Here is a 61,126-nt window from a genome sequence, read left to right as displayed (position 1 = left end):
GAGTTTTTCCATTTGATGCTAATTTATGGGCTACTCTATTGCATTTTAGCAGAAAAGTATTGTAGGTCCACTTTAACTCCAGCACATTTACTGAACAGATAAGTTATTATTTTTTATTATTATTATTTTACTAGAGACTGCTCAAGCCACTGTATCAGCTGATGCTTTTTTGTTGAAGAAACATTATAAATGGCATCTTTATATTTCTTTTCTTGTCCACAACCTCAAGATATTTAGTTTACTGTCATAAAGGAGTAAAGAAACTGGTTAATATTCACACGTGAGATGATGGAATCTGAGAATTTTGACTTTTTTTTCATATAAAATTACTCAAACTGATTACTCAATTATCAAACTAGTTAAAGATTAACTTAAGTTGGCAGCTAATGGAGCTAATCCATTAATCATTGCAGCTCCAGCCGCAAATGCCAAACGAGGTTTGAGGTAGCCTAATTTAAACACAGTGTCGCCATTACAGAGTTTGTCTGCCAGAGTACAGACAAGTGGAGTTTTACAGTGTAAAATATATTTTAGTATGTAAACTCACATATCTTGATAACAGTATTGGCCTCAAAAAATAGTAAATAATGTGTTGATAAAATACATTAAGTATAAAGTCCTTGAATCCCTATGTGACCATTTCTTTTATTTTTTTTTTTTAGTTTTATTTATTTAACCTTCATTTAACCAGAAAAAAAACTCTTGAGAAAAAAATTAATTAAAAATCTGAGTGTCCTGGCCAAGACAGGCAGTAGCATACGTTATAGACAGACAACACAGAGCAAAAATACAGAATAATAAATTGGAAAACAATCAAGAAAAAACACAAAATAAGATCACTACAAAGGAAAGCCAGAAAGTATGTTAATGTATATTAGAAGTGAACCTTAAAAGTAATTAATTTGCCGTTAATTGGTACTTGTACTTGTTCCACCGAAGGTAACTATCAGACAAAAACATAGCCATGTTTTTCTTTCCATTTTAAATGGGACAACTTGGATTTGCTAGGTAGGAGGTTATTAGTACGAGCCTACAAATCTGCACGTGAAAGCAGCATCCCTGCCTCACGACATTTTCGGCAGCGGCATTGTTGCTCTGTGCTCGCGGCCGTCGTGTATTCGCCCGCAGCAAATGTTAATAACCGTTTACCTACAGGAAAGATGCTAACTTTTGTAACCGCCTGATGTTGTTTTCATCGTAAACGTTTCCTAGCTCGTCTTTTTTGTTTTAAACTGAGGCAGTTTGATCGGTACTCGAGAAAATGAATTCCAACACGCACGTCATTCAGGTGACAAACGTCTCCCCGAGCACAACGTCCGAACAAATGAGGACTCTGTTTGGATTCCTCGGGAACATAGAGGAGCTCAAACTGTTTCCACCTGAGTGAGTATTGTGTACTATTAATAGGTGAAACGCTGTCGTACCTATCTTACCTGGTTCACGCTAGGCTTGAGTTGAGGCCTGTGGTGTCGAGTAGGCCTCGCTGCACGGTATGCTAATGCTAATGCTAACGTTTGCCCGCGCCTCCAGTGAATGCAGCAGCAGTCACTCCCCTCAACACCACCGCATGACCATCACACAGGGATCTCGTTATATAATATCATGTCGGGTATTTAGCACTTACTGCAACATTGCATTTACTCCACAGACTCTGGGGTGTAAATAGAGCTGATAAAGGTTAATCAATCAACCTAATCATCAACAAATTTGATAATGTGTTACTTGTTGAATCAGTTTTCAAGCCAAAATGCAAGGATTTCAACTATATATTATGTTTTTCATATGATAATCTGTAATTTATGTATGATTACGTGTTGAGCCCCAAAATGTAAGAAAATACATTCTAAAAAATTGCTATTATAACTTCCCATTGTCAAGTTTAAGTTATCTAGTTGGCAGTGATTAAAAAAAATCAAAAGCAAAGTAGTAATAATAAGTAGTAAAGCACAACGTTTTTGTTTTGACAAATCACCTTTAAAACTATCATATTTTATTATCAATATTATTGAGAGTTAATTAACAGTTTCAGCCTTGTAAAATATCAAATACTAGCCTGCCCAAGACTCTCTGTCTTTCTCTGCTTTAAGTCACTGTAGGCTAAATAGATTATGGTGTGTTTTATCTGATATTTTAAGGAAATTTAATCAAGTATTTGGTAAAGTAATTGTCAAATTAACCAAAATTATGATAGGCTAAGATAAGATAATGCTTTTAGTGCAAATAGGAAGCATCAGTAGAAAATAAAATGAAGTATGTAGCAAAGTACGTACAATAAGTAAACTACAAAAATAAAGAGCAGTATAATAAAAATATAATATAATATAATAAGGAAGCATCAAAAAGGAGCAGAATATAATAAAGAGAGCCTGAATGGCTGATTTTACGTTATTGACTGATGGAAGTCAGTTAAAACTGCTGATATTGCACTTGAGGGGCTGATTGTAAGCAGTAAAAAATAAATGCAACATATAATAATAATAATAATAATAATAATAATAATGTATGTAAACAAGGTTAAATTTTATTTAGAAAGCTCAAAATCACAATTTGCTTCAGGACTTTGCAGCACACAACATCCCCCTGTTCTTGGTCCCTCGAATAAACTAAAATAAACTTTAATGGGGTGAAAATGGTCAAAACCTCAGCAAAGGCAACCCAGGAGGGATCCCTCCTCCAAGTTGCAGCCCTAGCTGTAACAGCATCTGCTTAACGTAATAAATGCTGATGTTACACTAAGTGGAAAAACAAATTAGCTCAGTGTTAATATTGTTATGTCAGTTACTTCCTGCCGGCCATCCCTCGGGTTCCCTACATCTCACTCGGGATGCTAATGAGCTCCCGCGATACATACTCTGTTTACAGTATTTTAACATTGACAGTAGTAAGAAATAATTGTTCTCTGCTTTGTATTTTCCTGTATCGGTTTACACCTGGCTTCTCAGCAGGTAGGACGTCAAGGACTGTAACAACAGAAGATATTCAAAGCATCACTGATTGACACTGATCTTGGCTTACTGACAATCTGTTAAAAATCAATGTGCTAACCCTACAACCAGGGTTGTAACTTTTGTTGTCCACCTACCATACTTTTAGCTGGTGAGTGAAACAAATCTAGCAGCCACATGCCAATTTCCAGCCCTGTTTTACAACACACTGTGAAAAAATATTTCTAAGATGGATTGTTGGTCTAATCAGAGTCAGAGAGTAGCTGAAAGTTGGTTGTCTCTGGGGACACAAAGCTCATTCAGGTCAGTTTGAAGAAGGCATGTTGGGTCTCCTTGTTTGTATTCTTTGCACAACATATCTGTATTTTCTTCCAGTGACTCTCCCTTGCCTGTGACTTCACGTGTCTGTTTTGTAAAGTTCCTTGAGTCTGAGTCGGTGGGAGTTTCCCAACACCTGACGAACACTGTCTTCGTGGACCGAGCCTTGATCGTGGTCCCTTTTGCTGAAGGTGGGTGTCTCTTATTTATCCTCGTCTCACTCACATGGCTATCTCTGAACATGCATCACAATGTGTAGGTTGTCTTTGATAGAATTACACTATCTGAGCCATTGTGAGTTTTTTTTTGTGACCAAGCAAAAATTCGCTAAGCTTCTCAGTGCTTGGCATTTCTAGGTATGTAAAAAGGGAAAATGTACATTTGTGTCCATGTCTGACAATCTAGCTGTAAACTTCTCTCTCTGTTATTTGTGTTGTGGTTTTCATAGTGGACAAGTCATTTGCAGAGAGCCCCTTCCTTGCTGGCTGAAAGTGGTCCTCTGCTGCCATCAGGAGATTAGAAAAAATAATGGCACCAGGCTCGCAAGCCCCCTTCTCTCTGTTGTTCTGCAGTAAAACATTAACTCTTTATTTTTTTTCTCTCTGTCCAAGGCATCTTTATTTTTTATTTTTTGAATTAGCCACACAACTCTTATGCAAAATGAGGGGGTGGTGGGAAATCTCAATTCCTCAAATGGTCAAAGAATTTTAAATATTTTTTAATTAACATGTATGTTGATTAGTAGGCATGCACCAGACTAGGGATGCCCCGAGCAGATCCGCTGGTAGATCGAGACAATTTTTCCATTATTGGTAATGATTTTTAAGCCTGAACCATTTCTGATCCTCTGTTTATATTTGAAGCTTTTGCACTCTGGATACGCCAGCTGTCTAAATGTCCCACTGTGCTTGAACCAGTAAACATTAACAGTGAGTTTCAGTTTATATCAACACTGACGGCATGCATCCACGAGAAAATCTACTGTAAGCTAGTTGCTTTGGCTCAATTTCAGCAACATTTTCCAGATGTTGTACACCTAAAACACTGTTTAAATGCTGGCATAGTGTATAAGTTATGTTGCATAGCATACATGTAGTTTATTTATTGCCAAGACCACGCTGACACTCCTTTGCCCATTGATAAGACACACAACGCTGAAGGAAACATTTAAACACCCTTCATGTACACACAGGTGTCTTCAGTTACTGGCTGATGAGACAAAATGTTAGGTTGAAGGTGGACGGGGCTAAGCTTGGTGTTTGGTTGATGCAAGATGTCAATCAGATCACAGTCTAAAGGTGCACACAGTTCTCAGGAGACATCTGATCAACCACCCAAGTGAAGACGTTACCTGTGTGGGTGTTGAGGGTGTGGCTTTGTTTTTTATAACACACACACACACACACACCTACCTGCCCTGGGAGACATTTTCACCTCCCCTCTGCCCTCAGGAAGATGTTATCGGACAATTGAAACACACCAGCAGACTGTTGAACAGTTACTACACTAAATATTGCACTGAAATCACACAGCCAGTAATATTTAATATTTGTACTTACGTTGGTACTGCTTGTGTGTGTGTGTGTGTGTGTGTATGTATGTATAGAGTATGAATGAATATCTTATCCCCTCCATTATTACTTTTTTTTTTATTAGGTCTGTTCTGTGCATTAGATTTTGTTGTATTGATTTACAGTGATAAAAAAGGAATCTGTTGACCCAACTGGATCACCATATTAAATGTAATTTGGCATGACTGGGCAAAGTGTGCACTGTGCAGCTTCGTTAGAGATAAATATAAATACTGGATCAGGACTTTGGCGTAATGCTCATATTGAACACATCAGATCAGGGAACAATGTTCGGGACATCCCTACACCAGCACAGAGCATGCAGGATAGATGAACTAATCAGCTGTGCATGCTAGAATAGATGTTGAAGGTGTGTGCCATCATCAGCACAGTGACTTTCAGCAGATGTTGTGGAAGATGATTAAAATATAATCTGGTTGTTAATCATGATAAGCGCACAAACTGCCTTTGGCGTTTACTCGCTTCATGTGCCAAAGCTTGGTTATTATTTTTACACTCTGCATCTGTATTTCCAAATTTTTTACTAACACACGAGATAAAAGTAGTTTTAATAAGCCTCTGCTTGATGTTGCAGTAAAATGCTTTTTTTTTTAATTGACCCTCTCCACACATGACTCTGAAAGAGTTGAGTGAATCTCACGTTTAACAGTGGTGTTTCTTTTGTTGTTGTGTTTTACAGTTCTTTTTCCTGGTTCAGCCAGCCCTATATACCAGGCCCTGCTGAAAATGCCACCAACAGTTTTGTCTTCTGCAGCCTTATCCTGTTTCTCAAGTGTCCTTTCTGTTGTGTGTGTGTGCGCGTGTGTGTGTCTCTCTCTCTCTCTCTCCCTCCCCTTTTAAAATGTCAAATGTCAGATTAAAAAATAGCCTGTTTTCAGATTGCACCATGGATGATCATCTCCATAAGATTTTCCCTTTGATTTTACTGTTTGGTTTCTTCAGCTTTGGGCACATTTTTCTTGATTTTATCACAGCTTTTGCTGGCAGTAGTCCCATAACTGTTTAGTGCAGCTTATCTTTGACATTGTTTAGTGTTTCTAGTGACAGACAGACTGTTGGCTAAAACCTAGCAACGCTGTAGCTTGTAAGCAATATTTATCTCGTTGCCAAGTAAGATTTTATTTTGTGGTGGGATTGTACAAAGTAACCACCAACAAAAGCCCAGAAAAGGTAATATGTGTGAGCCTTTTCTGTTTCTGTATTGGTAATGGTAATGGATGGTAAGTGATGTTGAATTGTACCCATGTGTCTACACCCAAATCATGAACTTTGTTTTCTGTATCTCAATGTTTTTGTGTGCTTTATAGCGAAGCAGCCGGCACGAGTCGCTTGTTCATAAAACATCTAATGAAAGTTGAGAGCACATCCCACGGGACAACTGGCTGTGCTTGCTTACGTTTGGTTCATGACTTAAAAAACAAGTACAGGTGATAAAATCTTGGCAGTGTTGACCACAGTGTGTATTGTGACTTATAAACTCATAGCTGCTAATCCTACAATCATACTTTCACAACAAAAGAGTCAGGGATCAAGATTTACAGACAAGACAAAAAAAAGTGGATTTTTTTTTTTTTTTTTTTTTACCAGATTTTATTTTGACTACAGAGTAGTTAGACTGAGGTGGCTTGTCTGCAAGTCTTGTCTTAGTGTTTATCGATGTTTGCTCGGAGCGTGTACTGAAATGTTGTTGTTTTTCTCCAGGAGTCATTCCTGATGAATCTAAAGCTATGTCGCTGCTGGCTCCAGCCAATGCCGTGGCAGGAATGATGCCTGGGGGAGGCCTTCTTCCAACACCCAATCCTCTGGCAACAGTGCGTTTTCACATTAAGTTTGACTTTAAAGCTTTCATCATGTTTCTAATCATTTTGGTTTCTCTTTTCTATTGCTATATGAATTTCTTTTTTTATCTCAACTTTGACCAAGTGTTGGCCAAATTATAGTTTGTGTATTTTTAACATATTTACACTTTTCTGTGGTGTTTTCCAACAACTGAACTTCAGCAGTTAAGCCCCGTTTCCACCAAACACTTTCAGTATGGTACTTTTGAACCAAAAGTAACCTTTCAGACATTATATCTAGACCCTAGGTCTGTTCAGCGTTTCCACCGCAAACAGTACTCTTCGTGTGGGCGGGGTTGTTGTCACTCACTGAACCATCCGGCAGTCACTGTATTTCCTCCTTTATCAGTCTGCGCCTTGTTTATCATCCACAGAATGAGGCTACACACCAACATTTTCAGAACAAAAAAGAAAAGTGCAGTTGAAGTTGCTCTGCAGATTATAATAGTGTCTGCGTTTGTTACTTCAGATGGGAGGGACGCCATTCGGAGGTCTTGGAGCTCCCAACATGGAGCAAATGGCTGCCATGGGAATGCCGGGCCCTAACATGAACCCCCAGGTGAGCATTTGATCAGTCACATTCATAGTCACACCATGTTCAAACTAAATTTCTCTCTAATATTAATAGCCTCCTTTTATCTTTGTCAGGCTCTTTCTGCAGACTTCCTGAAGCTCATGCAGTCCATGGACCCCAAGTAAGAAACCATACACACTCATCCAGGGTATGCAAACCAATAATTGTTGGGAGAAAAAACTAAATAACTGATGGCACTTGCAGATTGAATCCATTAGCGGCTGGACTGAACTTGAATCCAGGGCTGAAGAATGATGCCTCCAACAAGGAGATCGAAGAGGCCATGAAGAGAGTCCGAGAGGCCCAGTCTCTCATCTCTGCCGCCATTGAACCAGGAAGTGAGTGCTCTGTTTTCTCATGTCCCCTTCACATGAAGATTACTTGTTTATTCAGCAGTTCAGGGTTCAGTATGATGAGTGAAAACACTAATGTCCTGTTTAATTAAACAGTGAGACCTAAATTTGTTCAGTCAGCTGTGGAATATTTGTTCCATTCGTCTCTGCTACCTGGTAGACATTTAACTTTGTCATTGTTTTTGCAGATAAGAAGGATGACAAGCGCAAACATTCCCGCTCTCGTTCGCGGTCACGGCGCAGGCGGTCCAGGTCTCGCTCAAGACACAGGTAAAGACATCAGCATGACAACTTCTGTCTCTTGACTAGAATTGTCAGATATACAAAATGGCTCTAGTAACTCCGTACAAGACACAAACAGTTTATTTAATTTTCTGTCAATAATTTTCTATTTTTAAAAACGTGCCACTGCTTCATTTTGACAGACGTTCGAAGAGCAGGTCTCGGCGGAGGTCCCATTCAAGGAGTAGGAGGAGGTCCAAGAGTCCACGGAGGAGGAGGTCCCACTCCAGGGATAGAGGCCGCCGCAGTAGATCTAGGTCAGCAGCTCGACTGATGTTCTCAGCACAAAAATAGCTGCATTTTTCATTTTATTGCAGACCACATATGTTGATCACTGGTGCAGACTATGAGCTGCAGTTGTAGTCATGATTTTTATATTTAAGCCTGACACTTTCTGTAAATGCAACACTTGCAAAAGGTGCCAGTCCATCAGCTTTTTGTTTCCTTCAATGCACTGCTGTTTGCTAATTCTGTTAACGTTGCCTATGTCTTGAATAGGGACAGGAGGAAGGAGGAGAAGTCTAAGAAAAGGTCAAAGACGCCCCCCAAGAGCTACAGCAGTGCCAGGAGGTCTCGAAGCATTAGTCGGTGAGTGATCTTAGTGCACTGTTATGTATTGTTATGGTGAAATACAGGCTCACACTAGTCACAATAGGTGTATTTCCTTTCAAATAATGTGATGCAACGTATTGCTTTGTGTCTCAGGAGGCACAGGCGAAGCCGCAGTGCATCTCGGTCCCCCAGGAGGAGGTTGTCCAGGTCTCCATCGCCCAGACGGTGAGTTCTCAAACACTTTTCACATGCAGTTAATTTAGTTATGCTTAGGACAACAGCTAAAAGTAATTTATTTGTCATGTTCACAGTCACAAGAAAGAGAAGAAGAAGGACAAGGAGCGTGAGAAGGAGCGGGACAGAGACAGGAGGGAGGACAGGGACCGCAGCAGAGATGAAAGAGAACGCTCCACAAGTAAGAAGAAGAAGAGCAAAGACAAGGAACGAGATCGGGAACGCAAGTCCGACAGTGAGAAAGGAGATGTTAAGGTACGTTCAGAGCACTGATTTTCCTACTGAAATTACTAGCATCCAGTTGAACATCCCAGTAGGCGGCCACTTTTTATACGAAAGCTAAAAACTCACTTTAGTTATCTCCACAGGTGACCCGGGATTACGATGAAGAGGAGCAAGGGTATGACAGTGAAAAGGAAGGAGAGGAGGATGACGACGAGAGGAAGAGCGACTCCGACTCTGCCTCATCCCCCAAAGGCCCGGAGGAGATGGAGAGATCTGAGGGCCAGATCCCCAAAAAGTCCAAACTGAATGGGGACGACCACCATCAGGAAGACATGGAGATGAGCGACTAAGAACATCCCGAACCAGACCGTATTATCTTTCCACTATCCTCTTTTATATTTTTAATATAGGCCACAACATGTCTGTGCCTGATCACGCAAAGTTAAAACGATTTGTTGTCTTAACTGTAGAAGTGTCGGGGAAGGAGCGGGTGTAGAGGGAAACAGTCAAATAATTTTTGTAAAGACAAAAAACAAGGACTAAAATACGAATAACATGAGACATGGTTTTAAATTGTCATTGCTGTACTTTTTTAAGATCCTGTTGATTTTTCTTTTTGTTGCCTTTGTGTTGGAACTTTGTCCTCCTGACGGTAGAGTATGCAGCGTTTGACACTACAATGCTGTCCATGTAAATATTTTACTAGTCGGGGTTGAGTCCTTTCTTTCTTCAGACTGTTAGTCACCCGCCGCCCAGCACCAACCTCATGGTAAATTTTTGGTTGCTGAACCATTTTGCTTTAACTGTAAATGCACCAAGTCGTGTTTCAGCTGACCTTCCTATTTACAGCCCTTTGTAAGTGTACACTGTAGATTGAAATGTGTGTTGCGATGAAATACAATAGGTTTTCCAAAGGAAACGAATAAAATTGGGTCAAACTGTCAACTTGTCAATATTTTTACAGGTGATTGCACTCTGTAATGTCCTCGTGTCTCTAAGTGTATTAAATGGAGGCTGGGACATGTTCTCTGACCCCATGGGAGCTATGGGGTGTGATGTGAGCATGTAACTGGAGCTGTGTTACAGCAGAGGGCGCCATAAATAAAGAGATGGTGTTCGCTCGGCCTGACAGAAATTTTATGGTATGATCAAATGGATGGCGGCCGATGCACAACATAACAATTTCACAATAGAAAGCATTTGTTTGGCTTATAGTAAGGACCTTTATGGTAATAACAATTGTAATTTTATCCCATATCTATTTTTCGTATACAATATATTGCGACTCAAGGCTGACTGTGGACGCCTCAATGAAACAAATCAATCATCCCCATGGTCTGATGGTGCCCCAGCTGTTGAGCCTTTCTGCAGCTGCAGACTGGATTTTACTCTGCAAAAGTGTTAGACCCTGAGTATATGATGTCATGACTTCCCTTTTTAACCTCCTTGGCATCTTTGCTGATTGCCTGACAACCAGTGAGTGCAAAGCAATATCCTGCACTCCTGCAATCTGCTAATTTGGTCATTATCTAAACTGTAGTTTTTGTATCAATTTTCGATGACAAAGTGCCAATTTAGGAAGCCACCCAACTGAGGGTCACAGAAAAAGTTCACACACACACAAAATCCAGCTTACTTCTGCATTAACTGCTGAGTGGTCCACTGAAAACGCTAACATGAGCTAACGGTAATAGCATTGATGACGAGGTAATTCCTGCAAAACTGGTCAGATGGCACTAGTTGCCAAGCAACCAGGAATTTGTTACAAGTTGTCATTCCTAACCTGACAGATGCTTGTTAGGTGTCTGCATTTTGACGCAGCGATCGAGTAGGGAATTTAAGGTAAGCTACTGAAGTTAAAGTATTAATGTTTTCTCAGGATAAATTTAAGTTTGTAAGTTAGTAGCATGAAATCTATTGCATGGATTTCATGTAACGTTTAGGGACCACACAAGGTTTCCAGATTTCGCTATACTATTACATTAAATGAATATTTTTATTGACTTAGTATTGTATGACATTGTTTTGTGACATACTGTACTATGACATTTTATACAATTATGACATACTATACTATGACATTTTTTATGAAATTTGGACGACATACTATACTATGACATTTTTTATGAAATTTTGATGACATACTATACTATAACATTTTTTATGAAATTTGGATGACATACTATACTATGACATTTTTTATTATATGTGGACGACATACTATACTATGACATTTTTTATTATATGTGGACGACATACTATACTATGACTTTTTTTATGAAATTTTGATGACATACTATACTATGACATTTTTTATTATATTTGGACGACATACTATAACATTTTTTATGATATTTTGATAACATGCTACACTATGACATTTTTTATGATATTTTGATGACATACTATAACATTTTTTATGAAATTTGGACGACATACTATACAATGACATTTTTTATGAAATTTTGATGACATACTTTACTATGACATTTTTTATGATATTTTGATAACATGCTATACTATGACATTTTTTATATTTTGATAACATACTATACTATGACATTTTTTATGATATTTTGATAACATGCTATACTATGACATTTTTTATGATATTTTGATGACATACTACACTATGACATTTTTTATGATATTTTGATGATATACTATACTATGACATTTTTTATATTTTGATGACATACTATACTATGACATTTTTTATGATATTTTGATAACATGCTATGCTATAACATTTTTTATGATATTTTGATAACATGCTATACTATGACATTTTTTATATTTTGATGACATACTACACTATGACATTTTTTATGATATTTTGATAACATGCTATACTATGACATTTTTTATATTTTGATGACATACTATACTATGACATTTTTTATGATATTTTGATAACATGCTATGCTATGACATTTTTTATATTTTGATGACATACTACACTATGACATTTTTTATGATATTTTGATGACATACTATACTATGACATTTTTTATGGAATTTGGACGACATACTATACTATGACATTTTTTATGATATTTTGATAACATGCTATGCTATAACATTTTTTATGATATTTTGATAACATGCTATACTATGACATTTTTTATATTTTGATGACATACTACACTATGACATTTTTTATGATATTTTGATAACATGCTATACTATGACATTTTTTATGATATTTTGATGACATACTACACTATGACATTTTTTATGATATTTTGATAACATGCTATACTATGACATTTTTTATATTTTGATGACATACTACACTATGACATTTTTTATGATATTTTGATGACATACTACACTATGACATTTTTTATGATATTTTGATAACATGCTATACTATGACATTTTTTATATTTTGATGACATACTATACTATGACATTTTTTATGATATTTTGATAACATGCTATGCTATGACATTTTTTATATTTTGATGACATACTACACTATGACATTTTTTATGATATTTTGATGACATACTATACTATGACATTTTTTATGGAATTTGGACGACATACTATACTATGACATTTTTTATGATATTTTGATAACATGCTATGCTATAACATTTTTTATGATATTTTGATAACATGCTATACTATGACATTTTTTATATTTTGATGACATACTACACTATGACATTTTTTATGATATTTTGATAACATGCTATACTATGACATTTTTTATGATATTTTGATGACATACTACACTATGACATTTTTTATGATATTTTGATGATATACTATACTATGACATTTTTTATATTTTGATGACATACTATACTATGACATTTTTTATGATATTTTGATAACATGCTATGCTATAACATTTTTTATGATATTTTGATAACATGCTATACTATGACATTTTTTATATTTTGATGACATACTACACTATGACATTTTTTATGATATTTTGATGACATACTATACTATGACATTTTTTATGGAATTTGGACGACATACTATACTATGACATTTTTTATGAAATTTTGATGACATACTATACTATAACATTTTTTATGAAATTTGGACGACATACTATACTATGACATTTTTTATGGAATTTGGACGACATACTATACTATGACATTTTTTATGAAATTTTGATGACATACTATACTATAACATTTTTTATGGAATTTGGACGACAAACTACACTATGACATTTTTTATGATATTTTGATGACATACTATACTATAACATTTTTTATGAAATTTGGACGACATACTACACTATGACATTTTTTATGATATTTTGATGACATACTATACTATAACATTTTTTATGATATTTGAACGACATACTATACTATGACATTTTTTATGATATTTTGATGACATACTATATACAATGACATTTTTTCTGAAATTTGGACGACATACCATACTATGACATTTTTTGTGACATTTTGGAAGACATACTATACTATGACATTTTTTATGATATTTTGAGGACATGATATACTATGACATTTTTTATGACATTTTGATGACATACTATACTATGACATTTTTTATGAAATTTGGACGACATGCTATAATATGAAGTTTTTTATGAAATTTTGATGACATACTATACTATGACATTTTTTATGACATTTTGATGACATACTGTACGATGACATTTTTTATGAAATTTGGACGACATGCTATAATATGAAGTTTTTTATGATATTTTGATGACATACTACACTGACATTTTTTATGATATTTTGATGATATACTATACTATGACATTTTTTATATTTTGATGACATACTATACTATGACATTTTTTATGATATTTTGATAACATGCTATGCTATAACATTTTTTATGATATTTTGATAACATGCTATACTATGACATTTTTTATATTTTGATGACATACTACACTATGACATTTTTTATGATATTTTGATGACATACTATACTATAACATTTTTTATGAAATTTGGACGACATACTACACTATAACATTTTTTATGATATTTTGATGACATACTATACTATAACATTTTTTATGATATTTGAACGACATACTATACTATGACATTTTTTATGATATTTTGATGACATACTATATACAATGACATTTTTTCTGAAATTTGGACGACATACCATACTATGACATTTTTTGTGACATTTTGGAAGACATACTATACTATGACATTTTTTATGATATTTTGATGACATACTATACTATGACATTTTTTATGACATTTGGACGACATGCTATATAATATGACATTTTTTGTGACATTTTGGACGACATACTATACTATGACATTTTTTATGACATTTGGACGACATACTATACTATGACATTTTTTATGACATTTTGATGACATTTTTTATGAAATTTGGACGCCATACTACACTATGACATTTTTTATATTTCGGTGACAGACTATACAATGACATTTTTAATGACATTTTGATGACATACTATACTATGACATTTTTTTTTTTTTATCAAATTTGGACAATATACTATACTATGACATTTTTTATGACATTTTGATGACATTTTTTATGAAATTTAGACGACATACTACACTATGACATATTTTATATTTTGATGACACTATGCTATGACATTTTTTTTTTAATCAAATTTGGATGATATACTATACTATGACGTTTTTTATGATATTTTGACGACATACTATACTATGACATTTTTTTATGAAATTTGGACGACATACTATACTATGACATTTTTTGTGACATTTTTGACGAAATACTATACTATGACATTTTTTATGACATTTTGATGACATACTATACTATGACATTTTTTATGACATTTGGACAACATACTACACTATGACATGTTTTATATTTTGATGACAGACTATACTATGACATTTTTTATGAAATTTGGACGACATACTATAATATGACATTTTTGTGACATTTTGGATGACATTATAGTATGACATTTTTGTGACATTTTTGATGATATACTATACTATGCCATTTTTTATGACAATTTTGATGACACATACATAATTTGATGACATTTTTCATGACATTTTGGACGACATACCATACAATGACATTTTTAATGACATTTTGATGACATACTATACTATGACATTTTTTTTTTATCAAATTTGGACAATATACTATACTATGACATTTTTTATGACATTTTGATGACATTTTTTATGAAATTTAGACAACATACTACACTATGACATATTTTATATTTTGATGACATACTATGCTATGACATTTTTTTTTTAATCAAATTTGGATGATATACTATACTATGACGTTTTTTATGATATTTTGACGACATACTATACTATGACATTTTTTATGAAATTTGGACGAAATACTATACTATGACATTTTTGTAACATTTTTGACGAAATACTATACTATGACATTTTTTATGAAATTTGGACGACATACTATACTATGACATTTTTTGTAACATTTTTGACGAAATACTATACTATGACATTTTTTATGACATTTGGACAACATACTACACTATGACATTTTTTATATTTTGATGACAGACTATACTATGACATTTTTTTATCAAATTTGGACGACATACTATAATATGACATTTTTGTGACATTTTGGACATTATGGTATGACATTTTTTGTGACATTTTTGATGATATACTATACTATGCCATTTTTTATGACATTTTTGATGACACACATACATAATTTGATGACATTTTTCATGATATTTTGGACGACATGCTATACTATGACATTTTTTATGACATTTTGATGACATACTATACTATTACATTTTTTGTGACATTTGGACAACATACTATACTATGACATTTTATATCATATTTGGACGACATATTATATTATGAGGTTTTTTATTATATCTTGATGATATACTATACTATGACATTTTTTATGCCATTTTGGACAACATACTATGACGTTGTTTTTTTTTTATCAAATTTGGATGATATATACTATGACATTTTTTGTTGCATAGTTTACATAGTATTCTTTTTTTTTTAATGAAATTATGACATTTATGAATGTTATGAAATTTTCATTGCATACTTACATTCTTTATGGATTTGATACAATACAAAGACATTTGTGATGTCTTTTAATATACAAGGACTTTTCCTGACATTTAATGGTATACTAAACTGTGACATTATTTACTAATTCTTGTTTGGCATATGGAATTTTCAGAAATATTCATCATTATGGTATATTATACAATTACATTTCTTGTAAACCTTTTATGACATACATTTTTTTTTTAATTTTGTGTCATTACAATTACAATTTTGTGATGTTTTTTTTTAACATACTAAGACATTTTTGGACATATTTAATGACATGTAGTATTGTCAATTAAGGATTTTTTTGTTTTATTACACTGACAGATTTGTTAGGGCAGACTGTATTTTGACATTTTTAATATTTTATTTTATTTATCCTCCTCAAATTAGAAGATTTCACAGAGTAACAGCAACTTAAAAGTGTGAAAAAACATGGAGTCCAAACTTATAGTTATGTGGAGTTTTTATTTTAGTACATTTTATATGAAAATAGTGTCGCAGAGTTATACAACAGTTTTTGCTGTAAAACGGACATGTAGATGGATTAACTTCCTACTTAAAACGTGGAAAATTCAATCAGCTGAAGACAGGAAGGAGCATGAAATAAAATGTAAAGCGTTATGTCAGTGAGGAGGCACACTTCCAGTAGCGTTAGCTGCACTTGCCTATACTGAGGAACGTAATATGAACAATGTAATGTACTGTATTTGGTTATACTGATACTGAATATGGATGTAGAAAGCTAAATGTTCTAATAACACTTTGAGCCACCACATCTGTGTAGTACACCTTCATTTTACTCTCATTTACACTCCAGGATCAGGCAAGTTGAGGAACAAACGTGAGCACAACACCTGTTTGTATCGACATGATTAAGAGCTCATAAACCAAAGCAGCAGCAGCAGCAGCAACTATAAACCCCTTTAGAGTTTAACTTCTCCGGGCTCCAGTCAACACCTGCACTTATTTCCAGAGGAAGCTCTGTGCTTTGTGCTTTTCACTTTGTGGACATGATTGTTAAACACATCTGGAGGAGGTTGCTCAGGTTATCAGATAAAGTGGAAAAAGAAATAACGACAGAAGAATTAAGAGATTCATTTTTCCTTTAAAACATTACAAGTATGTACAAAAATAGCAACAGCCACCATGTTACAAATCAACAAACTCTTAATTAACTAGTGACGCTACATAAAAAAAAAAAAAAAATCTGCAGCTCCTCCTCTCGCAGAGGACACCTTAAACTCATCAGCACAAAGAATAAGAAAACAGAACATAAAAGACAAAGGCTCATAAAACATGTATTTACATACTGTGCAGGGGGAAATGCCTGGTTCTTGTCGTTAGGGTGTAAAAATGGCATGAATGTTGTTGTCATTCATTTATTCCCTAATATCTACTTAGTATACAATCCCCACTTCTCTTTTTTTTAGCACAATTGTACAGTTTGTTACATAGTTTACAAAGGTGTAGTAAGAAACAAAAGGCTTAGACATGATTACTTACACACGCGGCCACTCCAACAAACTAAGAGAAAACTTTGTGGTACCATAAAAACTGCAACATTTCTAGCGTTGCCTTGATTAAACTAGAATATTTCAAATGCAGGATAAAAGGGTTGAGTATCACAAGATGAGTGTTGATGAACTCAACTGACTGTAGAGTGGCTGTAGTGGATCCAAATAGTGCCCGAAAGTTCAGTGATGCTACTCCATGCCCATTGAAATCTCTCTAACACACACACACACGCACACACACATGCACACACGCACGCACGCACACACACACACACACACACACACAAAGGAATTCTGCAAAAACTGATTTTTAGGTTTTTAACCTACTAAAGATGCCACTTGACTTTAACATTTTCCAAAACTGATTTTCAGTGTTGTGACATCTCTGGAAACATTTCTAAATTTGAAATTGTTAAAGAAATGAGTGCAAAAAGTAGTGATTTCATTATAATATCATTCTTTTAGGTGTGCATTTTATTATATACAATTTAATGCCGTGTTGACGTCTATATAACAAATTTCTTAAAGTCTGCTGACGCAGGAAAAAAAGCCTAAAAAGTCATTTTTGGTGGAATTCCTCCAGAGCGGCTCACACAGTAATATCAGTGCTTTACTACAGGTCAGTTCAACACATTCCCTTTAAAAACATTACGTACATACTTAAATACAAAGCATCAACTGAACTGTCTTTCTGTCTTCTACTCATACCCCGTATACAGAAAACTCACCTGCTCTGCTGTCACTTCTTTAAATCCCAATGCCCTCTTGCTGACGAGACGTTCGGCCTCTCAGCTCCACGCTAGTTGCACTTCCTGCCTCGGCTGCTGGATTAAACCAAATCTGAAGGTGTGAGTAAAAACCTTCAACACTGAGCTTAAAAAAACCTCTCTAACATGAGCAGATGTCGACCTCTCTGCCACAGTGGGCCTCCATCCGATTTTAAAGTCCTGTATCAAACTCAGGTCGTCGTGTTGCTGTTTGTGTTCAGGGTTGGGATGGGAGATGGAAATCCATGAAGTGTCGAGAAACGATGTTTTTTCCCTCCGTGTTTCCTGTTGTAATTCAAAAAGTCTGGTTTGTAGCATAATGTCGCCTTGTTGCATGTTTGTTTCCTGCTCGAGCTTGAGAGGTTAAAGGTCGGGGAAGCGGCTGGGGTCTTCTTTATAGTCGTTGGGAATGGTAAAAATGGTCTGATCGAACTCGTCGTAGCGGAACTCCTGAAACGTCACGGTGGCTGTGATCGTGGGAAAGACAGGGATGTCTGCAGAGAGACGTGAACAGAAACACTAATTACACCTCTGGAGATCTCACAGACATACCTGTAAATCTAACACCAGTCTGTGGTGGATTTCTTTACATATTTTCAAATGAAAATTCTGCTCACCGAGCTTGACAGGAAAGCCAGGGGGGAGCTTCATCTGAACAAACTCCCTGAGTTTATTAAAGTGCTTGAAGGGTGCAATCACCTCCAGAACATTCAGCAACCTGGGGAGAACAACAACAAAATAAAAAATATGATAGATTTTTTTTCTGTCATTTGCACAAACTGGTAATTTCCCTTTTTATCACCACTGTGCACATGCCAGGAGAAACGTTTGGCTGCCTGCATCTTAATAACAGTCTGGACGCCAACGTTAAAGAGAAGACTCACGATTCGATGCCCAGAGGGAAGTCTTGACTCATGGCTATCGTGGCTTTGAAGTTTTTCTTGCTCTCTTTGCAGACCAGCTCTCGACCTAGATGAGGAGCTCTGAGCGGAGAGAGAGAGACGACAATCTGTCAGAGAGTAATCCCGTGATGAAGAGCTTACGTCTGGTTATTATGCAGAGAGTTTTGAAATTTAGTTATTTTCATGGAGGTAACTCGCTCTGCTTTCTGTCACTCATGTTCCTACTAAACAGAAACTGAACGTATCAGTCAGAGGAAACAACAAGGCTGTCACACTGAAACTTAGATGTTTGCATCAGAAAATTTAGATGAAATAAAAAAATACGATACATTTGGATTTTATTTTTTCAGATTTGTTCCTTCACTCACAAACACAATGTGTCTATGAATTATAGCAACATTTATTCCTCTTAACGGTCTGGTTTACTCTGTAACACCTACTTTCCATTGTCAGCAGTGATGTATTCTTCCCAGGATATAGTGTTGGGTGAAGGAGGAGTTAGAGATTGCCTCCTCGCCGGCTGAAGAGCAGAGAGAAAAACACAATACAACACGTTAGGGGCAGATCCAACGACTAAACTGCAGCAGCATATATTACTTCAGCACATCACTTTATCTTCATTTATTCCCACAGAGAGATGACATGCACAGTGTACACCAATAGAGGGCCCCAGTGCATCACTAACCCCACAGTAACCTCTGTTTGGCCTTCTCAGCTTCACACATACAACACAACTTAATTACTGTAATTTAGTACAGCACCAAACATCTGACACCTGAGACGTCAAAACATTTCACTGTGTTCTTTAGTCTAGGTCTGTACATATTGTTCTTACATCCTGAACAGCAGTGTTTCTGCTCTTCATCCTTTTTCCATTCACACTTTACAGGATTAAATTTCCAACCACTACTGCAGCAGCAAACAGGGAGACAGAAGAGCAGTAAGGACATCGCCTCAGTCTGCAGTCTGTTTCATTTACAGTTCAGGGTGAATGTTTGCTGGGGTGGGAACAAATGGAGGATGAATAACTCCTGTGTTTACTTTTACATTCTTTTTCTGTTCACTTTCATTTTCATTTATTTTATTCATTCAAGCATCTACAGCAAAGACCAGGAGGACAGGACACAGGGAATAAACACAGAGACAAACAGAATGTGTATGTTAAAAAAGTGTAACAACAAGATAAAAGCACTCTGAGTATATGATCAGAGTCAGTATTAAACGTCTGTCTATAATGGAGGAATGGATACGCCAAAGGATGCAGTGCTCACACTAAGACACATACAGGATGATACTGAAAGCTCATCAGTAAATCATAATTTAAAGCAGGAGCAGCTCCTCCTCGTCTTACTGGAAGATTTGTTTCCAGCAGTTAATAAACGTGATTATTATGGAGTCATCAGTCATTCAAAGTACTGTCCTCTGTAATGAATACCAGAACCATCTTTCCTGATCAGCTTTATTATCTGCTGTGACTCTATCCACCAGCACAGCAACATTAAATAAACCTTTCTCCAGAACACCCAGCAGAAAACATGTAGGAGTTTCCTCTTCATACCCAATAATCCAGGCTTCCTCAGAAAAATGACTCTGACTCAGCCTTCTTGAATAAACTAAAGGAGTTCACTTCAGTGTCACCTTTTGCCCTGAATGAGACCTGTGGTGAGCTCCATTCATTTTCAAGTGAACTCGCTGTTCTTGCCAACGTTCACACTGACTCACACCAGCTGACCTCTCTTTTGTGAGCCGTGGTTAAATAAGGCAACTAGGGCAGAATAATGTGGAAAAATGATGTGGATGACGAGACACCTGGCTGTGCCAAGGGTCAGCTGTGTGAATCAAAATGGCAGCGCTATCTTAGTTTCCCTTCGTTCCCACCTACACTGCAGTCATCACAGACGTGTTTTGGTGTTTCACTGTGGGCCGCGGCCTTGCTGAGCGCTCGCTCTCACACTCTGTGTATCAGCTCTGGCGTGTTGTTGTGACGAGGACAGAGTACACACAGCCTGCCGAGGCCCTGATCTGATGGTATGCCGGTCCCACCCCTCCATCATTCCATGGCACCGGGGGTTTTAGCCTTCATCCATGTGATCAATAGTGTCAAGCCCTGTTCAAAAGCCCCCCACGCTTCCCTGTGTCCACAGGCGCGGAGCTGACCCCACTCTCCCTCTCTGTGGTAAACACAGCTACGTCACAGCAGCTGCTTATTTTCCTCTCACCCACTTTCCAGGGATCATTTTCCGCTGGGTTGGAAGAATAAACTGCTTCCACATCGACACCGAGACTCACTAAAGCAGAGCCCTTTTCACTTCAAACACGAGTGGGCACTGATTCAAACGAGTATAAATACACTGACAGACAACAGAGAACACTGTGATGAGACGGACAAAGCCCCGCACAGAACAACGGGGAGTCGACAAAAAACAACCGAGCAGTTAAAAAGCATCCATTGAGTGCTGAGAGGCTTTGACTTCACTGCGCGACTGGCTTTATGGTCAGTGTTTAGACAAGGGCTTTCTAAGCAAACTCTGGAACATACTAGAGTGAGGGCACGGTGGGTGGGAGAGTCACCCCTGTGAATGTGAAAGTGCAGGGCTGTAGCTTTCACCACTAGGTGGCAGTGCGTGGATTCAAATACATGCATTGTGGATGATGAGGGGAGGTGGACCTGTCTCTGTGATCGGGGGCAGATTCTCATTGTTTTCATATCAGACAAAAAACATCAAAGAAACACCAGCATGGAGTCAGACAGGAATTTTTCATTAACCCATGCAAAGTTGACTGACGGGGTCTGACAGGAAGTCCATGCTGTTTCTACAGGATTTATCTCCACACAGATACAGTAGTGAGAGCTGTGAGGTTTATTTGGTCTGAGAGACTCGTGTCCTACCCCAAGGTTCCAGCGGGACAGGACAGTTCCAGGACTGGACTGGTGGTTTCGCTGCAGGTATAAGTGAACAGGATGCTTATCGACAGCAATGCTCCAGATGGTTCTCATTTTTACTAGAAAGCAGTAACTTTAAATGTGCATCTTTGCTCTGAGTGTCCAGCCACACTGACAAAACCTTCAGGTTTCTTTCTGAAGACAAAGACACGTGATGTCTGTAACTATCTAAATGGCCCAAAAGAAGGCAAACGAAAGCCAGATACGTCTGACTCGCTATGCGACTTCATCACTGAACAACAACCTGTAAGAAAATACACTGGAGGGGAAATTCAGATGAGATATATTCATTGTAATAACCGCAACAAACCTGTAGAACCTGTTCTATCTCAAACATAACAGAAGTAACTGTCAGCACAGAAAGACACTTAGTTCACGGGGGGGCCAAGAAACTTTTGAGGAACTAAACCTGCATTTCCACCGGAGAAGCCAGTGACTAAACTTAGCTCCTGTTAGTTTCACATGTAAGACCTTTCGTTCTGACTCTGGGAGTGGCACTTTCTGATGGTTCAGGGTGGTGTCTGTGAGGCTGGTAAAATAATGTGTAAATGTTCAAAACGTGTCATTAAAAACACCGCTATATTTTTTTTCCCGTCATCGTTCTAATTTGCCTACTCTTCACAGTTTTTCAGATGCTGTTGAAATGCAAACACGAGAGACATTTTAGTTCCTAGTTTAGTCCCTCTGTATCCACAATTCCTGAACCATTTCAGTCACAACGTCCTGATGATTAGGGCTGACCAGAATGCTTTGAAGCTTCAACTGTTGCCATGGTGACGCAACGTCCAAATCAGTATTCAAATACTTTGGTTTTTGTTTTGTTTTTTCACCAGGAAACTGGTGAAGGAAACTGATAACAGGTGGCAAGTCTCAGACACGGATAAGGCCAGCGTCCTCAGCGCAATCATTAGGTGTTTCTGAAAGTCAAGGAAGGATCCTCAAACAGAATTTCAAGAATGCTATGTCATCAGACCCTGCCGAAGGACTGTTTATGGGGCCATTATGGTAGCAAAATAGCTGCAAATGCGTTTCTCAATCTGTGTGTGCGTAATCAGATTTGTACATGTGTAAAATAATTTGTAAAAGCGAAATAAAGTTTGTGAATGCATACAAAAATCTGCAAATGTGTATTTAGAATCTGTGTGTGCGTAATCAGATATGTAAATGTGTAAAAAAATCTACAAATCTGTATTCAGATTTGCAAGTGTATTGCGATCTGTAAATGCGTACAGAGATCTGTAAATATGTAGACAGATTTGTAAATACCTATGTCTTCAGGCTTGACTCAGTCGGGCCTCTCAATTGGCTCTCTTTGTACACGTGATTTTTGCTACTCTTCTGCCGTGTGAGATCCGCAAACGCCTGAGAAGATTTGTGTCTGTAACTCGAAGTGTGCCTCACCCTGAGCACAGGCTGACAGGCTCAAGCTGCAGCAACCTTCAGATTGTTTTGCCCTGAGCACAGGCTCACAGGCACTACTTTGCTGCGCTGTTTTGTTGCTGTATGGACAGAAAGTGACTGGAATAATGCTATCACTGGGAGGAAGTACTATAGTGTTCAAAGGTATGTTGGTGATGCAAGACCAACAACTAGATCAACTCAAGAGGAAGACATTATCTCTAGGATGAGATTTGGGCATACTGGTTTAGGCAGTACTTTACTTATTTTAAAGAAACATGCTGATGGTAAATGTAGTATATGTAATACTGCTGAGACTGTAGAGCATGTTACTGAGTACTGCTCCAAATTTGACCAGGAGAAACAGCAACTCATTCAGGAGCTGGAGTCAGAAAGTGTGCCTTTAAACATAAAGACTATCCTCCAGAAAAATTCAGGCGAGGTTTGCTTTTTTTTGTTGTTTTTTTTTTTTGTGAATATTAATTTATCCAGACCCACACTCTCGACCAAGGTACCTTTTAACCGTTTGTTTTCTGGGAATAACTGACACAATCAGAAACCAGAAACAAGTCGTTTTTTTGTTTTTTTGTTTTTGGCAAAAAAAATGAAAAAACAAAATTCAGCTCAATTCCTTGTTTTCTGATCCTACTGCAAAAAAACAAATTTACCACTTCATATTTCATTTCATTGGTGGGCGGGCTCTCAGCGCTCCCTTGCTTCTGATTGGCTAACGTGCTCTGTCACTTACATTTGGGTTGTGCCTTTCAAAATAAGGTTACCTCTTGGCCTTTACGCCAGCAGTATGTCTCTGCAGACCCGGAGGCTGCAGATGCACAGACAGGCAATGAAATAATGCAACAGCGTTTTATTGTATTGCCTGTTAATATGCAGCTGATAGACCATGAAAATGAAAGCTCTATAGTAAGTTTTCTTCAGGATGTACCGTGAACAGTGAAGTCTGTTCTGTAAAAGTATCAACATGACAGCAAGCACGCCAAAAGTAGTTATTAAAAATGACCAGCAGGTGTCACACTGCATCAAAGTTGTCATCAAAAATACAAATATGAATGAACAGGCCTATGTTGACAGCCAGATGGGAAAAAACTGATGTACATGTAAATGGAAAGGCATTTACTATAGGCTACTATCAGTTAGAGTTAAGCTGTCACTGGACTTTCCCCTCAGTTGTGGTCACATGGAGACACTTGATAATAATAATAATTGTGCAGACAGTTCAGAGATTCACACTACCTGCTATGGTGGAGTAAGAAGAACCATCTAATTTTTTACATATATATATATATATATATATATATATATATATATATATAGCCTAAGTCTGTGCCTCTGTGCACATGGATCAGACAGCTGTCAGTCTGTCAGAGCAGCACCTGCACTGAAATGTTTATTGCAAATGTGTAATCTCAGTTAAAATTATAAAAATCAGTGTGAAGCTTTAGACATGTAGGATCAATGAATAATGATCTCTATCGATGTGATTGGTTGCACTGATGGAACATAATTCATATAGTCTAATATTGGAGATTATTAATATTTGTGAGTGAGCAGGATTGTGGTGCAGCTGCAGAATGTAGCTTGAAAGTGAGTTTCTTTAATAGTCTGAATGTGTTTTAACAGCATTGGACAGTTTATCAGATTCCAAGAAACACTGTGTTGTATATAACATGCAGCGTTTAGTACATGTAGCATTGTGCTGTACTGTATATAGCATGTATCATAGGCTACATACTATCCCCTATTCATTTGTACATGCTTTCCCTTTTATTAATACTTTTCTCACATCATGTGTATATTTTTACTCAAATTGTTTTGATTTTATTCTTCTCTTATTTTTATATTTATATTTTTGACATCATTAGCCTTTATGCTGGTGTGTGTGTGGGAAACAAGATGGCGCCAGTGTGTAAGGCACGCCGTCTGTTGCTCCCACTTTTGTCTGTGTTTTTAGTGTTTTTAAGCCTTGACACTTCTCAGATCGAGTCTCTGCTGGTATATGATCGCCAGACCCTTTTGGATTTACGACAAAATATCAGTGATCTAAGTGCCTTTAATCATGGTGGACAGAAAACTTTACCCCCGCTCCTGTCGGAAATCCCGACTCACCTTCGCCGGGCCTCGGCGCTGCCTTCCCGGCGGAGGCATCCTCGTCGCCGCGGTAAACGGAGCGGTCGGATGGTAAAATTAAGGATCTGCCTGGCACGCTCCTCGTACGACTCCCGGACTGTACAGGGATCATCGCATCCCTTCACAGTGCCCCGGCGCTTCCTGGATCCCATTGACAGCTGTCTGGTACCTGTCACCGGCTTGGATGACGTAAGCCTATTCCGGCTGCGTTACCCGCCCCCCGCCCGGCTCCGCCAGCGTGGGATTAATCTCCACAACCTGAGGACACCGCTTCGTGTGCAGCGATCTGCTGGATCACAGGCTCCAGCTCCGACCAGAATTGGCCTGGTTAACGCCAGATCGCTGGCAAACAAAACTTTTATCTTGAGGGAGTTATTCAACTCCCGTGATTTGGATTTCCTCTGTGTAACGGAGACGTGGATCAACGCTGGTGAGTGCAGCCCTCTTGTTGAACTTTTACCGGCCGATTGCTCTTATTTTAACTCCCCGCGGGCACTGGGTGGAGGAACGGCGACTGTTTTTAAAGCAACTTTTAATTGCAAACAGCGTCCTGCATCTTTCTCCAGTTTTGAGCTGACTGTTTTCGAGGTTGGTCGCTCAGACCCGGTGCTCTGTGCCGTCATTTACCGACCCCCAAAATATAATAAAGAGTTCATCAGTGACTTTTCAAACTTCCTTGCCGGAGTGATGCCCAACTATGATCGTGTCCTTCTTGTCGGCGATTTTAATCTCCATGTCTGCTGTCCTGATAAGCCTATGGTGAATGACTTTTTAAACGTCGTGGACTCTTTTGGTTTGAAGCAGTGTGTGTCTGGTCCCACACACGAGCATGGGCATACATTAGACTTGGTTTTCTCTTATAATCTGACTGTGTCCAACTTGGAGATCGGTGACTGTGTGTTTTCTGACCATGCACCAGTTTTATTTAGTGTTGATCTCTCCTGTGCGGCAGCTGAATACCGCGCTCCTGTCAGGCTCTGTCGGGCTTTTAACCCCTTCACTGCCGGTAATTTCTCTGCTGCCTTCTCTGCTGCCTTCTCTGCTGCCTGTGTCCGCCCTGGTTCAGCCTCTGCTGATACGGAGGAGCTCTGCTCCTGGTCTAACTCCTCCTGCCTTTCTATAATGGACTCTGTGGCTCCTCTAAAACCCAGGCAGTCTAAGGCTAGACGCGAACCCTGGTTCAATGACAGAACCCGTGCAGCCAGACGGGAATGTCGCAGAGCCGAACGCAGGTGGAAGAAGGACAAGCTGCAGGTTTCATTTCAAATTTTAAAGGACCGCTGGTGCTCTTATCAAAATATTGTCAAAGAGTCCAAAAGAGAGTATCTGTCAAACATGATCACAGAAAACTGTAAGAACCCTCATGTACTGTTCAGAACAATTGACTCTGTTTTGAATGTCCCACAGCCTGTATGTTTGGAAACATCCATTGATGTGTGTAATAGTTTTCTGCACTTTTTCATTGATAAGGTTGTGTCCACAAGAGCTCTCATTTCTCCACCCACCTTTGACCCCTCTGTCTTTGTTTCTTGCCCAGCTGTGTTCAACAGATTTGAACCTGTGACTCTGTCACTGTTAGAGGATGTGGTGGCCCATATTAAACCATCAGGTTCCCCTCGTGATGTGGTCCCTCCCCACTTCTTTAAAGAAGTTTTCTCTACTATAGGGCAGTCGGTTCTGACCATCTTAAATAGCAGCCTGTCCTCTGGTGTTGTCCCAGTAAGCTTCAAACATGCAGTAGTACAACCTTTGCTGAAGAAGCCTGGCTTAGATAGCACTGTTTTAGCAGATTTCAGGCCCATCTCCAAGTTGCCTTTTATTTCTAAAATCCTGGAGAAAATTGTCTATGCACAACTAAAAACTTTCCTTGATGAACACAATATTGTGGAGGTTTTTCAGTCTGGTTTTAAAACTTTGCATAGCACGGAAACTGCCCTTTTAAAAGTTTTTAATGACATTTTAACGGCAAATGATAGTGGCAACTATGTTGTTCTTGTCCTGCTCGACTTGACGGCTGCCTTTGACACTGTAGACCACAACATTTTGTTAAAACGTCTGCAGCAGCTAGTGGGCATTGGTGGTAGCGCCCTGGACTGGTTCAGGTCCTACTTAGCCGACAGGACTATGTGTGTTGGTCTTGGTGCGTGTGAATCCTCCTCCGCTCCGCTTTTATATGGGGTCCCACAGGGTTCAATTTTAGGACCCCTGCTTTTCTCCCTGTATATGCTTCCCCTAGGGTCTATCCTCAGAAAGCATGGTGTTGCTTTTCATTGCTATGCTGATGACAGCCAGATATATGTCCCCCTGAGTAAAAGCCATGCCTTTTCCCTCAAACCCCTGCTGTCATGTCTTGAAGATATCAAAGCCTGGATGGCCCTAAACTTTTTAAATTTTAATGAGAAAAAAACAGAGGTGATGGTGTTTGGCCCCAGCGGTGTTTCCTCCCCTGTTGATCTGGGTCCTTTGGCAGTTTATGCAAAGTCTACTGTTACTAACTTGGGTTTTAAGATGGACAGTGATTTTAAATTGGACCGTCAAATTAGTGCAGTTGTAAAGTCGAGTTTCTTTCACCTCAGGCAGCTTGCGAAGGTGAAGCCTTTTCTTGCACATCAGCACTTTGAAGCAGTAATCCATGCCTTCATTACATCTCGGCTGGATTACTGTAATGCACTTTATTTTGGAGTTAGCCAGTCCTCCCTTGCACGTCTCCAGTTAGTCCAGAATGCTGCCGCTCGTCTGCTAACTGGAGTACGAATGAGAGAGCACATTACACCCATCCTGGCCTCCCTCCACCGGCTGCCTGTGCACTTTAGAGTTCATTTTAAGATCCTTTTATTTGTTTTTAAATCTTTAAATGGCCTCACCCCGCCCTACCTCTCTGAGCTTCTTCACCCCTACGCCCCTGCCCGGTGCCTCAGGTCAGCTGATCAGCTGCTCCTTGAGGTACCGAGGTCTAAGCGAACGCTTAGAGGAGACCGTGCATTCTCCGTTGCTGCTCCAAAAATGTGGAATAATCTACCTCTGCACATCAGACAGGCCTCCTCACTGTCTGTTTTTAAAACCCACCTTAAAACCCACTTTTACTCACTGGCTTTTAACCCAGCATGAGACCTCGCTCTGTTTTTATTTGTTTGTTGTTTTTATTGTTTTTTGTTTTAACTGCTTTTTATTATCTCACTGTTTTGTTGTTTTATGACCTCCTATGTACAGCACTTTGTTTCAGCTGTGGTTGTTTTAAAGCGCTTTATAAATAAAGTTGAGTTGAGAGTTGAGTTGAGTTGAGAGTTGAGTTGAGTTATATTTGCACTGTTACATACACTACATTTACCATCAGCATGTTTCTTTAAAATAAGTAAAGTACTGCCTAAACCAGTATGCCCAAATCTCATCCTAGAGATAATGTCTTCCTCTTGAGTTGATCTAGGTGTTGGTCTTGCATCACCAACATACCTTTGAACACTATAGTACTTCCTCCCAGTAACACACACGGCAGAAGAGTAGCAAAAATCACGTGTACAAAGAGAGCCAATTGAGAGGCCCGACTGAGTCAAAGCTGAAGACATAGGTATTTACAAATCTGTCTACATATTTACAGATCTCTGTACGCATTTGCAGATCTGTGTACAGATTTACAGATCTCTGTACACATTTGCAGATCTGTGTACACATTTACAGATCTCTGTACGCATTTGCAGATCTGTGTACAGATTTACAGATCGTTGTACACATTTACAGATTGCAATACACTTGCAAATCTGAATACAGATTTGTAGATTTTTTTTACACATTTACATATCTGATTACGCACACACAGATTCTAAATACACATTTGCAGATTTTTGTACACATTCACAAACTTTATTACGCTTTTACAAATTATTTTACACATGTACAAATCTGATTACGCACACACAGATTGAGATACGCATTTGCAGCTATTTTGCTACCATAATGGCCCCATAACTGTTCCAATATCAAGGATCCTTCTGAATTTCACCGAGGACTGAGTCTGTCTCTCAGAGAAATCCCAAGGATGCATGTGTGTGTCCTCAGCAGGTATAAAATCCCCACAATGCGTTCCAATGTGTCCACTGCCGAATAATGAGTTTCTTAAAATAACGTGATTTAGGTAAAACATAAAAAGTTTTTAAATGAATCATTTACAGCAGAGATGGAGCGCTAAGTGTCCCCCTCCCCTCCTCCACACACGATTCACATCATAACGACATGATAAGTGCTTTCATTCTGTCAGCTTCAAGTGGGCTATTTTTCGGGGGAATCACGGTGAGAATGGCCCCAGTAAAGACGTTAGAATATCCTGCAGGTCAAAGCATCACTCATTTGTTTTGAGGTGAACATAATTCAGAAGATTACACGGCAGTATCATGAGATAGACTTTGAGAAACACTAACTGATTCACACTTCTAGTAATTTAATAGGCTGACAGGGAAAAGGAGGAGGTGAGACGAATTGCGGACATTTATCTGCCGCATTACGAGTTATTAATAACTTACAGAAAGAGCTAAGTCGTACTAAAGTCTGGTTGAGTTTGGGTGGTTGATTAGCGTATATGAATGTGTTTCCCCAACCTGCTTGGGTCCAGTCAAAGCTTTGAAAATTCACAGGTAATTATCACTAAAGCTTTAAAGCTCCAAAAATGGCATTTGGGAAAGCCCTACTAATGATGTCCCGTTAATAAAGTACATAAACAAAATGGTAAACATTCTAAAATATTTAAAAAAAAAGTCTTAAATCTACAGTATCCTGATCTGGATAAGACACTGGACACTCAGTAGTACAGACTGTACTGTCAGCTACATAACAGCACTGTGGGAGTAGTGGGTGTGGGAGATTCTGTTTTTTTGTTCAGAGTCACATGGTGGATGTTAGTCATATTTACTCCCATGTAAAGTCATGTTATCAATATGCAGTTTCCAGCACCAGTCTATGATGGGATGTTTGTAATGTGATGCTCCCTGCTGCCCCATAAACCCAATAATCATGGGTGATGATGGCGGGGACACTGGGTTGAGGCTACTTCCTCCATCACTCTGCTGAAATGACAAGTGACAATCAGCCACAATTGAAGCCCGACTCACCTCAAAGTTCTGCTCTATCAGGTTCCCTCCTTTGCTCAGGCTCTCCATGATGGCTTTGTTCCTCAAGATGTCCTCCTCGCTCAGGTGCTCTCGTCTCTTCCTGGACTCCAGCACCAGGCCGTTCACAGAGTAGAAATCTGCCAGAAAGTTTCCCACGCGCTCCTGGTGGTGGGAGAAGCAGTTTGATAAGTCCCCCCCGCTGAGTCACCAATTTCCCTTTTAAACACATGTCAAAAGGACAAAGGAGCGAGAGAGCAGAAAGCAATACTCACATAACTCATCCACCACCTTCATGCCCCCTGCCTGTTGTTTTTTAAACTCTGAGCCTATCACCTGTGGTTGATTTATTTACTCTCTTCCCTGCCTGGTGTGGGAGATGTAGTGCAGGAAATATGATCATGAAAGTGGTCAGAGTGTGCGGTGATGGATAGCAGAACTGTGGTTCTGAAAGAAGAGTCGTATTCTGACAGGGAAGGCTTGTGGGGTGAGATAACAAGATGATGCAGAGAGGTAACATCTACAAGTCAGGCTATTGACACATGATGGTGAATGGAATGTATTTGCCCACAATGATAGAAAAAGAGTTGAGACCACACCTATCCAACTATACACAGTAAAGTAGTAAAGCAGGGAGAGTATAATAATCCATATCTTTCTCGTTCTGTGGCTTTTCACATTCAGCACCTCCCACACCTTCAAATATTTCATCCTTTTGAGATTTTCACATCAAACAAGTTGTAAAGGGTCAACAGTCTGAGTTCCCTTTGAAGAAACCAGCTGAAAACCATCACTGATGTTATGTCACACATAATCTGCAATATACATTCTGATATATGTCTATGTACCTTTCCTGCCCGACCCAGAGAACTGATCAAATTCTCAACTTTCTGTCTGGGTCGAGCTACTAAAAATTCCAGAAATTCCACGTCCAGGTGAAACCCTGTGGCCCACAGCTGACTCTGGAAAAGCTGCGGTGGTGGGAGTAACAATATCACGATAAGAACAATCACAACACAACTTCAACACCAGACACTGACCGTCTTGTCCTCTCTGAACAGCCAGCCGGTCTGCGCCCTTGAGAAGGTGATGGACTTGGTGGAGAGTGTGGCAGAGTACACGTCGCTGCTCATCAGGATGTCCACTTCCTCCTCTGTCTCCATCTCGGACTCCTGTAAATACGAGACAGTGTCAGGAAACTACAGAGGCATCAACACGAGAATGTCTGCTGTTTCCTCTCACTTTCACTCAACAACTACTGGCCAGATTGTGCAATAATGCTGTTTGAATATTAATGCTTCCCACAGGCTGATTGCTAATGATACTGGCAACCTGACCTTTTGTCTAGTTTCACCCTCTGGTCAAATTTTCCACTCACAAGAAATATGAAAATATGAGGGAACATTGCTGTGTCATTCCCTGAAAATGTTCATGCTCATCAGAGGACAAACCATTTTGATTTAAACAGCCTTTATTCTAACATTACCATCGGCAAAATGGCCAGGATGCTGTTCTTTTCAACCGAAAATTTGGGTTTGTGGTGGAGCTAACACACAATTACATGATTAGCTGATGTACAGAAAATTTATCTACAATTAATTTGACAATTAATTAATTGTTAGGGTCATTTTTCAAGCAGAAGTTGCTTCCCGAGTGTGATCATTTGCTGCTTTTCTTTGTCTTAAGTGTCATCAAACTGAGCATTTTTAAGCTTTAAACTGTTAGCTGGACAAAACAAGATATTTGGATATGTCTCTGGGAAAATATGGAGCCAATTTTTCATTGTTTTCTGACATTTTGCAGATAAAACAAATCTAGAAAATATCTGGCAGGTTAAATCGATGATTTAAAATAATTAATTGTAGCAGTAAATGTGGGTTGTAATGAAAATAGCAAAGTCACTCTTTGAGTCTTGTGTCAGAATGTGTCTCACACACCTCGTGGTGTATCCGCTGGTAGACTTTCTGTTCGTTGTCAAGCACAACAAAAGACTCAGAGGGGATGGCATTTCCGTTGAAGATGAAACTGAGGTCCCCACGCTGACACTTCATGTCTGTGAAGTCTATCAGGGTTGTGTCCAATCTGCACACACAAATATGCAAATACAGAGAGTGGGTTCAGTGAGGGAACTTTAGATACATGAAGGGTTACACAGCCAAACAAGGAAAAGGAAACGGGAGGATGACAGTAAAAGAGCTGCATGGAGTTTAACTTTGGCCACAGCTCAGACATTAGCAAACACGCCGACAAAACTGTACCCAAAACTGTGATGGGATGTCACACCTTTGCTCTGAGAGTTTACAGACAATGTGTATGGTAATCATTGCCATGGGAGACCAACAGCACATTTCAAGAATTTTTTTACTTTGTCAAAGCGAGTAGTCCTGGAATGAGGCGTGACAGCAAAGAGAATAACTGATCTGCTTGTGAGGACCAGACACAAAGTAGTAGGTGCTATGGGTAGGTATGACAGGCCTGACACACTGTAGCACTAGAATGTAAATGAACTTGCAGTGACAGTTTTTTCCTTCACTCTCCTCCTCTCTATTTTTCTCTCTGTGCAACTCCAGGATAATAAGAGGGCATTTTGAATACCAAATTAGACAGCCAGGAGCAGTTTTAGAGAATAATGACAAGCTCCACATCAAGGATAACTCACACAGATATGGCAGAGACACAAACACACTCTTTTATGTGCTGAGTTCATTCTTCAAATAGATGTAGCAGATACGTTATGATTCCCAAATATAGCAGCACCTGTGTGTGTGCTGGATGAAGGGCAGCCCTGGTTTGTCTAACATATAACCTGGTGATAAAACTGGAAGCCAAACGTGTGTGTATGTCCTGGCTGCAGGAGCTGAACCTAAAGACCGCCTGGTGTTAGCTTTTTGCCCATGAGGCCACAGCAGCGTGGATCACCACTGTAGAGTCACTGTTGTGTCAGCATGTGTCAGAGTGTAACGAATTTCTGCTGACGCCCTTTGTAAGTGAGCTCGGCAGCAGCACATTACTCCTTCTCCTTCTGCGAGGCTCTGACTTAAATTGAAACACAGAAGTTGCTGTTCAGCTTCCTCACACTGCCGGGCACTGATTTCACACTCTAGTTAACCAAACTAGGTTGAGGGGGGAGAAAATAGGGAGGTAGAGGGAGAGGAACACAAAATGACAGATGAATGAGTAAGACTTAAAAGTAACAGAGTGCCTCGATGACAGGACTTCTGGGAAAATAACTGTTTGATTTCATGTTTCCATAAGGTGATGTTCTGGTCTTCTCTATACTGCTGTTACAAAGTAGTATTGCCTTTCTTTGTCTTCAAACACCATACAGTTTATCTAAATCGATCACATTTGTTTACGGGACTTGCCTGATGTTGAGGCCCTGCTTGTAGATCTTACAGGCGTCTGAAGGCAGGATTCTGGAGAGCAAAGGCACTGCGACATGAAAAGATACAGTAAGAATGTGTGAAACAACGTCTAAATTTAGAAAGCTCACTCAATAATGAAGACCATCATTATCTTCAAAAGCCTCAGCAGCATACAGATCTGCCGACTACAGGGCTGTATAACGTGTAGATATGTAGCTCTCTCTGATGTAACCGAAAGACAGAAACTCCCCTTCTGTTCTATCATTCCTAAAACTGATGAGGCAACAGTCCAAAATAATTCTGTGAAGGACTGCAGTGACAAAAAAAAAAATCCTCGTGACAGATCTGTGAGACTGTCTTGGTTTTACACCAGATGCTTCTCGCAGCTCTCTAACCTACAAATAATTCACTTTCTACACAATTTCCATTTACAAACACACTGTTATGCAACCAGTTTACATTTAGATACTATCATGCAACCATTACATAATCTTGCCCACCTTGTCAATAATTCACACAGACACAGTGAGTACACTGAATCCAGCCCTGGCTCACACTCTGCACCCAGACTTGTGCGGACTAAGCAGATATTGCTGCAGCTGCACCAGCAGGTATTTAGTCACACTGTTTGTTTCGTCCACATTTAGTAACAGTTTAACAGGTGAAATTATGCATTAATTAAGTGCAGCTGGAGAACAAATTCTGTTGGTAACATCAGCAGATAGCAGATAGAGAGAGATTGACAGAAGAGTATGGTGTGTCAGTTCATGTCCAGCAGGAGGTGTAATTTTCAGCCTGTAGCCACTGGTGACTCCACAGTCAATGTCCCCTTATGGCATGGATAAACACTCACCAACCAGACAGACTCCATCACTTTTTCCTGTCTGTAACACACTCTGCTGCTTGTGATTCAGACTACACCCTTACTGAGGACACATGGTTCATTTCCAGAATGGATAATGTCTGTGAAACAATGTTTCCACTATTGTAAGACAGCAGAAGGTGTTGCTTGACTCACCCCAACTTTGGAAGTCCCAGTGAAGCTCCAAGTAAAAGTCTCCAAGCTGCAGATGAAGACAAAGAAATCTTAATCACAACTAAAACTATGCAAAAGGTGCATTTTATGTGCATGAAACTTGAGAGACTAGATCAATTTTACAGAAAACAAACAGGACATAATTGCAGAATACAAATCAAAGTGGCTTTCAAAAGCCTTTCAGAACACGGACCTGAGTAAACATGAGCCTTTATGTCCACCCGTAACAAATCACGCTCGACTGACACAAGTCAATACAGCCTAATTATCCTGAGAGGTACTAAGATGGGATGAATTGCTCTCATCACCACTGGTGGTCTCAATATGGCAGTCTGTGATGATGTCAGACTGGCGGGAGATCATCGTTTCCCAGAGCTATATAATCTCTGAGAGACGAGGATGACGCAGAAAAATCTCATCTCTGCCTCTGCCGTCATCCAGGAGGGATCACATCCTGTCACGTCAAACACAGGCTCGGCTGAGTGTCAAGCAATGCACACAAACACCAAAACACAATGTTTAGGTGGTACACACTGAAGCCATCGCTATAGTAACCTCTTTAAATGCAGTGGAAACACACGGAGTTTGAGCTGCTTTGCATCTTTTAAATTGGTGTTGTATCTGCTCATCTGCTAACTTGCTCCCCGACTCTCTTGTGGGGGTGGCGTTGCTGCACAGCTGACCTGGAAGCTAAAATCGCCAGATGATTACGCCTACAGTTTGGCCTCCATAACTTCATGTTAAGCAGACAACAGAGCACAACGGATCCTCGTTTGGTTGCTCTTAGAAGCATACACGTCTGTCTGTACATAACTATATCTTTACAGTGTGTGTGTGTGTGTGTGTGTGTGTGTGTGGGTGGCATCATGTCGCCAAGTTAAACAAACTCTGAAGGATAATGGTCTGTCTGTTAGCCTTTACACGTTCACCCTTTGTGTGTGTGTGTGTGTGTGTGTGTGTGTGTGTGTGTCGTCATACCAGACAGCCACACAAGTACTAAGGTTTCATTTAACGTTCAGCATGTGTGTCCCTCCTGTCTTTGCTCTGGTGTGATTAGGGAGACAGAGAGCATGAAAAGGGACGAGATGGGAGCAGAATGAGGAGTAAGACGATCTGATTAGAAGCATCAAGATGTCAGGGGCAGAAAACTGAGTGAGGAGTGCTTACCTCTTTCAGGGCTTTCAGCAGCTTGGGCCTCTTGTCCTCCACAGTCTCCCTGGACTGTTGCTTCAGCTTCCTCAGCAGCGCCGTGACTGAAGGACAAAGAGACACAAAAGAGAAGCACGAGTAAGACTAGTGAGATTTTTTTGTGGTGTCAAAACAAAGCAGTGGCTCAAGAGCATTTCAACACAAAAATATATTTTTAAAAACGTGTTAGAGAAAAGTAACATGTTCCAATAACGGCTGAGTATGATAATTTTTTTGAGAACAACCTTTTGCTTTTACTGATTCTGATCCCAGCACTTAACTTGCTCCAAAGAAAAAAATATTCACTATATTCAAAAACTAATTTCTCCACCATGCTGCTCTTGTTTTGGCAAAGCATCCTCATCAACATGGCACGACAGCCAGCTTCTGTCTGATCGTGATTAGTTGGCTGAAGAAAAACGAAGTTTCATTTTCACAGGCTGAACCTTCCTCACTTTACTCTTCTGAAATGAGTTTTTATGAGAGCATCCTCCTTCTGGGTGCACTGCAGCACCTCCTCACTCACTGTAATGTAAAGAAGTTGATAAAAGATTTGATATGTGAGCAGTTGTTGTTACTTCATCCACCCCATAAGCCCAAATGTGTATGCCGAAATTCATGCTGCATTAAAGTAACACTGAGCAGGAAAGTGACTGTTAAGATATTACCGTGATCCTGTGTCAATGTGAGGTCTTAAAGTTCCCATTCAGACGCGTTGCAATAATATTTCGTTTAACACAGCTTTCCAACAAAAAAGTTGGAAAAATAACTGAAGAAGGGGGCTTCAAGGAGATCTACTCTGTCCCCCTCATTGAGAAATTCTGGATCAGCCCTTGCATCCTGCCCACCACCACTGCTCATGCTATGGTAGCCTGTGGAAGAGCAGTGGGCATCAACATGACTAGCGTTAGTGCTGCAGGAAACATTGGAGTGATTCACCATACATGTTTGAGCCTCAGTCAACTCCAGACTCAGATGAGGAGTCTGTTTGTGCACCAAACTCTGGGACTAGCAGAAGATTTAGAATGATAAGTGTAGTTAGCATCTTTTATGTGTTTATGGTGTTTGCTAGCTTGTAACTGGCAGTGGCTGACAAAACATTAGTGGTTGTGAAACATTCAATAATACCTTCTATGATACTAGTGTGTTCACATTAGTGGTATACGCTGAGTAAAATGTCAATAAGAAACAGAATGCAATGATTTGCAAATCCCTTTTGACTTATATTCAATTAAATACAGTACAAAGAAAATATGTTTAATGTTCAAACTCATAACAGGGTTCAACGCTAAGGTTTTTTTTTTCACTTGCCCGGTCGGGCAAGTTGGTCAGAGATCTACTTGCCCGAAGTCAGTTTTTACTTGCCCTATAAAAATTGTTTAATTTAAGCGGCTATCAAATAACAAAGACTGCAGTTATTTTTATGTTATGTAATCTTTATTCACACTGTATTTATTAATTATAACAACATATGTCATGTATTGTAGTTTAATTCATACACAAAAATGACAGTGTCAGGGCTTAAAGTGAAAAATTTGTCAATCATTCTCCATCTATAATTTTGCGCCCTACTTGAGCCATGCCCACCTCTATTTATTTTTCACCCCTCTCTCCAGTTCTGCTGTATTAACACCAGGTTTAATATATTTTGCTTCCATCTCTCTGCCCTGCTCTACTCTACTTCAACGCTACTTAGCTCTCTCTCTACTCTACCAGTAGACTACCACATCCACCTGTTGCACAAAACGCACACAGCAGTGTTTCCCCTAGGATGGAGTTGTAGCAGCGGAAGTGAAGCACACGCATGAAAAATAATTTTCACATGCGTGAAACTTTTTTGTATGCTTGCTAAGCACAGCCTGCTGGGATGTTTCTATGTATCTACTGGCACCAGAAGGGCTCTTTCAGTACATACAGTACATTTGTGCACAGTAATGAGCAGGTGAAATGTCTGTCTAGCTTACATATGAGGTGTCTCAAGATTTAGGAACATACAATTGTGTTGAATATAATAAAAGTAAAAAGTCACTTGACATGCTGCTGTTTTGTGCTATGACCTATTTAAGTGCTGGAAGTTGTTATTTACGTGACAACGCCTGAACGCAACACAAGCTCAGCATGAGTGCCGTGCTGAGCTGCTGTGCGAGCAGCGTGTTTGTCTGTGTGTAACAGCAGTCTGTTGATTATTTACACACTGTCCATTTCAATAACTTTGTCAGCTGACAAACTGCACCGGGCTCGGGGTCAGGTTTGGTCAGGAAAATGCGGCCCGAGCCGCTCTAGCGTGCTCACCTGTGTGTGTGGCGGAACTCCGCCGTGCACGATACAGAGAGCAGAGGAGAATTGTTAACGCGTGACCATGTAGAGACAGAAATGACAAGATGACATAACATCATAAATAGTATATTGTTATGTTATTATATGAAGCGTCCGTCGCGCAAAATAATATTAATGGGGGCTGTGGGCAGGACATTGTTACACAGCTGTGCCTGTGGCTTCAGGCAGAGAGACCGCTGCATCAGAGCAGAGGAGCACGTTTTAAAATACATTTATTTTATCAATTAGTTATTAACTTTTACTATTTTTAGCAACTTGCCCGATCGGGCAAGTGAGTTGTTAGTTTACATGCCCAACCTTGAGTTTTACTTGCCCCGGGCAATCGGGCAATCCTTGTTGAGCCCTGCATAAACTTTATTGTTGCATCTAAATATACACTTGATACACTCGATGTCTGCAAGACGTCCCAAAAAAGTTGGGACAGGAGCAACATAAGACTGGGAAAGTTGTGGAAGGCTGTTTGGAACATTCATCACGTAAAAAGGATCATTGGTAACAGAAGTATCATGACTGGGTATGAAAGGGGCATCTTTTAAAGGCAAAATTTTTCACAAGTTAGGATGGTCACTCTGTGAAAAACTGTGGGCGAACAGTTCAACAGTCTAAAAACAACATTTCTCAAAGCACAAATTTATGGATTTCATCATCTAATATTATTAAAAGATTCAGAGACTGCATATTAAATGCCTGTGACCTTTGACTCCTTAGGCTGACATGCATTAAACACTGACGTGATTATATAAAGCATTTTACTGCATGTTCAGGAACACTTTGGAAAACTACTGTCGGTACACACAGTTTATCACTGCATCTACAAACAGAAGTTAAAGACTCTACTATGCAAGGCAAAAGCCATATGTTAACAACAACCGGAAACAAAGCTTACTTCTCCAAGCCCGAGCTTGTCTGAGACAGACTAACACAAAATAGAAAAGTGTGCTGTGGTCTGACAAGTTCACATTTAAAATTCTTTTTGGAAATCATGGACATCGTGTCCTCTGGGCTAAAGAGGAACAGGACCCTCCAGATTGTTACCAGCACAAAATTCAATAGCCAGCATCTGTGATGGTATGTGGGTGTGTTAGTGCCCATGGCATCATGGGTAACTTGCACATCTGTGAAGGCCTTGTTAATACTTAAAGTTACATACAGGTTTTGGAGAAACATATGCTGCCATCCAGACGACGTCTTTGTCAGGGACGTCCCTGCTTATTCCAGCAAGACAACGCCAAGCCACATTCTGCACGTGTTCCAACAGCGTGGCTTTGTAGTAAAAGAATGCTAGTACTAGACTGGCCTACCTGCAGTCCAGACCTGTCCCCCACTGAAAATGTGTGGCACATTATGAAGCACAAAATATGACAATGGATGCATCAGACTGTTGAGCAACTGAGGTCGTATATTAAGCAAGAATGGGAAAGAATTTCATTTTCAATATTTCAACAAGTGTCCTCTGTTCCCAAAAGCTTACTCAGTGCTGTTACAAGGAAAGGTAAGACAGTGATTGACTTTTGAATTAGTGACATACCTAATACAGCCTGCCCAGGTTGTATCTGAATCTCAGAGTTAAGCATTCAGATATCGCTCCTGTCAGTAAAGGAATGTGAAAACACCTCTCTCGTGACAAACTGCACAGATACAAGTCAGTATAGTCAAGGTCAGACATTATAGGGGACATAAACAGAATAAAGTGGAGGGGATCTTTAAGGTTAAAGCTTAAGCCTGTATGAACACTGTGAGTCAACACCATTATCTCAGTAACTGACTCAGTATGCAAATCCTGTCAGCAATGTGACTTGCTGAAGGCAAAGATCACGCAGTTTACAGTAACGATGGCTTTTGGCTCAGAGATATGCTGACTTCCTGGGGCCAGATGGGACACTCCCAGCAGCATCGGGCCAATCCCTGCACACTGCCTGCAGGGATCAAAACGTTTCCAGGAAGTTCAAAGGGAACAAGCCTGGCAGATATGGAGCTGCCTGCTAATGAGCTGCGCCTTTAACCTCTTTAACGACCTGGGGGAGAGACGCACTCACAGGAGACTTTTAACCATGACGGGTCAGATTAATAAGCATTCACAGCGCTGTGGCCCGCTGGCTGCAGGAGAGCTGCTTGTTTATGCAAAAGAAAAGGATCCAAACCCAACTAGCAGGCATTTATTTAAATGTTATTTGCTGTTTATAAGGGGAGTGGAAGCATCGGTGGCTCACTGACATAATTGTGGTGCTTTGATGAAGCCAGGAGGGGATTAAATGACGACATGACTGTGCCACTTATAAACTAACGGAAACTGTAATAAAAAAAAAAAAAGAAAATGTTTGGCTTGTGACACCCACACTGCCCTACATTTTAATAGGCCGCAAAGCAATGGTGGACATATGTTATGATCATCAGCCTAACTAGCTCCTGTGCTCCACGTGGCGAGTCAACATACACAAACATGTTGTTCATATTGTCTTATTGATGCTCCCTATCAGGCAGCACAGATGGGGGGTGGAGGGCTCGATGGTAAAACAAGTCCAAATCAGAGCAAAGGCACGCACACACAAACACACGCACTAACACACATGATGACATACGCGCCAATTGACACAGACACAAGTACAGGATGAGGGTGTCTTTGTGGCCCGCCTGCCTAATGAGTGTGGACAAGCTCTGGATGGGGCTCCTCCTGATCCACGCCGCCTCTCAGCGGGACGAGGAAAAAAGTAGAGTCTTACCATCTGCCCACAGACCACCCAGCCAACACAGGCTGAGAAACTGACGCCGACCTGTTTAACACTAACCCAAACTGACTCTCCACGCTGGAGCCAATTCACCCAGATACTGAATAGGGCACTTTCCTGGCATTAATTAGACGACTGATCTCAGTGATTTCACCTCCACACATTAATGAAAAGAGACAGAGTCAAGCCAACGTTGTATTTACATCACCACACTGCTACTATTTAACAATTAGGCCTTGGATCTGACTGGACAACTGCTGCTGGCAGCCCTCCAAGCATATTGAGAACAGTCAATATTGACTCAGGTATGCTGTGGAGTCACTGAGTGGTGGAGCAACACAGGGAGGCAGCAGCAAACAGGCCAATCTGAATATACAGTACAGGCCAAAAGTTTGGACACACCTTCTCATTCAATGCGTTTTCTTTATTTTCATGACTATTTACATTGTAGATTCTCACTGAAGGCATCAAAACTATGAATGAACACATGTGGAGTTATGTACTTAACAAAAAAAGGTGAAATAACTGAAAACATGTTTTATATTCTAGTTTCTTCAAAATAGCCACCCTTTGCTCTGATTACTGCTTTGCACACTCTTGGCATTCTCTCCATGAGCTTCAAGAGGTAGTCACCTGAAATGGTTTTCCAACAGTCTTGAAGGAGTTCCCAGAGGTGTTTAGCACTTGTTGGCCCCTTTGCCTTCACTCTGCGGTCCAGCTCACCCCAAACCATCTCGATTGGGTTCAGCCCGGTGACTGTGGAGGCCAGGTCATCTGCCGCAGCACTCCATCACTCTCCTTCTTGGTCAAATAGCCCTTACACAGCCTGGAGGTGTGTTTGGGGTCATTGTCCTGTTGAAAAATAAATGATCGTCCAACTAAACGCAAACCGGATGGGATGGCATGTCGCTGCAGGATGCTGTGGTAGCCATGCTGGTTCAGTGTGCCTTCAATTTTGAATAAATCCCCAACAGTGTCACCAACAAAACACCCCCACACCATCACACCTCCTCCTCCATGCTTCACAGTGGGAACCAGGCATGTGGAATCCATCCGTTCACCTTTTCTGCGTCTCACAAAGACACGGCGGTTGGAACCAAAGATCTCAAATTTGGACTCATCAGACCAAAGCACAGATTTCCACTGGTCTAATGTCCATTCCTTGTGTTTCTTGGCCCAAACAAATCTCTTCTGCTTGTTGCCTCTCCTTAGCAGTGGTTTCCTAGCAGCTATTTGACCATGAAGGCCTGATTCGCGCAGTCTCCTCTTAACAGTTGTTCTAGAGATGGGTCTGCTGCTAGAACTCTGTGTGGCATTCATCTGGTCTCTGATCTGAGCTGCTGTTAACTTGCCATTTCTGAGGCTGGTGACTCGGATGAACTTATCCTCAGAAGCAGAGGTGACTCTTGGTCTTCCTTTCCTGGGTCGGTCCTCATGTGTGCCAGTTTCGTTGTAGCGCTTGATGGTTTTTGCGACTCCACTTGGGGACACATTTAAAGGTTTTGCAATTTTCCGGACTGACTGACCTTCATTTCTTAAAGTAATGATGGCCACTCGTTTTTCTTTAGTTAGCTGATTGGTTCTTGCCATAATATGAATTTTAACAGTTGTCCAATAGGGCTGTCGGCTGTGTATTAACCTGACTTCTGCACAACACAACTGATGGTCCCAACCCCATTGATAAAGCAAGAAATTCCACTAATTAACCCTGATAAGGCACACCTGTGAAGTGGAAACCATTTCAGGTGACTACCTCTTGAAGCTCATGGAGAGAATGCCAAGAGTGTGCAAAGCAGTAATCAGAGCAAAGGGTGGCTATTTTGAAGAAACTAGAATATAAAACATGTTTTCAGTTATTTCACCTTTTTTTGTTAAGTACATAACTCCACATGTGTTCATTCATAGTTTTGATGCCTTCAGTGAGAATCTACAATGTAAATAGTCATGAAAATAAAGAAAACGCATTGAATGAGAAGGTGTGTCCAAACTTTTGGCCTGTACTGTAGTTTCAAATATTTAAACTCTATTTAAACTCACGGTAGCACGTCAATTAACTTTACAGACAAGACATCTAAAAAGACTCAAAATGACCACATTAACGGGAGATAACACACCCCAAGCAGGATGAAGAGCTCTTAATGTTTGATCAGTAATTTTAAGCCGCTCTCAAGTAATATGCAGAAATGCACTGTGGAGGAAATTTAGTTTAAGGTTCAGTGTACAAGAATTAAGGGGGTTTATTAGCATAAATGACATAACTAGAATGTTTTGTTGTTGTGTATAATCACCTGAAAATAAAAATCATTGTGTTTTCATTATCTTAGAATGAGCCATTTATATCTACAGAGAGAGTGGGTCCTCGGCTATGGAAATCACCATGTTGCACAGCCATGTTTCTGCAGTCCAGAATGGACAAACTAACCACTGACTCTAGGTAGGATCATTTATGTTTCTGCATCAGCCTGCATAATAAGCAGCCCCTCCTCAACGAGTGTGGTGAAAAAACACTGATTTCTTTCTTCTTTTTTTTTTTTACTGCATTATTCTGTGTTTTTACCAGTCTAAATCACCAGATCTGTTTACTTTGAAGTGGAAGAGACTTGAGGATCATTCTGCTCCCAGCAAAAACCTCCTGAATGTCTGATACTTAAGCCAAATGGCACAGGAGAAACACTGATTTGTAACATGAAACTGCGTTATTCAGTGTTTCTTTCTGCTTAAATCAGTAGGTCCTCCTTAACAATGAACACTGAAGGAGAAGTTTCAGATGGTTGCACTCTGCAATCCTCACCATTAGATGCCACTAAATCCCCCTGAATCTAACACACTGTTCCTTTAAAGCAGGATTTACACTTCTCCGTTGAATCGACACTGTAGCCTGACGTGCACCTCCCCAGAAATGTAAACTACACGTCGCGGTGAGGCAGACCTCCTGTATATCTTTGTAAGCTGACACCATTTCCCTCAGTGGAAACAAAACTGACATTACTTTAATTATACAGATAAGAAACAATAAACTTTGAAGACAATAAAGGTTCCACAAAATTAACATTTCTTGTGTGTGATTTATCCTGGCTTTATATGGGCAGAGGAAATCTTAGTTATTTGCTAGGCTAATTTATACAATGTAAAATGCCATAGGCTGGTGCTAAAAACATTAGCATGTTGTTTTTGTGGGGAAAATGTGTCCAGATAAAGACAAGTGTTTGTCTGTGAATGCTGCGAGTTATAATGAAGCCGATTTGTGTACCTGTGTTTGAAATTGTGGCTACTAAGCCATGTTTAATGTGTTTAATATGTTTTTTGAATCGGCTAAACTTTACAACACTTCACAGAAACTCAGCCGCCGACTAGTGTTTTGGAGGTGTAACTGCAGAGTGACTCAGACACACCACCACACAATTATAAATGCTCACAATGGTGTAGGCTACAGTGTAGGCTCTGCATGGAGCTGATGGATCTTTAATACTTAGCTTTAATAGTATTTATTCAGAGGTATTATTGCCTTTTAAATGCAGTATTTACTTTGCTATGAAACCTACAGTATGTGACTGTAGGTCTAACACTATAGATGTGGAGAGGACTCCAGTACCTGGCGTAACCCCAAAACTGTCAATCAGGATCATCTGATACTTTCATACCACAACAAAATAATAAGAAGACAATTTGATATTATGGTCCAGTGTTTGAGGACAGAGCAAGAACCAATGAAAGCCAGCAAGCGGTTCCCCGTCTAATAAAACACCAACATGACTGTGGCAGCATTTCAACGAGCTCCTGAAGCCGACAACACAGCTGTGAGAGTGGAGGGACAGAAATAGCTCTTATTGAACAAAACACATGACAAAAACTATTTCAGAGCCCCATTTTGCCTCCTTGTTCAAATGATACAGCCGTTAGTGACAAAAGCTCAGGAGACAAATGCATCAGAACACAAACAAATGGAAATTAGTCACAAACACTGGTTATAAATAACACAGTGAGAAAACTGAGTTACTTTTTTTTTAATCAATCATATTCAAAAAAATATTTTCTTTAAAAGAAACAAGCCTAACTGTGTGTATGTAGAACCAGACCTCTATTTTACAGCATTGTCCAGCCATAGACATTTGCCTTACTGAAACCAAACAAAGCTCCCACATTCCCACTCCCCTCACAGTCTCCTGACACCCGCCGACTCAGCTCATACTGACTAACTACTAGGCGAGGTTCTGCAGGGCTAAGCCTGTAAAGGACTCAACATTTATTGCGCTGAATAAGGAAAACAGTCACAGTTTCCTTCTGCACCTTTCTCCTTTAATGTCACTGTGACACCCAGGTGAAACTCTGGCGGACAAGTGTGATTGTTTTACAGTGTGGAGGCTCAGTCATCTGTAACTGAGCTGTCACAACACAGGCCAAGCCCTGAACTTTCAAGCGACATTATGGAACACAAAGAGGCAAAGAGTGGTCAAACAATAACAGCCGTCTACGTCAGTGGCAGAGTTTTTGGTTCAGTGCAACAGAAGCTGCAGTCTCTCTTGTCTGCTGATTGATGTGATAAGTAGACTGACCTACTGTACCTGTCTGCCAGCAGGTTTAGCCTGTAGATGTCTACTGATCTAAACTGATCTGGCCTACTAACTCCTCTGCCTGGGCCATGTCCAGGAGAAGCAGCTTCAGTCCTTGTGAGTTTGCTCTTTCCATAAACAGCATTCCACAGAGGTCTTTGAATCTCTCTTAAGCTCTTCATGAACAGGACTAGTATTATCAGGGGACCTCATGTAATTTAGATATTACCCCCTCACGTCTGTGTTTTGTGCAGCACATTTTCATGGGATAAGCAAAGTGTGTATTTTACTTGAATTAACTGACGTCATCCTCCAGATATGATGCATGCAGTCATTTGTAACTCCACTTTACACAACACAGAAACACGACAGAAACACTAAGTTAAACAAATAGCATGTCATCCATTTCATCATCTTTAGAGATATCACTCTTCTGATAGATTTGAGCTCGCTCTTTCTGCTGTGTAGAGACATGAGCCTCCTCCACCCAAAATGCTGGCAAAACTTTCATTCATAACTGCCAATGCAACTGACCAGGAAAGAGGCGGGAACACGGCTCAGAGAAAACAAAAACAATCTAAATACAACCTCACATCACAGAGATGTCTATTCACAAGGGACCAACATTTTCACATGACCTCTGTGTTTTGCAAAATGTGGCAGGTAATTTGCGTTGGGATTTTTACTTGACAAATTACCGACATGGCGGATTTGCACAGGATTAAGATCACAGACGACCTCTGCAATCATTATAAATTACTGGAAATCCCCAGGTAATACTGGTCCCATGCGAATAGGACTTTAGTTGGTCCCCACCACCTGGTGCACATTTGTCTTATGGTGTCCAGAACCAAAGCTGCTATTACAATGAAAACAATCATCTCTGCTTTTTGAAAAGAGAGCGTTTACAAGGCACTAATGCCAAAATCAGCCCTTTGTTAAAAAAATGCAGGGGGCTGCATTTGGGGTGTGTTGCTTCTGGTACCTCTGAGACAATGCAAGTCCAGTTGGAGCTACTACTAAGGTATTACAGACATCACTATAATGGTACAACTGCTTTCCTTACACCAGCCTCATGTCTTTTAACAATATTCAGACACCAGGAGCAAAACAGCAAGTGACACACAGTATGTCATACAGCTGCATTACACAGTCATCCGTACAAGCCAGACCAGGTGAGGACTTCTGTCAATGGCAATGTAAATTGGTGTTACAGAGTTCATTAGCGGCTTCAGTCAATACAGACACTTGTGAACCCAAGGTAAGGTAAGTGGCATAAGAGAATTAATTAGAGGATGCAGTCAATGGAGACACTTTAAGCTGCTCAATGTTGGTGCCAAGTGGCTGCACTTATAAGAGCTGACACTGACAAAATTCAACATAATCATTCTGCCTTTTAGATTCACTGTAGCCACACAGCAAAGGTCTCAATTTAATATTGTCGCTTCAATGTTTAGCCGGTTATCTGCAGGAGTAAGGAGCCCTACAACTGTTACTGACCCTTACTGATATTCTATGTCCGGGGCTGACATGTTACCAATATTTGGCAGTAAAAATGTTTCATAATGATACATTGCTTTGTTCTAGTGTAAAGATATTTACCTCCATGCTTCTTAACAGCGTCTTAACATCTGACGTGACGTGCCACCCTGCCACCTCGCACGCTGAGGTATTTAAAGACAATGGAGACTTCTAAAAAAAACAATATAATGATGGCACTTTTGAAACGACATCAAGGGCTTTTTTATGTTTAGTGAACTGGAGGGATGTCTGGAACAACCATTGTTCTTTTTCTCTCTTATTGTCTTTTCACATATCAGCTTAAATACAGTTTCCAAACACCATGTACCTGCCAATATCTCAGTCTGGCTGCAGTTTTGTAGCAGTGCTGCAGTGCTGCAATTTAGTTTGACACATTGGTACTAGTATCTCACCACTGCTCCCACACACAGAATGAAACCTCAGGCCTTCCTGTTCCATGACCACCATGTCAAAAGCTTTGAAAACACATAGGACAAAATGCATCTCTTACGTAAACATGGGGCTTTAAGATATATGAACACTTAAAGGTCTAGTACAGGTCTGCTTGAATATACATTTTGGAAATTGCTCATATGCAGAAGTTCAATATTAAATATGTTAATGAAGCTGCCACTGTACAAAGGTCTTCTCATCCAACACCCGGTGCCTATTAAAACTAGCGTGATTGGTTTCACTTACTGCTCGTATGAATAATGTTTTGTACAAGTTCATGTTTACAAATAGAAGCAGATAAATCCATTTGAAACAAAACACATTCTTGAAAAGATATCAAAAACACATAAAGTTTGAGCCTCTATGAACTGTGGGTAGAAAATGGGCGAGGTAGGGGCTCGAGCATAATCAGCCTATGAGGAGCGAGCGAAACATCTAATGAATTGCCTTTCATCGGAGCACAAAAGCCTGAGGGCCTTGAGGAATGTCCCCTCTCTCTCAGAGGGACAAAGGAGGCAGGCCAGCGTCGTGGCCTCACTTGGAGGCAGCGGCGTGGAAGAATGTGCAGAGGCAACTGTTGATTTGCATCTGTTGATCGGACCTTTTTTTCTCCCCCGTCAATGTTTTCACACGGGAAAACCCAAACTGAAACACACTTGAAGCCATTTTGATGCCAGTAACTATGCCCACTGACCAACATCGTGTCAGCTGTTGTGGGGTTTCAGTGTATTGCCAAGCAGCGCCACTCGGTCAGTCGCAGGTACTTACTCATTTGTCGATCTCCGTAGCTGATGGCCTCGGCAAGGGGGCTCCATCCCTGAGCGTTCTTTACCTTCACTGGTGCATTGTGGGCCAGCAGCAGGTGTGCACACTCTGTAAGTAGGAAAGGAAGACAGTCAGATAGGTAGATAATTACTTGAATCATTACCTTGTAGGATTTACTAACAGTGTGCAAACTAAAGACCAGCACCAACAACACAACCGAGGAAACAGAGAGAAATCTCATTAAATGCATGACTCAGTAGGTGCTTCCATTAAAGATCTGTTATTTTTCATCCTAAGTCTAGCTGTTTTTGGAAGATCCCTGAAATATAACTGCAGTCTACTTATGTACATTTTAAAAAGTTCCCCAATATGTGAAAGGTGGTTCTGCATCAAACAGGTACCCCGTAAAGAAAGTGGCTTTTCTCTCTGACCACCAATTAAAATCTTGGCTGCTGCTTTCTGCTTGAACAGGAGGCACTAGAGACACATTTAATTCAGGCAATAAAAGAGAGGTGATAAAAGCATAAACGAATTCCTCCTAAGTGATAAACGCAGCCCCATTAAAAGATTAACAGTTGTTGTTTTTTTTTTTTGACCAGAGCAAAACAAGATTCTGCACCTAAGCATCAAAGGTGCCTCAGAGATGAGTCACAGGTACCATGAAATTGGTTTTCTTTTAACTAGAGAAACACAAATATAAACAGAAAAACAGATGGGACAGGAGTGATGTGGCATTTAGCAAAAATGACCTTTATTAAAGGCCAAACGCCAATGGCTGAACAAGCTCTAATGACTCTCCTCATTTGTCTTTCCGATGTGTAGTGTCAGGACACTGGAAAGACAAATGAGGAGAGTCATTAGAGCTTGTAAACTGAAAAATGAAGCCAACACGAAACTGCAGTTCCTTGAATGGCCACTTGAGGCTGGCTCCAAAAGGAAGTCAATCTCCATAGACCCCCATGTCAAAAAACCCAACTTTACAGCAGAAATAAACATGTATACAGCCTGGTACAACAAATTGGTCTATCTAGCTAATTTCAACATTCAACTGCGAAAACTACGCAGGTGTGAATTTTTTTTACATAAATCACCTGTTTACATTTCTATTAAGGCTAAAAGTTTAAAAGTTACACATGTCTAAGGGCGTGATAGGCTGTCTGCAAGCCAGGCTTCATAAATTCTAAGGTTGTTTCTCAAAGTCAAGGAAAGTTCTTTAAATGGCTGAATTTCAAGGAGGCTACATCATCAAATCCCACCTAAGGACTGTTCCAATGTCAAGGATCCTTCAAATTCTACCAAGGACAGAGTCCTTTATTCAGAGAAATTTCAAGGATGCATGTGTTTACCCTCAGCGGGTATGAAGTACCCACAATTGCAGTGCCAGTGCAGCTCGGCAGGATTTAGATTCCAGGATTAATATCTCCAGGAGTTTTTAATCAAACAAGCATGAAAGTAACTGACATAAACCTCATAATTAACACTTTCCAATGTGTACACTGCCAAATGATGAGCTTTTTAAAAAACTGAGATTTAGATAAAACATAAAAGTGTTTAAATTAATCATTTACAGCAGTGACAGAGTGCTAAGTGGCACAAAAGTTTCATTTAGCTACCTGTTTGTTTTTTCAAATATAATCCAGAAATCTATTCTCGTGTGACTCTGAAAATACTGCCTACATTTGTTCAAATTGTACAGCAACATTAGAGAGTGCCAAAATTATCACAGTCTCCTGAAACCCCCTCAGTTCACTGAGGGTTATTGACCCACACTAGGGGACACTCTTTAGCCTGTTCCAATGTGTGTTCACCGAATGCTAGGAAGGACTCTTGCCATGCTCATAAAGGACTCGTCCTTCCAAGGAAAGATCCTTGACTCTGAGAAACACCCTATGAGTCAGATCCAGGTCTTACTTATTGACAGCTCCACCCTCCTATCCAAGTATGGTCCCTTCTAGGTCCAAAAACCAAAATGGCCATGGCCTAAATGCCAAACTCAAAGCTTCCAAACTGCAGTCCACGTAGCTACATCCATTATTCTATACAGTCCATGGTTTGGCTTCAAACATGCACAGAACGTGTGTTTGAAAACAATATACATACAGTATACTGACAGGACTTCAATAAATTGAGACTGACCTAACATCCAGCATTTCCCATGAGCTGCTTTTTGTCATCACTTTTGATGTTTATATGGGGACATACACATTTATACTCAGAGCCCAGGAAAAGGCCAAGAAACTTATCTTAACTCCACGCCAACACTGTACCCAGCTCTAAAAAACTTCAAGAGAGGAACCACCCAAAAATGAAGTCCAAGACAGTTTTACTAGCTTTACTTTTGTCTTGCTGCTGCATACTTCTGTTTAATCTGATGCCACTTTTATCACTAATCACTTTGCAGTATATTTAAGATACAAATGTTTGCTGACTTCTCATACAAGATAAGGCTGTTTCCTGTCGCATCAAATCAATGATAAAAATTAATCCTGGTTTTATAGAGGGGCAGATTGTGTGTAGGATTGAGATGTCAGCTGACCCATTAACTAAAGAGCCATATGGGACCGACAGTTACACAAGACTCAGCATCCTACTTTAGAGTCCATGCAGCTATAAAATGAGGGAAGATTCTCGGGAATAAAATGTCAAAACATCCCCTGTGGAGCATCCCTCAGAGCTTGTGCTTGTATTCCAACAATGGGAAAACAGCCAAAGAGCCTCATCCCTCTTTCAATGGCAAGATCAGCAGTAAGTGCAGTGCAAAATCCCTCCACTCGCTGGGCAGCCTGTCAACAAACTACAGCAAGCCAAAAACTGAAGCCTGTTGTTCCAGCTCAGCTGTCAGTTTTGTTGTGACATCATTCATTATAGTGTTGGCGTCTGTGCGGCTCTGTCTCAGCACTGGGCAGGAGCTGTCACAGTCACAGGCCTGTGAGCAACAAACCACTCCAATGCAAAGCAGAGGCTAACTGCTAACAGTCTGCTGCTGAGACGATATGTAGGGCTTTCACTTGATAGGGCAGGAACCTGGGCTTTATCAGAGCTGTTTGACCGGCCTTTTCAACAATCGTTTATGTGGACAAAAGCCACACAGAAGCTCTCAGTACAGCCTGTCTTTCATTGCAAACATTCTAGTCAACCCTATTAGTCACGTAAACAAATTCAAACTGGTTACTGCCCTCATGTTCAGACTTGTTTCTCTGCCAAACATCAGTATGAACGGTATTAAAAAACATGCCTCCAGTGGTGTACTTGCAGAGCGAACCTGGTGCCTACAACCAGAAATAATAACGTCTGCCTTCTGAAAAGAGAATGTAACACACAACAACATTGTCACATAGTCTAAAATACCACATCACCCCTCTGATCTACATACTCAAAATGTTTTATTGATGAGAAAGAGGCCAGGGTCTCATGCATTCTTTATGACAGAAAGGAATACATTTTGAAACTCTTCCTAATTAAACTTATTATCCACACAACAAAGGGGAACGGGGCTTTCCCAGGAGAGTGGTTACTGCAAAATAAAAAGGTGCATTGTGACAGGACCCAAGGCACTCAGGCTATATTCTTTAAAGAAACAATTATCAGCAACACCACTGCTCTAATGTTGCTTTCATGTGGAAGCATGGCAAAGTGAAACTGAACAAAGACAGGCCAATGGGAAGTCACTGTGTTCACACCAGGGGAGCAGCTGAGGTTCAAAGACTTGGCTTGTGACTAGTGACTGTGACTGAATTTGTTTCCTATTAAAATTTCTGCCCAATCCTGCCTGATGCGATCTCCATGTTCAGCCCTGAATATTGTCCAAGGCTCAGCACTTCAGAAAGACTGACTAATATCAGCCATACTGCGTGCTTTAATTTAATAAAGAAGCTGCGTTGGCACCGGAAAAGGTGGATGTTACTACAGAGTGCCCCACAAAGAGTCCTACATCAGCAAACAAAAACAGCAAACCTCTGTGTTTATGCATTAGTCCGATCTGTGCCTGGGCTCAGGGATGGAGCAGCTGATAACAGGGGTTGATGTCGAGAAAGGCAGCCATGTGCACGAGTGTTTGCTTCTTGACGTAAATCCTGCATTCCCTCTGTCCTTTGACCCATATATCACCCTGCTAAACCTATGATTGTGTAATAATAATGACTGCATTTAGAGGATACTAGACATTATATAACCATGAAGAGAAAACCCAGGGCATGTGTCCTGAGCTTCCAACCTGCTAGCTCCTGATCTGACTTAAGACTTTCAGGTACATGAAGTGGACATTCAGTGCACAATCCTAGAAGTTATAGATAAGTTATGACTAGGTAAACACTTCAGTTTTGAGAGCTGTACGAAAAGGGCTGCAGATTCTTTCTATATCAATCATGTTCTCTATACAATGTCAAAAAATGGTGAAAAATCCTCATGACTTTGTTTAGACAGCTGTCGCTCAGGAGGTAGAGCCTAGAGAGAGTCCACTGATCAAAAGAGGGGCGGTTCGATCACCAGCTCCTCCAGTCTGCATGTCAAAAGCACCGTTTCCACCAAACACTTTAGGTATGGTACCTTTGGAACCAAAAGTAACCCTTCAGACATGGTACCTAGACCCTAGCGTTTCCACTGCAAACAGTACTCTTAAATGTGGGCAGGCTTCTTGTCACTCACTGCTCCGTCCACCACTCGCTGCATTTCCTTTCCACCTTTTAGTACCAGATCTGTGTGCTAGGTACCCCAACAGAAGAGGGACCAAATATGGGGACGGTACAGAAACGGGTGCAATGGTACCATCCACAACTTTTCACAGTGGAGACGGGATAAAGCGTACTGAACTGAACTGTACCGTACCATACCATACTGGTCAGTGGAAACAGGGCTAAAGTGACCTGGAATGCATGTGAATGTTTTAACTGAGTAGCTGGTGGCACTTTATACATTAGCGTCAACCACCAGTGTATGAATGGGTAGGGTAATGTAAAAGCCCTTAGAGTGGAGGGAAGATTAAAAAGGCACGATATATTCATTATGTTTTTTTTGTCTGATCAACAAAGATATGATTTATTAACATACATGGTGAAGAAGAGCAGTGATTGTGACAGCTGAACAATAACTGAGACGGTTCAATTGCTTCATAGCAGTTCAAACAATGTATTCCAATTATTTGGCTGTTAGCGTAGTTGCTGATTGGGGTGCCCTGGTAACCTAGGAGTTGGAGCACCAGCCTGCACTGCAATGTCCCTAGTTCAGTTCATGTGTTTCATGTAATTCCCCATCTCTCTATCCCTTTATTTCCTGTCATCTCTCTACCACCAGCTAACCCAAAATAAAGTTAGAAAATGCCTAACCAAAAATAATTTTATCTGTCTATGCACTAATTAATTAACTGACTAGCTATCAGCTCCCTATCACTATACTGTAGTATTTATATGTTTTTGAGTTGGTGTTTTCTTTGTAGTTTCCTTCTAGTAGGAAACAGGGGAAGAGTAATCAACAACTGCAGGTGATTAATTTGAATCAAATCGAAAAAGCTGCCTGGATGCATTAACATTTAACCTATAACTCATTAGCAATGCTTTGCAGTCCGATTCCATCCAATACGCAGTCGTGACAGTATTGATAAAAGCAACTCTCCTTGCTAGTTTCCAGGTTGATCGCATGTGCAGCAGCTGTGCAGAGGTCCTGCTCGAGTCAAACACAGCTCTGACAGAGGAATGAGGGAGGCAGAGCAGGATGGAGAAATAAAGTGCTAATCTAATGCTTTACTACGTGCAGTGGCTACAGATGGGGCACTTGTCAAGAGGCTCTATGGGCTGTTAAAACCCCCACCTTCACCACCCATTCTGATCCACGCTGAGTACATCTATAAAATAGCTTTTTCGCTCACTTCCTCAGCATCGATCACACACTCAGTGACCGAATAAAACAGCAGTTGAAGAATCTCATTGTTGCACCCTGAGGCAAAAACTAATGCTCTTGAACATCACCTGGCTTGCTTTGCAGATTGACCCAAACCAATGCTATTTTTTTCTTCAAACAACATAAATGTTAATAATGACATGCTAACATCAACCAGATTTCACAGGGTGCTCTATTTTTTAGGAATGACCTGATAAAATGTGCCTATGTGCCGTGTCCAAATGAGACTAACCCTGCCACACAGGCACTTTGGCTCCAAACACTCAGGATGTTATCTTCAGTCTCTGAAACCAGTTTCAAATATCTACTGATTTTATCGCTTTGGCCTCGAGAACAGACAGCACAACCCCTGGACAAAAAAGGAAGACAGTTTCTCTCTTTCGAGGACAGGAAACAGGCTTCAATAGAGACCTGTGTTAACCTTTTCCCTTTAACTGGGACCTCATCTTGAAACTAGGTGAGAAATACAGTATTTACTGTGCTTCAACTTTCAGTTTCCAGAAAGTTTCACTTCCAGAGAATGTGCTCGGAACACACTGTAAATAATGAGTCAGGCAGTGACTTGACAGGAGTCTCAATCCATTGTTGTTCGTTCACATTATTGATTTAGGAGTTGTTTAAATATTTACTTATTTTCTCAGCTTCACATGTCGTTCACTTTAGGCACTGTTTTCCTACTTTTCAAGAACTTCAATGATTTGTCGATTCATTTATTAAAGGATAGAAAATCACAAAGAAACTATTCAGATAATCGATTTACTGTTTATGCCATTTTTTTATTTTTAAAGATTGCTTTTTGGCCTTTTGCCTTTATTTGATTGAAAAAGTAAAGAGTGACAGGAAAAATGTGGTATGGAAAAAGCCTTAGTACATGGGGTGCACCTGGGGTGAGCTACTGGGTCATTTTTAAAACAAAAATGCCAAAGATTCTACAGTTACGGCTTCTCTAATAAGTACTGCTTTCCCTTGTTTCATATCATTTTAAGCTATACGTATTTTGGGAATACAAAACAAAGGTTTTGTAGACGCCAAATGTAGCTGGTATTTTTAAGTATTTTCCAACATTTTTTAGAGAAATAATTGGCAGACTAATTGATGATGAAATAATTGTAAGCTGCAGAAGCTGTATACGTTTCCCCTGAAGACTTCTAGCAGCTCCCAGAGAATAAGAGCTCCCTGAAATAGCAACAGAGACAGCATAATCCATTTTTCCATAAAAGGCAAAATAAGTGTGAATAAGGAATTAGGCCTGTATGGGCTGTAACCATTTGTGATAATTAAGGGAAGAATAATAATAAAATGAGATAACAAATCAAGAGAGACCTGGATGACATGTTGTAGTATCTCACAAGCAAAAAGTACATGTGTGCACTGCTGTTTCTTCTGGGAGCAATTTTAACTTATACTTGCACCTATAGATATTAACATATAACATTTATCCTTTTTCGGTATTTTATTTGTTACCAATTGCAGAATCAAAAACACAAACTGCATTATTTATCTGCTCGTATCACTCTTCTTCTTCTTCTACAAGGTGTTTTTCACCTGTACAGTAAAACCTCAATTTTAAGGGACTATGGACATAAACCACTCTGCCATTGCTAATCTGCTGCATAATAACCACACAAATGCCACGCCATACACAAAGAAAGCTGTGTCCTTCCCATCTTAACAGACCAGCCACACCCAGACTATGATCTCATGCTGTAGCCTTCAGCCTGTCTGGCCTGAGCATCCCTGGAGGACAGGCTCGCGGCTCAGGCAAGAGATAGGCAACCTCATTAGCACAATCAATTCCATAGCGAACCATCCACCACTACGCTTCGGCACTCCACTGTCTGGATTACCGATAGGCAGTGGCAGGGCCCTCACTCCATCGACAGGAATTGAACTTTCGAATGTGAAATCAATTGAAACCCACGCTCCAATGACAGACACCAAACAAATGGGAACGTGCAGTCCGAGTAACCCTATGCTTGAATTGTTCCCAGAGAACCTGCCGCAGAAAAAGGGGAGGATTAATTTTTCAATAGCATGTTCCAAAGTCTCCTTGCATTGTATTAATATTTTATGCACATGCTTTCAGTCCAGCGAAAGCAATTCAGCTAAGAACAAAATCATGTAAAGACCTCCACAAAGCCTTGATACATCATGACATATTCATCGTATACTGCAAACTGATTGTTATTCTAGGGCGTGTTACATAAACACACAACTTGTAACACTTTGATTTCCTTTTGGGACAACACACAGAACTGTACCATCTGACTGTACCATCATTTGTTCCATCTTTTCACAGCTGAGTCAAACTAACAACTATGATAATAACCAAGTGAACTCAGCACAAAAGACACCAGCGGAAAACTAATAATAGCATACTAAGCAAATATTATGGGAGAAAATGACATCTCTTATCTAAACTAATTACCTCCTTCGCCAGCCTCAAACTATTAGTCTTTGAGCCAGCGGTGGAACATCAATCAGAACAAGAGACTTCAGCCACCAAGAGGATCCTCTTTCTTGCAGTGTCATCATTATCTAATCCCCACTGATTAAATATGTCCTCTTTCTATAAATGTATTTAATAGAATACAAGGCCATAAGAGAAAGGCAGAAAATTGTTTTCTTGCTCAGTTCTTTCTTTTGACTCGGCAAGAATCCATAAACACAACCTTTTTATTCATGCATGAGCATCTTGCCATCTGGGATTTGTGTGGTGATCTGTGACAAATGTCTGGTGCTGCTTAGCCAGACAAATGCACACGCAAAGACGTGAAAACAAACTCACACAAACACACAAATAAATGGAAACACAAACAAAAGGCATACAGACCCGCAGGGAGATTCAATTAGAGTGCCACAGAGAGAGACAAATATAACCCAAGTGGAGGAGCGTGTTTAAGCATTACTCACCTTTGTGCCCCATCATGACGGCAAGATGCAGCGGTGTGTTTCCTAAAGAAGAGAGGAAAAAAAGAACAGTTTGTTGGCCGCTTTTGATAATCACAATAAGCGACGAGCATCTGTGATAAGCACTGTGCCTCTAGGACTGTCACACTCGGGGTGAATTAGATGTTTAAATTAGGAAGCAGGAGCCACTAAATTCAAAATTACATGGTAAGTATATGCCTATTGTGTGTTCTCCTACCATGACAGGCAATATTATACTCTATTAACCTACTGCACCCCAGATATCAGCTGCATTAGACTGGCAGGGACATGGCTTATTAACAGACATAAAGTAAACACTGAATACTGGCTTCATTGTAGAAATGCATTCATGGAAAATAACATTTGAGTCAGGTGTGGAGATTGCACAGGTTTTTTCTTTCCCAGGATGCAAAATGTGCCTCATAAGCACAGGAGAATCCTTAAGAGGAAGCAAAACTGCCCAGTCAGCTCCTTCAGGCTTCTTTTCCAGGGAGAGAGCAACGGGCAAGCATCCAGAGTAAAGAGGGCCTGCCTTGTAGAAGCCCTCATACGAACCATGATGTCAGTGAATATACAAGCTGGGGATCAGCTAGCAGTCCAAGTAGATGTTGTGATAAACGGAGACGCCAATTAAATGGAGGTGAATTAAATTTCATTTGTATCAGCAAAGTGTCTGTAAATCAGCCTTCATGTTACGCTAGATAATCCCAGCCTTGCTGTCAATAGTTTCCATTGGCGCCATTTCTTCTGCAAAAAGTAGTGCTGAAATGTTAAGTCAATGAGTCATTAATTTTGATAATAAATCCATTGTTTTAAGTCATTCATTGAGCAAAAACTGCCTAAAATGAATGGTTTCAGGTTGTAAAATGAGGCTTTCATGTCTCCCTGACACTTTGAAGTCATCGAATGATCAACAAAAGTCTAAAAATAATTATTAGTTGCAGCAGTATTACAGTGGAGAACTTAAAATAAAGATATTATCTGAAAGGGTTGGTGCAGTAAATGAGAAAGAATGATTTTCTATGTGGATGAATTCACCAATCAATAACTACATCATGTAACAACATCACAACCATTAACCGTACTGAGTACTTGCTGTACGTGTGGCTAATGTTGGGCTAATGGAAAGAACAGAATGCATAATAAAGCTTTACTTCTGTCTTCATATGCTACTGACTGCTGATGGAAACGTAAACACGCTAACAGCCACCCAGTGGAAGCTAAACTAAGTAAGTAAAAACACAAACTGCACTGCCACTGAACCAGGACAGGCCAAACCTTTGAAAAATACAGGCTCATGTTCCAAAACACCAGAGGCCAATACCCTGTGTGACACCTTGTTGCATTACACCACAGCAGAGCTCTGGTTTGAAGACAGTCCACATTCCAGTGCTGACACTGAACTCTAGTACAGGCCATCTTTTGTCTCGGCACGTGAACCGGAACGAAACAATCTCGTCCTTTTGTTAGTTCAGGGAGGGTTCCTGTGGAGAAATGGTGGTGTTATCTGCGCAGACTTTGCCCTTCAGTGGAGGTGTTGTGAGTCTGGGGAAAGTCTTGCAAATAACCCCTGTGACTGTGGACCAACTTCTAATAAGCATTTAACCCAAGGTGGCTTATCTGAGTGGGGTTTGTGACTGGGTCTGATTAATTAGGAATGTCTGTGTTGTAGGTGGGAGGGGCCACTGAAGCAAAACAATCATTTCTGCACAGTTTTGTTGACTTGCAGTGGATTTGGAGAAACTGTAGTGAGGTGGAATCACAATACTCATCAGTTTGGCCTTGGCAGGGAGAAGCCTCGCCTACTCCCAGTGCTGCTGAGGACTGATGGCCTATTAGCTGACTAAAACTAAGCTTCACTGGACCTTATAGTAGGTGGATCGTGATTTGTTTTGGGCTATGAGACAAGCAGCTGGTAGACTCACCATGGACGTCTTTCTGGGCGATATTCTGCGTCCGTATGAGTGAAGACAGGCGTCGGACATCTCCTTTAAACACACATTCGTGCACCGGAAAGTCCTGCCCGGTTCGGATGATGGGGTTTTTGTTGTTGTCATCGATGACATCCGATGTTGACTGTGTGGTGGTGTTGGCATTAATCTGCGACTGTTGGTTCTGCTGCTGCTGCTGTGTAGATGAAGACTTGATTAACTTGTGGTTGCTGAAGATTTTACTCGCTCTGCTCTTGTTGTTCGCCTTGGAGGCGGCGAACGTCCCGGTTGCAGCCTCCTCGTCCGGCTCCAGTAAATCCTCGTCCTTGCTCGGCCTGTGATCCTTGCGCAGGGAGCGGATCTTCTCTCCGGTCATTTTCTAAACAGTTGACGCTAGCGGAGCAGAGGGTGTCGTCGCTGACGATGACCCTCCGGGCGAACTGATGCGATTCGCCAGTTGGAAGTCTTCACGCAAACACTGTAAACTGCACAACATGAAAACACACTTAATCCTCCACCGAGCAGGCAAAAACGACCGTGTGTCCGAAGACGAACGAGCAGCGGCTTTCCTTCACCGGTTTACTATGAAAACAAACACTTCACTCCCCTCCTGTCGCTAGAAACGGTCGCTGGTTGCTGCACAACATAAGCGGCTCCAGTTGACTAGTACTCTGATACGGAAGATTCGGCTGATGTCTTCCGCCTCGTAGTATCGCGAGAGTTCAGGGCGGGTTACTAACGGTCACTCGCTAATACATTCTCCTTCAATAGAGTAGTTTCTGCAAAGCAAGGCTAATTTATACAATGTAAAATGCCATAGGCTTGTGCTAATAACATTAGCATGTTGTATCTGTGGGGAAAATGTGTCCAGATAAAGACATTGTTTGTCTGTGAATGCTGCAAGTTATAGTGAAGCCAATTTGTGTACTTGTGTTTGAAATTGTCTGTATTAAGCTGTATTTAATGTGTGTTTTGGGTGTGTTTTCAATTAACTAAACTTTACAGCACTTCACAGAAACCTCCTCCACAAGTATAAATGCTCACAATGGCGTAGGGTCTGCCGCACAAGTATAAATCCCTCTTAACAAATGATATTTACTTAAGTATGCATTTGGGATACTTCTGTATTTCTACAGTTACTTTTCTGGTGATGAATTTACATATTAGTTTGATTAATAAGTTTTTTTTTATACATACATTTTAATATCTTTAGTACTAGTGTTTAACACTGTAGCAGAATGCACATTTTAATTTTTTTTGATGCAAACTTCATTTCTATTCCACTTTATATTATTGCTTTATAATGACATACTTTTATTTCATACTCTTATTCTTACATCTTAAAATTCTCTATTCTTTTTTTTTTTTTTTTAATTATAATTTTTATCATTTCCTGGCATATCACAGAAATTAAAACAAAAAGCTGATGGGCAAAAGTCAGAAACTAAAAATGACTGCAGATAGCAGATACAGATGAGCAGCTAGTGTAGCAGAAGTCATAGGGGCTACCTTGATGTTAAAAATACAGGTTGCTGCACAAACAGAAACAAAAAAACAACGTAAACAAAAATACAGTGATATACTTAAATATCCACCTATCCAGTATATGCATACTGTACACCCATGCGTAAATTGCACATATTACTTAAACATACCTAAACAGTACATAT

General features: G+C 40.0%; 2 protein-coding genes across 4 annotated transcripts; one reads left to right on the top strand and one right to left on the bottom strand.

The window, feature by feature from the left end:
- Positions 1-1,060: 1,060 nt before the first annotated feature.
- Positions 1,061-9,858, top strand: LOC117253736 (uncharacterized). 3 transcript variants are annotated; one of them, XM_033621399.2, is made up of 12 exons: positions 1,061-1,383; positions 3,321-3,454; positions 6,557-6,666; positions 7,163-7,252; positions 7,342-7,388; positions 7,472-7,605; positions 7,809-7,890; positions 8,046-8,159; positions 8,401-8,490; positions 8,608-8,679; positions 8,766-8,943; positions 9,057-9,858. In XM_033621399.2, exons 1-12 carry the CDS (start codon positions 1,262-1,264, stop codon positions 9,261-9,263), a joined length of 1,380 nt encoding a protein of 459 aa, XP_033477290.1. In that variant the 5' UTR covers positions 1,061-1,261; the 3' UTR covers positions 9,264-9,858. The 3 variants fall into 3 exon arrangements, with proteins under 3 accessions (XP_033477290.1, XP_033477289.1, XP_033477291.1); XM_033621398.2 differs by having other exon boundaries at positions 1,062-1,383; positions 9,045-9,858; XM_033621400.2 differs by lacking the exons at positions 1,061-1,383; positions 3,321-3,454 and adding an exon at positions 5,437-6,282 and having other exon boundaries at positions 9,045-9,858.
- Positions 9,859-18,493: 8,635 nt separating this feature from the next.
- On the bottom strand, positions 18,494-60,121 carry ankrd13c (ankyrin repeat domain 13C). Its single transcript, XM_033622004.2, has 13 exons — positions 59,451-60,121; positions 57,508-57,549; positions 48,706-48,810; positions 36,330-36,415; positions 35,145-35,190; positions 34,127-34,193; positions 32,699-32,843; positions 31,802-31,933; positions 30,765-30,926; positions 19,619-19,698; positions 19,161-19,259; positions 18,894-18,994; positions 18,494-18,770 (listed from the first exon to the last, which is right to left on the bottom strand). The coding sequence occupies exons 1-13, from the start codon at positions 59,830-59,832 to the stop codon at positions 18,640-18,642; spliced, it is 1,578 nt and encodes a 525-aa protein (XP_033477895.1). The 5' UTR covers positions 59,833-60,121; the 3' UTR covers positions 18,494-18,639.
- Between the last annotated feature and the right edge of the window lie 1,005 nt (positions 60,122-61,126).

The sequence above is a fragment of the Epinephelus lanceolatus genome, chromosome 6, assembly GCF_041903045.1.
Source record: "Epinephelus lanceolatus isolate andai-2023 chromosome 6, ASM4190304v1, whole genome shotgun sequence".
NCBI lineage: Eukaryota > Metazoa > Chordata > Actinopteri > Perciformes > Serranidae > Epinephelus > Epinephelus lanceolatus.
The sequence above is the reverse complement of the archived record's forward strand: the minus strand, read 5'-3'. Positions and strand labels throughout refer to the sequence as shown.

Bases quoted from the DNA above. Each gene is read 5' to 3' on its own strand.
- LOC117253736 (XM_033621398.2), top strand. From the start codon at position 1,262: ATGAATTCCAACACGCACGTCATTCAGGTGACAAACGTCTCCCCGAGC. The intron at 1,384-3,320 runs GTGAGTATTGTG...ATTTTCTTCCAG, and splicing joins CTCAAACTGTTTCCACCTGA to TGACTCTCCCTTGCCTGTGA. The intron at 7,891-8,045 runs GTAAAGACATCA...TCATTTTGACAG, and splicing joins AGGTCTCGCTCAAGACACAG to ACGTTCGAAGAGCAGGTCTC.
- ankrd13c (XM_033622004.2), bottom strand. From the start codon at position 59,832: ATGACCGGAGAGAAGATCCGCTCCCTGCGCAAGGATCACAGGCCGAGC. The intron at 57,550-59,450 runs GTGAGTCTACCA...TCTCTTCTTTAG, and splicing joins CGCCCAGAAAGACGTCCATG to GAAACACACCGCTGCATCTT. The intron at 35,191-36,329 runs GTAAGCACTCCT...CTTCATCTGCAG, and splicing joins TGCTGAAAGCCCTGAAAGAG to CTTGGAGACTTTTACTTGGA.